Source organism: Eucyclogobius newberryi, unplaced genomic scaffold, assembly GCF_026437365.1.
Source record: "Eucyclogobius newberryi isolate DKJ021-1_F unplaced genomic scaffold, fEucNew1.0.hap1 SCAF_16, whole genome shotgun sequence".
Classification (NCBI taxonomy): Eukaryota; Metazoa; Chordata; class Actinopteri; order Gobiiformes; family Gobiidae; genus Eucyclogobius; species Eucyclogobius newberryi.
The window spans coordinates 16,705,838-16,777,926 of NW_027315790.1; the positions used below are offsets into that span (position 1 = coordinate 16,705,838).

A 72,089-nucleotide genomic window follows, 5' to 3' on the forward strand; every position below is an offset into this window, starting at 1 on the left:
ACCATGGATTCCGTGTTGTGTTTGGAATCTGATATCCAGCTGGCCAGGGCTCAGAAAGAAAAGGTTATTGCGGTGCTCTTTGATGTGGAGAAGGCGTACGATATGGTTTGGAAGGATGGGCTCCTCATTAAGCTGCGGAAGTGTGGTGTGAAGGGTAAACTGTTTAACTGGGTCCGGAGCTTTCTGTCTGGCCGGCGTATCCAAACCAGAGTGGGCGCTGCTTACTCTGGGGTCTATGGGGTGGAGAATGGGATCCCGCAGGGGAGTGTGTGTAGCCCTATCTTGTTCAATGTTATGATTAAGGACATCTTTGACGACGTGGATGGGTCTGTTGGGAGGAGCCTTTATGCTGACGATGGCGCTCTATGGGTGAGAGGGAGGAATCTCCGGTTTTACGAGGCGAAACTGCAAAGGGCAATACAGCAGGTGGAGCAGTGGACCCTGAAGTGGGGGTTTAAACTGTCCGTACGGAAGTCTCAAGTGATCTGTTTCTTCAATGGACATAGGGACGTCTCCCTTCGACTGCATGGGCAGGTGCTCGAACAGGTCAGGGAGGTGAGGTTCTTGGGGGTCACCTTTGACGAGAGGCTTAGTTGGCGTCGGCACATTGATGAGGTCAGTGGTAAATGCAAAAGGGTGAATAACTTGCTTCGTTGTCTATCCGGCCAGGACTGGGGGGCCAGCAGAAGGTCGCTCCTGGGTATTTATCGGGCCGTCATGAGGGCGGCTATTGATTATGGCTGTATAGCCTACATGTCTGCGGCTGAGACTAACTTAAAGAAGCTTGATGTGGAGCAAGCCCAGGCCTTGCGCATCTGCTGTAGGGCTTTTAGGACCTCCCCTGTCTCGGCGCTGCAGGTTGAGTTGGGGGAATTGCCGTTACGGCTCCGGAGGCTAGAACTTCTGTTGGCTTACTGGGTGAATGTGCAAGGTCATACGAGCTCTCACCCGGTGAGGGACTTTCTCAGGGTTGATGGGGGGCAGAGTGAGGCTGGCGGTATGATTTTCAGCCAGGTAGGAAATGCGAAGGCGCGGCTTGCGGGGGTTGGTGATCTGCGTGTGAGCCCGTCGGTGGCTTTGTCTGCTATAGCTCCGTGGAAGTTTGTCCCGGCTCCTGTTGATGTTAGCTTGCATGGCAAGCTTAGAGGAGTCGCTGGGAGGGCACCGCAGTTTGCCGTTCAAGCGCTCATCGATAAGCACTCAGGTGATGTGTTTATTTATACCGACGGGTCTAGGGATCCTGAGAGTGGGCGTACTGGCGCCGCTTATTTTGTGCCTGACCTGGGGCTAGCGGTCAAGAAGAGGTTGACAGATCGCCTTTCTGTTTTCACGTCGGAACTTATAGCGATACGGTTGGCGTTGGAATGGGCGGAATCTGCTTTGCAGTGTTGCGGCATTGTGGTGGCCTCTGACAGCCTTTCTGCATTGCAAAGCATTAAATCTGGGAAATCGGATTGCAGACAGGATGTGTTGAATGGCATCTTCTGTCTGATGCTCTCCCTGTCCAGGAAGGATGTGAGGGTTTCCTTCATTTGGGTCCCTGCGCATGTGGGGGTGGATGGTAACGAAATGGCTGATGCACTGGCTAAACGTTCCCTTCGGCGGCCATCAATTGATGTGGCGGTTGAGTTAAGCAAATCTGAAATCAAGCCTGTTATCAAGAGTCATGTGGTCGGCCTTTGGCAGGAATTTTGGAGCCACTGTGTTACTGGACGGCATCTCTATCACATACAGGGTAGTGTGGGTCCTTGCGGGTCTATGGGCAGGAACGCGTGGGAGGAAAGGGCCTTCGCCCGCATGAGGATTGGCCATACTGGACTCAATTGGTCACTAAGTAGGATAGGCAAACATCCGACCGGTCTGTGTGGTCACTGTCGGGTGCCAGAGACTGTCGAGCATGTGCTGATTTGCTGTGAGGCTTATGATAGGGAAAGGGCCGGGTTGGCCTTGTGGTTTCGGAATAATGGGCGGGAGTTCAATCTGCGGAACGTTCTGGCGATCCAGTCACAGGGTTTGTGTCAGGCTGTGGTTGCTTACTTATGTAGCACAGGGCTGGGTAAACGTTTATAGAGGTGGGGGGTGTTGGAGACTGAGCCGAGGATGAGGAGCAAGAGGATGTTCTAACGCGCTTGGACTTCATGGGCCTAGAAACGCCAAAGTGATGGAAGAAGGACTTCTAAAGGATAAAACGACAAAGACGTCCCATGACCTCATGGGCTTTGTAAAACAACAAAGACGTCCCATGATCTCATGGGCTTTGTACTTCCAAAGCACCGAACGTCAAAGAGGGCGAGGAAGGTGAAGAAGAGTCTCCCTGGAATAAAGCCGGTTGGTCTCTGACACAACAACTATTCTAGTCACAAAAACACATCATGACCTCATGGGCTTTGTAACGCCAAAGCGATGGGAGGAGTACTTTTACGGACTACGACAGAGTCTGAGGACTACGAAACGTCTGAGGAATAAAGTCTGGCGGTAATGCAACACTCGGATGCCAACCGCCATAAAACAACAACAACAACAACAACAACAACAAAGTCTGGCGGTAATGCAACACTTGGATACCACCAACCGGCATAAAACGACGACGACGACGACGACGACGACGACGACGACGACGACGACGACGACGACGACGACGACGACGACGACGAAGAAGAAGAAGAAGAAGAAGAAGAAGAAGAAGAAGAAGAAGAAGAAGAAGAAGAAGAAGAAGAAGAAGAAGAAGAAGAAGAAGAAGAAGAAGAAGAAGAAGAAGAAGAAGAAGAAGAAGAAGAAGTTATAATAATAATAATAATAATAATAATAATAATAATGGCGGTAATGCGACACTTGGATACCAGCCGCCATAAAACACCAAAGAAGAAGAAGAGTCTAGGACGTGCGGCTGCAGTGGTTGGCAGTGGTGTGGCACTTGGATGCCAACCGCCATAAATCGCCAGAAAAAGATCAGCTTTGAACTTGTGGGCTTCGAACACCTGAAGTACAACTACACTGGGAGGCAGTAATGTAACACTTTGATAACAAATGCCATAAAACACCAAAGAAGAAGAAGTTGTTTTAATCCTCCAACCGGGGCACACCAGAATCTCTTGCCTTGGCCATGAAGTGACAAACAGACTAAATAGTCTAAACAGGGCTGTCCAAACTTTTTTTCACAGAGGGCCGCATTTTGAAACTTATACAGAGCAGAGGGCCACAGACAACCCGACAAGTAAATCAATTGAAATGTTGCATTTGACATGCTTTCGATAGGCCTCCACACCTTTAAAGAGACTTGGAACAACATAGATTGGTATATAACATCAACATTTTTGAATTTTTCCAATTGTATAGTACTAATTGTTTTTGGAAGAACTGGTTCTACTCCTGGGCAATGTTCCCTCTAATTTGTCCCGTGTCTGGGCAAACACACAAGCTCTCTGGGCACACTGAGGTCCACTGTGAGCAACATCAGATGTGCCCCCTGTGGCCACACACCAGTATCACACAGTATCACACGGCACGCCTGTTCAAAACCTTGCATCAGTGCAAGTTACATCAAAAGACTCAAATTACAGCAGCAATTTTCATTAGTTTACTTTTATTACAAGCAATTTGGCCCACATAAAATACAAAACTCATGTTGTTCATCTGTATAATAAATTATATACAGAGTCCTGCTTTGGCCTGGCTGTTGTCAAGTTGTGGAACAAATGAGACATATACACCTTTTCAGACATAACATTTTGTTCACATTAAAACATCCATGTGCTGTAGCTTGTGATACAGTGTCAATTCCTGTAATTCCTGTCTGTAAAATATCTAATTACACAGTTTCTTTATTAGCATTTCTTCTACAAATTATCTAGTAGTAACAGCATGTAATTATTAACATCCATAAAGAACAAATCTTAATAAATGTCACTAGAATATGCACAAATTTTGACTTTAATATTACTTTTTTGCACACCTGTCCTTCTCACTTTGTCCAGGCTGATTAAGGAAAAAGTGTTGATCAATACAGTTTTAATATACTTTTAATATTAGTCCTTTGATTAAGTCCAAGTCATGATTAAGTCAGTATTGAGGCTGCTTGGATGTGAAATACAGGTAACAACAGTGATGGAAACGAAACGTAATATCGATTAGTTTATACCTGGCAAAACATTCCATTTCCTTGCTTTCATTCCATAGCATTGCTTAAGTTTTTAGTTTTTCAGGCATAAACATTTCAAGACATACCTTCTGAGCAGTAGATCCATATATTTATTTATTTTATTATTTTCCCCCTCCATCCCTTGTTGGGAAATGGGAGTTTTTGTCTATAGGAGTTTTTGTTTATAAGAGATCTTCTATTGAGTGTTTTTCAAACTTCCTATAAGTGATCTGTTCTTTTCCTCTGTATCTACCTCTGTATCTACCTGCTTTGCAACAATGAAATTTCCCCATGTGTGGACAATAAAGGATTATCTTATTTTATAGTTTTACGCCTGTAGCTTGCTCACGGCATCTCGGCTCGTTCACATCACCCTGATTGGTCTAGACGGTCACCGTTCTGACCAATCAGCGCACGAGCTGGGCTAGAATCGCGCGGTAAAGCTTAGCCAAAGCTAACAGTTTAAAATGCGTTTTAAAGACAACTGAATAATCTTCAAATTATAAAAAGTCAATGACCCAAAAAACGGTAAGAATTGCCGCTATATCCTACATCTTTGAAAGCTCTATGTGCCCTGTCAGCCGAACACGAGCAGTTTTTCGTTACATTGCGCTCCAGGGAAAAAAAGCTTTCTGGGCTACTCGATTTCTTTGGCTGCAGTACTAATGGAGTGGCCACTGGGGCTGTTGCGACATCCTAATACCCTATCCAGATAATATAATAGATCCATAAGTGTAATTCACGGGCAGCTAAAATTATAGAAAACATGTAGCTTTCGTCCCAAACCAACAGTCCGCTCCCAGCGCTAAACTATCTTGCTTCCGGGTTGTCTTTGTTTTTGCGTGTAACGTGTGACGTTTCAGGAAGTGGGGAACCGACTACAAAAAACTGCTGTCTTCTGTGGACTGAACACTGCAGTATTTTTACTAGTTTTTTTCCCCTTTTCCCCTTAGACACTTGCAACATCGCGTCGATATATATTTATATTTTTTTTTACATGCCTGCGTTAATCAAACATATTTCTAAATTTGGACAACGAACGCTTAGAAACTCAAGCATACGGATGGGATTGGACCAAGAATCTTCTTTGTAACTGAGGTTATTTTTATTACCGTTTATACCATTTTACACATGCATTTGTGTCGGTCATCTTTGGACTACATTCTTATTTGAAGTCGCTTTGGAAAATGACTTTTAATTGAGCTCGTCTTGTGATGGCGTGGCGTTAGCGTGTGATTAACATGCGAGTAAACAAACCGTTCTTGACGCCACAGCTGTTCACGAGACACTTCTCTTCCCCTCAGATTGTCACGATCAGGGTCTGTGTCTGTGCAGTTTTGGACCTCTGAAGATGGAAGATGAGCTGTTGGGCCAGATCGTGTCGATCTTCCAAACGGTGGTGTCGTGGGTCGCAGCGGGGGCCATGGTGTTCGGAGGAGTGGTCCCGTACGTGCCCCAGTACAGAGACATCAGGAGGACACAGAACGCAGAGGGCTTCTCCACCTACGTGTGCCTGGTGCTCCTGGTGGCCAACATCCTCAGAATACTCTTCAGGTACATCCATTCATCTGGCCCAAACAAGCCTTAGTCCATTACCCAAGATCCAAGAAAGTCAGAAGAGATGTTTGCAAACTTTCTCAAACATTGTTGAAGTCCTGGGCAATTAAACTACTGACAGCAATGTCTTTTGGGGAAACACTATGACATCTTGTACTACACTTTTTTTTTTTAATGGAAAAAAAAACATAGGATCATAGTTGGAATCCATGCTGAAAACATGTGTTGCAACATTAAGGAACTAAAATACAGGAACCGTTTAATAGATTGCATGCTTAGATTGTTGTGTTGACACAGAACAAACACATGTTACTTCAAAGGAGTTTTTGTTCATATGGATTTTTTAATAAACCCTTCAGCTACTTTTGCACTCATGACTTCAATGACCGATGTGCTAATGTCAGCATCGACTTGTAGGGAAACATAAAGTAGCCAAAAGTAAGAATATAATAAACCAGTTTTTTAATCTGGAATATCCAGTTCATCAAACACATTTTCAGTGTTTAACTGTATTAAAAGCCGTCTAAGACACATGACATGTATTCTATCACAGCTAACAATGTATGTGTGTGAGAGCTACACCCTCAGCGGTCCAAAGTACTTGTACATGCCAAACTCTTTACTGTGTGTAAACAGACGCTGAAAGTTTGCTTTTCTATGTCCACTCATAGTAAGAGGTGGGAGGTAATCAAACAATTTATAAAGCTGTAATAGTTTAGTGAAGATATGCAACGTTAGAATTTGCTCTGTTAAAAATGTATAGAAAAGAAGAGTCAGTCTTTTCACATCGACTTGGGTTTACTTCAGATGCCCTTCCACAAGCACATTTTGTATAATGTCGGGTCAAGTTTATTTGTAGATGTAACAAATACATGATCCTTCTGGGGACGTCAGAAATTAATTACATCCATAATAATATCTAGTACGACCTTTGTGAAACTGAATCATAATTTCCACTAAATACAGTTTTGTTTGCTTTTGTCAGGTTTGGTCGATACTTCGAGACACTGTTGCTGTGGCAGAGCTTCATCATGATCGCCACCATGCTCATCATGTTGAACCTGTGCACAAACGTCCGAGTGGCCGCCGAACTCAACACCAAGAGGCGCTCTTTCTTAGGTCAGCACTCCCTCCTTTATGGGCCCCTTTTTAACTACAAACCTTATACGGCCTCATTCAAGTGCAGTGAGTGAGCCAGATCAAATAGTGTTTATAATCCCATAATAATAATGTTTAACCCGAATAGGAGCTTAGCCACTCAAAATCAAAGCATTGTAAAGTGCCTAACAGACCGTAAACAATAATGTTTATTACACCACATCAAATGAACTGAAGTCTTGTGCTTTCTGGTTTGGCTATTTGTCTATGTCATAGTGTGGCAAATTGTAGTAATCAGTCAGAATTGTGTTTCTATTGGCCGATTAGTTCAAATGATTATTTCAATTGTATCATATTAGAGGTTTTTTTAAATGAAATTCTAGCCACCTGAAAGTAAAAAAGTTCTTCTTTTGGCTTTAATAAAGGCTGTGTGTTGGTAATAACCAGCATAAGGCACTCGGGTACAGAGTGTACTGTACATAAGGGTTTTTTTGTTTGTTTTTTGTCAATTTGTTACATCCCTTTAAATAGTTGCCCAAGCAGCACTATATGTTTTTAAAAAAATGGTAACAAGTCTTGGAAAACTATGAAATTAGTTTGAATTATTTTGAGGTTGATCATGTTCACAGTGAAGTGGGCCATTAAAGCCCCTAACTTTATTTGATCAGCGCGGTGCTATTGTTTACAAAGTAGGCAAGTCAAAGCTCTATTCACACCGACTTCCTTGGAGCTGGAAAGTGATTCCCAAACAAACGTCCTGTGTTTCTCTCCCTCCTTCTGCATTGTGCCTTTGTCTGTAGCCACAGACTGTAAGGACGAGGAGGTCAGACTCCCTAAGCGCCTCTTTCTGGGTATGTACGCTCCAGTGTCTGCCATCAAACATGAGCTGTAGTTCACTTCTCTTCCTCCATGTCTGCTTACTCCACTCACACCTAACCTCATCTGAAGCATGCCTCTGCGCCCGCATGGAAAACTTGTTTTTATCAACTTCGATTCATGATGCATTCACTGTTTTCAGATATAAAGTGCTGTCCATTTCCACATCTGGTCTGGACAAACGAGCGCTTCTAGTAATGCATAGATCTGAGGCGGCTTGTCTTATTTGCATGGTCACAACATCCTTGATTTCTTAACTGTTTTGTCTTGGTCTGTCTGTTTCATAGAAAATTAAAAATATATCTATTTATTGTGATACTCTACTCTGACAATCGTTAATCAAACAGACAGATCATTTTAAACAAATTGATGGCTTGACTTATTTTATCTTTGCTGATAGCCTACTTCCCTAAGGCTTTGCACTAATTATGCTCGCTCTCTTCTGGTTGTTTAATTCCTTTTGCTGTGACAGACTTAGACCTCAAAATGACAGTGATGCATGAACTGTGTTGGAAGTGATTTTCCATCGTCTGTGTCAATGGCATAATCGGTTTGTTTCTAACAACCTTAATTGGTCTAAACTACACTTGGATTTAACAATGTGAGGTACTGCCCGCTAATGACTATTTACTAAAAGGTCATTTTTTATTTGAATTGTGATAAATATTCCACAATTCTGTTGCTTATGTGCACATTACAGGCGCTAGTTTTAAAGGTGGCCATGACTTGGATAGCACAAAGCCTATAATGTAGTAAACGGTTAATATTATGGAATTGGGGAGAGGAAATGTAAAATATGCCCTCAAAAAATCCAAAATATCTAAAACATTTTGATGTGGACGTTGCACTGTTGAAGGCAGCAGGATTGTCTCTGTATTTCAACCACAAGATGGAAGTATAATACAAGCCAAAATAGCAATACATTACAACAGCTAATGTTTATTCTCCTTATGTAATTTTATTTGTTTATTCATTTAAGCATCATTTAAACCACATCATAAAGACACATATAGTTCAAATGTAGATTATAAAAGAAAAAACATACTTAAATCTGCCTTTTTTTAAATTAGAATTGCTATTTGAATTCCATGGTAGACTTCATTATTTACGGCCCAAATATCAATGTGAATGTTGTTCTGTCTTACCTGTTTTTAGTCGTATTAGGGCCAATTTTGCTGCTTATTTGTGTGTTTTATCAGACATGTAAAAAGCTCATCTGTCGCTGATGAATCCTGAGCTGGATTTGAATTGACAGAAAGCCACGCTGGTTGATCCCCGCTTTGCTCGTTTCGATCGATCTCGCTGCGGAAATATCAGGAGTAAGCACGTTGTGATGGATTATTGATGGAAAACAATGAAAACTGCGGCGAGGAAGGAAGAAATGAAAAATAGGTCACTCTGGTCATTGTACGCGTTGTTTTTTTCCACTGAGGCCTTTTGACATTGAAAAAGAGATGATATATAGTTTTGAATTGTAAATTGGTGTGCCTGTTTCAGTTTATTGAAATTATATGGCCGCAACCTGACCTGGAATTGTGGAATTTGACTATTTAGTATGATGTAAACAATAGATATACTCAGTCATAGTCCACCAAAGATGTAGTAAGACATTAAACCATAGTTGGTGTCAAAAGTCAAAACTGACACTGTCCAAATGTTTTCAGTTCAGTCATGTTGATTAAAAAATGTGTAGCAAAATCGTTTTTTTATGTAGTAAGTATATATTTTTTCCCAGTCGTATTCCGTGGTGCTATTGCAACGTACTAAAGACAAATATTCAAACTTATGCAGAATGTGAACAAACTCCGCTTCATAACCGCACAGCATCAGTGTCGTGTTGCCAAAATGATTACGCTTTTGGACAAATAAATCAAAGGATAGTAAAGTAAATTAAATAAAGTCTTTAGGGAAAACCAATTTAAAGGTAGGGTAGTAATGTTTTGTATTGAAATTTCTTGAATATGACCTACTGTCCCCAGATACGGGGTACACACAAAATACAGAATCAAATAATAGATTTTATTGATAAGTCTTTCATTTGGGTTGCCAGTTCTTTAGACTAAAAACTGTTGGAAATAAACTTAAAATGACTCTCTATGATCTGAATTCTCACTATGTTCTACTGAAAAGGAGAAAAACTTGTGTCCTCAGTGTGCAGGTTGCAGCACTGGAAACACAGACTTGAGTGCAACTAATCAATTATTGAGATAATCGTCATAATTTCATAATTGAATAACAGAAAAAGCTTCAGTTGTAGTCATCTGGACTCAGTTAGAAAAAAAAACGCCTGGACGAATGAGGGATTACACCGACATAATTGAATAATGGTAATCGTTACCTGCAGTATACAGACTTAAAAAGCTTGTGCTGGGAAGAGGTTTTATAACTCGCACAAAGCAGGAATTACTTCATAAAAGACACAGGAAACGTTTACAATTAGTGTTTTTGATCAAAAACCTTTTTGTCTATAAATGTATTCCACCAGGTTGTGCTCAAGCGTAGAAATGTGATATTTAGGGGTATTTTTGCGTGTTAAACTACTTATTGATTCATCGACAGACTGATCACTAATCAATAAGTAGAACAATGGTCTAGAGATGCACCGATTCCAAAATTCTTGGCCGATACCGATTTCCGGTTTTTAAGGAGGTCTGACCTGCCAAAACCGATTTTTCCGATACCGATTTTCTATCTAGCACTGATTTTCCCACAAACTACCCAGTATTTTATGAAAAAGTTGCATGTATACAGGACACACGTTTTAAAATATAAAATGTAATTTATTTTGTGGAAAAATAGAAAAATAAATAACTATATATAAAAATAATATATAAATACAGAACGATATACAAACTAATATGGCCTGGAGAAGAGTGGGGGACACAGAGGAAAAAGGAGTCCATTTCTCCTGCAGAAGATGCAGCTCTAATGGTTCCAGATTGAAATCAAATGAACTATTTTCATATAGTAATTTATACATTTGTAATTTTACACATTCTTTTGAATGAGCTGGAACCCTCTGCAGGAGAGGAAGCAGGTGGAACATGAGAAGGTCAGTCCCAGAGCGCTGCCAGCACCTCCCTCCCAAAGCTGGAGGACTCTGGCTCCAGGACCTCTTCCTTGTGGGCCTACAAAAAAAACACACATTGCAATTTAGATGACACAGGCTAAAAAACAAATTGTAATCCAACCAAATGCTTTTACACACCTGTGGTGCAGCAGAAGGGCCAGCATCCCCTGAAGGAGCAGGAGCAGCAGGGGCAGGAGCAGCAGGGGCAGCAGGAGCAGGAGCAGCAGGAGCAGGAGCAACAGGGGCAGGAGCAACAGGGAGGGCTGAAGGCAAATCCAGATCTTAAAGAACATTGTACAGCAGTTATATTTGAGCCCAGTACATTTACTGCAATATTATTCAAACTTTTACTATTATAATACAGTATATTAACTGAGGCACATTTATGTTGCCAATATCATTTTCCAGTTTCATCAGCTCTTTGATAACTTCACACACTCACTAGAAGCACAATCAGCTGTGCACTATAGATTCTTCTAGAGCACTATAGATTCTAGAGCACAGCTGATTGTGTGAACATTTCTTTGAGGCTGTGGGACAATTAAATAGTCCTGACATTAGATTGTAGTCACTCATTTCGCTGTTCGAGTCAGTAATTTAAGTTTTGTATCTACGTAATGTGATCTCAAATGCATCAAAGTATTTTTAAAGTCTCATTTCAGGTGGATGAGATCTCTTGTTAGCATTAGCTCGTAGCTTAGCTCTCTGCTAGTTGAGCAGAACAACAACAACAACAACTAACTCTTCTGACAGCCCTGCTGCTGCTTCTTCTGGCTCCTTCATGTGTCCCTACTCTTCTGCAGATAACTCTGAATAAACACATGAACTCGTCAAACACAAACCAGCGCAAATTATTTTGACCGCATCAACTATCAACACGTAGATTGTAATCGTCTCAAAGTTGTAATAACTTACCCCACAGTCCAGTCTCCTCTGATCCTCCTCCAGGCTCGCTCCTTCTGGTGTTCCACCAAAGTTGAACAAATCTGAACTTTTCTGCGACGAACAATTTTAACGCTTTGAAGCTTATGCCTGTCAAAGCGTCTAGAGCGGAAAACGGCAAAACGCACCTCCGCGCCGCACTCCACGGCGAAAAGCAGGAATCGCGTTTACATAGACTTTAATGTAAAGTGGACACTTTGGCCGCCGCGCTCTGAAAGAGTCTTAGTTTTTAGCTGTTTAGCGCTGGGCACGTTGAGCTGCTACGCACCGCGCATGCGCGCATGTGGGTCAGTTTGGATCGGCCGAAAACCGGCAATTACGACATGGACTGGCCGGTCACCGATTCTGGCCGATTCAGCATTAAACCGGCTTTTAAAATCGGCGGCCGATTGATCGGTGCATCTCTACAATGGTCCGTTCCAGCCAGGGTTAATTTGATTGTCATAAAGTCATTTTAAATCACCTGTAGTGGGAAACGAGCATCTTTTACGGCTGTTTATTTCTTTGATTCCGTACTCTTGAGATGAAGCTCATAATAGTTTCTCTGAATAGTTCAATTCCGTTGTCCTGAATTGTCCAAAAGTTTCTCGGAACAAACTCGCGGCTCGTCTAACTTGGTCCCTGTCGGGCGTCATCTTCAGCTCTTAAGTCAGCGGGTTAGACTCTCCTCTCTCCGTCGATCTCCGCACACGTCGTCTTCACGTCCCGAGCCTTAATCACACCACATATTTATTTCCGTCGCCGCGCTGTGTCATTATCGCACCGGGCGCCCGCCATCAAACAGCTGGACACTTGTACCGGGAATGAAAAACACTATGAGTCCACACTTTTAATAGCTCTTTTTTTTTGTCTTTTCTTTCTCCGCCGTTTCATTTGGATCTGTTCTCTCTGACTGAAACTAAATACAGGCTACAAAATTAATCGTTTTGTTTTGGCCGATGTGTGAGTCCACTTAAGCTTTCGTTGATGTGAAAGCTTTGGATATTTTCTGTTTGAGTGAAGGCTAAAAAAGAAAAGAAAAAGAGTTCTCGAATTGGAAATGAAAGGCTTTGCTGAGAAAGGTGGAGCTGCTGAAGTATCTGGAGGGCACGGCTCACGATCGTTTCCCCGTTTAAAGTTCGAGTAAACACAGAATGGGAAGAAGCCAGAGTTCTGGTCAGTTCAGGGGCAATACAGTTTACTAAAGGCACTGATCTGACCACGAGATGAACTGCAATCTACTGTCATTTCTAGCAGGTCGGAACGAGCATGTATCGTGTTTTTGTGTGTTTTTTCCAGATCCCACTTATTTTAACACTTATATTTAAGAGTTTGTTTTTGTTGAGTGCTTCAGGCAGACTTTAGTTACCACATTTGCAAAAGGAAAACGGTGAAGAAAGCATTTAGATGACAAGGTTTTTCACCCTAAATGATGTTTGGCTATATGTGCATCTTTGTGAGTACTTTAATGCAGTATGAGACAGTCAACGATACTGTGAAATTGTCAAATCGTTACAAAAAGTTTCTTGCTCTGTCTTTATACTTAATTGTTAGCTCTCTGGCCTAACTTTGCACTTACACATCGCTGTAGAATGTAAAGGATTCCTGGCAATGTCGAACTCATCCAGTGTTTTCTGCTGGTTTGGTAAATGTGTAAAATGTGTAAAAAAAAAATGTGTGTAAAATGTGTAAAAAACTTTTACTATGGATACTTTTTACTCCACTGCTTTTGAGACTAGGTATCTGTGATTTCTACTCCACTATTTTTTGTCCTGAGAAGTAAAAAGTACATTCTGTATGGTTTGAGGGTCATTTTTCAGCACAGTCATGGTCAAATAACTTAAATATTCTTGGCTTTGAGGAACCAAAAATATATAAAAGGCTAGAAACATTGAGAAATTGGTTGACTTAAATAAACAGAAAATCACTGTATTTCACTCACTATATCTGTGGGGGATACTTTTATACACAAAAAGTAACATTTTAAACATGAACTGAAATATTTTTTTACGACTTAAATACTTTTACTTAAGTAGACTTGTACATTTTTTCTGCTCCTTTGTCCGTGCTTTCACATAAATAATGACATTAAGTGGCGTGTTGTACAGAAAGACCAGGACCCAGGCAGATGGTGAAAGTGTGTTTACTGATCGATCAGGACGCTCCGCTTCGTGTCGAGGCTTTGTAATGATACAAAGGGAACAATCCTGAAAACACTTCTATGCAAACGAGTACAAAATGGGCGTACATAATGAGCTCCAAGTTAAGAATATATATTTCGTAGAAGTGTAAGAACAAAAAAATATCTTGCGTAAAGAGGCCCCCTAAGGTACAAGGTCATGACAGTATGTATGAGGTAAAACTCACCTTAAAGTCGAGTGTGGCTGCACACTGGAGTTTATTTAAGACTTAAACTGGGACTTAAACCAGATGTGGCTCGTGAGGCAAGAGATTTACAAAAACATACTTTCAAGTAACAAAACGTCTGCTCCCACTCTACTGTTTACAGACTTTGTACAGCTGGACAAAACTGAACAGGCACAGTTAGTGGTACAAACATTCAACAATAACGTGCTGACAAAAAACATTTAGAATTGCACCTGTATTGCACAGACTCTTATCTCTATGGAGACGAACGTGTAACGCACCAGTCCAATTTACAGCTAAATCAAAGGAAAGTTGAATGGAGGGATTTCAAGGATATTTTCTGTTGTTTTATGCATAAATACATTTCTCAAGTTGAAATAAATTTGACTACATTTTGTGATAAATGGTCATGTTCAGGATAGTAATATTAAAAGCAGTTTTATCAGTTTAAAGAAGACGAAATTAGGGCTGCACGAGTAATAACATTTGAATCAAGCTCGAGATTTAGTCACTTGTGATTAGCTTGTGTGTTCGAATCGAGAAGCATGTGGTTTGGACTATTCTTTATTTATTTCTTTATTGGCAACGATTTCAAGTTTGATTTGTTTTTGTTCTGGAGATAAATATCGAATGCATTTTAGTTTGAATAAGAGTGATTAAGTAGTATGAAAAATCTTAGTTTATTTGACTAATTTTAGATGTGGCCATTAATCACCGTCTTGAAGTACCTGTAGCATCACCAAGTACACACACGACTTATTTAGAGCGTGTATATAGCTGCCAACTCAGTTAAAATGTTGTTTTTTCTTTGCTGTATTGGCTGTTGTACATTTACCTCAATAGCTGTTAGAATCATCTTTAGAGTTTCATTTAAACCTGGCCCCTGTCCTGGCATTGTTTCTCATAGTTTCCAGACTGTGAGCAGTGTAATCCCGGTGTAACATCAGCTCAGTGAGGTTTACACGGAAGACTGCATTCTGCAATCCTTTCAGGAGATTAAAAGATCATATCATCTGGCTGTGCACGAGGTGATCGCCCAGTCGAACCAGGCGATGGTGTTTGGGAAAGCGACGCACCAGATCAGTACGGATCATTTTCACTTGTGACTTTAGGGAAAGTTTTGCTCTACTTAACTTCAAAACATTTCAAAAACCTGGCTGAGATTGCTTGGTGCGAGGTTGAAATGAAATCATGTCAGCAAGCAGATAGGCATGGAAATTGCTTATTTTTTTGAGGGGAAAAAATGATTGCGTAAACTGACGAGCGATAAATGGCTTCCCAGGAAATATAACAAGTGCTTTTTTGACTTGTGTATTTACTCATCTAAAATTAATGATTTCTTAAAGTTAAATACATAATTGTTGCAAGCCTAGGCTGTGGTGGAAAGCGTACTGGATATGTGTAAAAGTACAGTTACATGGCTACAAGTAAAAGTTAGTTTGTAAGTACATTTAAAAAAAAAAAAAAATTGACATTTCCAATTTTTGTAAACATATAAACACAGAACAGAACAAGACAAAATGAACAGAGTGTATTTCAAAATAATAACATAAATAGACATAAACTTCTACAAACAAAATCAAGGCACATTTAAATTAAAATCACAGTCTCATTTGGTCCAAACTCTGTCAAATTAGTCCATTTCCAAATTAGGTCAGAATGTCATTTCTGTTATTATGTACATTTTTAAACAATTTTCGTATTTGGATTAGTCTCTTTATACAAATCTACACACAGAAGGCACCCACATTCAGGATAATAGACTTTCTCCTCATTCATTAGCATAATACATAAAATATAGTCGCTTCACTGCTGTACATTTAGTTGTTAAAGGTTTATGTTTTGCGTAAGGGTTTTTGACAGATTTTTACCGCTAGTGGTTCCAAATATACTTCAAAACTGCTGATCGTATATCATCTAGATCTCGCCTTCAAACTTATTAGTCTTACAAATTGAAACACTGCATTGTTTTATAGCTCTTCTCGATGCGCTCTACATATGACCAGACCCAAGAGTCCAGATGACTACAACTGAAGCTTTTTCTACCCAGACCCAAGAGTTTCAACGTTCGACTGATCCCGTTTCAGACATTTGGTGGAGACTAATATCTGCAAAGTACAAGGCAAGGCAGGGGAATCGCATGGCTTTGTCCGCCGATACGGCTCATTGCTCGTTCTGATCCTAGAGACGCGTGTACCTGTATCTTCACCGAGTTTGTCAGCTCAAAAATAAATCTGTCCATGCTCCAGGTGCAGTCATCTCACTCGATAAAGACCGGTTTCTGCCTCAGTGCTCCTCTAAAGCAGTGGGGGGGGGTTTATACTGTTTTGCTATTAAGAACCTCTTTGAAAGATCAGGGTTTTGTTGTTATTACGGCCCGAAAAGAGGATTAAGCAAGATACTGATCAATACTAAAAGTAGTATTGATTCACACATTTTGATACTAAACAAATGTTGAACAACTGGGACGGATTCGGACCAAGTTTTAGAATGGTTTTGATCTATTTCAGAACAACCTGTAATACATTTTAAAAAGTGTTTTGTGGTATTGAGCATGACATTTTCCTCAGACTGGAAATTTAGTTTGAAATGTAAGTATTTTGACAAAACGAAACCAGTGTTTTTAAATAAGGATTAGTTTCAGTTGGCTTCTTCTGGTAATGAATATACACTAATAACACTGCAAATAAGGCCTCCAGGAATTTGGAGAGCGTTTTAGTCGTATTACCACAGGAACTAATATAGGCAAGATGTGATGATTAGTTTATTGTAGTATTATAATTATTAATTTAATTTATTTATTGAAATATTAACAAACACAAAACAAGGAACAAAATTAATGCTAATAATAATGGCACAGTATGAACATTAATAAAGAAAAAGGCATGTCAAGTCTTAAGTACAAGTCCCATTTTGTCCAAAGTCTATCAAATATGTCACAAGTCTAAATGTCAGTTTTTCCCATTTGAAATTCCCTCATGACACGTGATTTTGTGTTTCTCCACTGGGATGTACACACATTTTCCCACTCTTCATCTGACAAAACAAGATTACCTTCTTTTTCTCATTTGTTTTTAATATATTTAGGAGAGAAACTGTCCAGATTAGCAATGCGAATAGATAGATCATAGATATTATTCCCTTTGAAAGATGTATTTTCTAAGCCTTGATTAAACAAATCTTCTAGAGTGTTATAATGCTCACTACTTTTCTTTAATTCTTTGGTTGTAACAACTCCTTATTTGTAGATGTGGTGATTTGTTTCAGACGTAGGAAGAATATCTTTTAAGGATTAAGAACAGGCCCCGCTGGGTGCACTCAGTCTATTACTATTATTATTTGTTAAATAATTTTTTGAAAAATGATTTCCCCTTGAGGAGAATAAAGTCTAAAATCTGATTTAGACATGCTTACAGTTTAAACAACAACAAGAAAAACACAAGACTTTTCTAAAACAAGTAACAACCGGTAAATGGCAGTTCTTTTCGTGCACTGTTTTCATGTAAGACATTTTTACCTTTATTCGTACATTTGTTTGTAAGATTGTGAGTTGATGGTGATTGGAAAGACTATTTGTGCAGAATAGGAGCCATGTTCTATTTAATCTGCTCATGGTAAAAATGGTTTGAAATCTGGAGATCAGGAGAGTACAAATTCTAGCTGCGCAAACCATTTCCATCACATTAAAAATTGCTTTTGGATTGAAGTCAAAGCTTCTTGATTCTCAAAACTCCAAACCTTTGAAACCTTTTCTACGACTGATCTCTCCTGGACACATGAGGGATTATATTGATTGATCTGCCACATGGTCCACTCAGATTCACACATGCACCTAGCCTTGATGCTCTCATTTATACCAGTCCCTCAGATAGAAACATAATCTAATGTTTTTTCTTGGTGTCAACAGTTTCTGAATCTGTCTCGTCGCCTCTCCCGTAGGTGCCCTCTGAAGGACAGCAGGCCATTCTTTATCTGAGCTTATTTTGTAATAGGAGAAGGCAAATAACCGTTGGCAAAACAAGTCGATTGAATTCTCTACATATGACCCGAGCCTTCCCACGCTCAGGTCCGTGGGGCCCGTGGGCGGGGAGACCACCGAAGTACATCTCCTGTCTGTTCAGATTGTACTAAAACATCGCACAACAGAGAGGAGACAAGATGCTGCAGGGAATAACACTGGCACACGCTGCATGGCAACGTAAAATGACAGATTTGAGGCTGGTTCATGACTAAAAAAAACTGCAGTTCCTAAATACACTTTCCCACTATGCCTTTTGTGGCTCAAAGCGAGACCATCGATTCGTGGAAGTATAAGAATCACACGCCGTAAAATTGACTTTAATTTGGAGCAATTACAAAATGTTCTTTCAAAACTTGTGGCAACCTGGGATAAAAGTAAACTTTGCAACCTCGGATGACTTTAAAAAATACAAATACTGTAATAAACAGGAAGTCTAATCATTTTTTTTTAAAGTCACATTGAGACGATGACACGTAAATTATGGGGACTTGCAAGGCTTTTGTCAGTAATCCTCAAAATTACTGTTATTCATACCCAAAAGGAAATTATCCTTGTTACATGCATAAGAATAAAACACCCCCACCCCCTCAACTTATCGAAATATGTTGTGACGGTGATATAGTTTTACAAGTGAACTGAATATTGCACAATTAGTTTACACAGGGGATTTTACAGCCGACAGCAGGTATGGTTTCCTGTGTCTCTCAGTGCAGCGGCGTGGCAGTAACAGTCTGCTGCTGAACGACCAGAACGCTGTGGAACCAGTGTGAGTCTCAGATCCAGAGCAGTCACCATTTTGTCCAGTATCCTCTCCTCCGACACGACGTTCAGATCCTACTGAACCGTGACAAGAATGAGTCAAGCTTTTGTTGATTGCACTTAAAAATCATATTAAAGATGACATCTTGACTTCTTTTGCCATGCTATTTTTTGCATGTCAAGTTGTCTACAGCCCGATTGCATTTGTTTTTCTTACAATTCAAATGTTTCAGCCGTGTACTTTTCAATCCCGGATGAATGTTGGTGTTTTGTTTAAAGAGGGCATCTGACATAATTTATTTTCGTCTAATAAGTATCTATTTTTGTTTGCCGTACTTAATTTTACAATGACTGCAGTTCATGCTCAGTTTAGTAGGTCTAGTATAAAGCACCTATCAGTTTTGCAAAAGGAACAATTTAGAATGATCAATCATTTGTTTTAGTTTAGCCCAGTCCATAGGAAAAACAATTTCAGATAATCCACATTTCTGCCCGCTTTAACAGCTATAGTGTCTGTTGTGTGTTTTGTTCAGCCTATATAGCATGTGTCATTGTACGTGCCATAAGCTGCGCGCTTTGGCAGCCAGGTTGGCACTGACTGGCTCTCTGTTGCCCCGTTAGCTTAGCCCGGTGTTAGCGGTTATCGCACGGTGGCAGCCCGGTGCCGTTTTATTTTTCCCACATTCTTATGGCATTAGGGCTGAACCGCCAGGCTTTTCTGTCTCACTAGGCATCTGCTTCAACAACACCTCCACACCTGAAAGCCTGTCTGCTCATATGACAACTCCACGTGTGTTTTTCATGGCCTAAAATATACTCTGCATGTGCAATGCATTGTGCTGTGTAGAAGAGTGCATGTTTGTGTAGCTGCTGTGACCTGGTTTGGACTCATTTGCTTGATGTAGTTGCATGTGCTGGATTTGTTTTGCCCGAGCGAGGAACAATCGGATTGCCTCCACATTGCGAAGCCACTTTAGTGCATTTACGCAGTACGTGCCTGCCATTCACATTCTTTTGAAAATGTCAGCTAAATGTCAGGTGGAATCAGTCAACGGTAAATCTGTAACATGGCAATATTTCAGTCAATCACACAGTCAAATGTCACAAATGGATGTTTCTGCTTAAATGAGAGAAGACTGTTGGAGATATTTTGGGCTCTTTAAGCCCTACAGGGACGTTTTTATAAATTTATATTTTCACACTGCATTGAATAATAACTGTCCACAGGTGCACTTTTGACAGTGTAACTCCAAATGAAATATGGCTCTTCTAAAATCAGCAGAATGAACACACGCAGTCGCTACGCTTTGCAGCTAAAGCGTCTGCAGCTTTTCAATCTGTGGAAGCCATTTTTGAGCAATGAATACAGGAAGTATGTTGTTCTAAGCTTTTTATTTAGCACATGTTTAGAATGAAAGTCAAAAGACACAAGCAAAAACCCTTTGACAATACTTTGGCTACTGAAACCACTATGTGATCATTGGGCTTTTTTTCCTCAAAATGTATATATAATGGAGAAATTGTTAATTATTAAACGGGATCTGGCCGTTCAGATCCCGCTCTTGACAATTTGACAATGTCACTCCCCAGTCTCTTTCTCATTTCACACTACTCTGTACTGTAGACATTACATAAAAGGGAATCTATTGGCTCCTCATGTATGTGCATGATGATGTGTCCCATACACTTATACAAAATGTGAACTCCACTGAAAATGCAAATATGGCCCACATAAATTATCCATTCAAAAGTCCATACTACTGAAGTCACAGCAAGAAAGCTGCACTTTTCCTTTTCAACCTAAAACATGTACAATAGGAAAGTCCTGGGCTCCTGGTTGCTGCAAACATTATTAACATACACATCTTAATCCTAATATTTGTAACTGCTGACCATGTTCAGATTCACCTCTAAAAGTCTAAAGACGCTGTGCCGGAATTGTACTTTCCTTGTTCATTTTCAACTTTTTGCTACTTTCCTAGTGTATTCCAAGCATCCTCAGTATTCGCAGCAATGAGGTTATGTTAATTGTGTTTTACAACCTTCAGAGTCCAAAGCGGAGTTTTGCCGTCACGCCAATGCCGCTAACAACAACTAATTGCCTAATAAAACCGTATTCGTAAACAAAGTAGACCTTTTAAAGTTTATCTCTGTAATATAAACAACCACAGCTCTGTAATCCTCTGATGTGGCTTCGAGATAAAGGCCGTCTCATTCAAACAAGATGAAACAACTTCTATTGCGTTTGGGACTCTGAGAAATCCCACTCACGATAAAGCAATTCACAAACATGTTTCCCTCTAGGACAATATTAGATTTTCATGATTGCCTCTTTCAATCCCATACCTCTCCTGAGCCGCAAAACATATCATACTGCTGCCAGGATGCAAAATAGCTATAGGCGCAAATTGAATGTACTGTAAATGAGTGTATTATTCTTTGCATTTGTTCATTATTGATGCAGATCCAGACCGTTTACAGCCTATAAAATATAATAGCTGCAGGATAAGTATTGGTTTAAAAGGGTAAACAAATCGTGTGCCATTTGGAACGACTTCTGGCGTAAAAAGCTCAGTGGATCTCTAGATGCTATTACTGTTTGTTACCATGTTTGCATTGTAAGTCTGTCACCTCATTCATAATTCTCCCACTCGTTTGAACAGAACATCTAGACGTAAAAAGTTTATACATCACATATAACGTTTGGCACCGGCTTTATGAATAGAGTTCTGGATGGGCCTCCGTGGGAAAGTGTGAAGAATCACAGCGCAAGTGTGAGTGGACAGGCTTGTGTTTTCATAATCCGTCTCGCAAAAAGGATGCTTTATGCCAGACTGATGGATAAATAAGTCAGGTTGTGAAATTTTGATTTTGAAAGAACCATGAAACCTATGAAAAGTAATTTGGGAACTTCAAATCATATTTTTTGGCCTGTCTATGGATTTTAAAATCTCCATACCAGCAAGACAAATGTTGTATATCCGTATCGGCCGTCACATCTTCACCAGCTCCTCTGACCAAATATCAAGCCAGATCTACAGCATACAATATAAGTTCAATATGCTGTAGTTAATCAATAGCTCTGGCTTTACACCATAAGAAGCCAGCAGATCAACTTCTGTGTTAGAGAAGCTAACTCAAGTACAAGACCCTAAAGTCTTTGCTGAAATTTGCCATTCGACTAATCCTCAATTGCACTGACCTGCTTTCCCCTTTAAATCCAATAATAAAAATCCATATCATATCATCTGCACAAGTGTTTTTTTGAACTGGCCTGTCACGATTATTACTAAAGCAATTTATTGTTCAGTGAATGATAACTGGAATCATATTTTTTGGGACTCAATAGTTATCGTGTATCTGTTATATTGTGTAAGATTCGAGCCACAGAGAGTTGAATAATGACTTTAATATTTAATTATAGATACTAACCAAGTAGTTTTATTTGTTTTAGTTTATTTTATTTTATTTTTTATATCATGCAGTTAAGGTTTAGTGGGATTATTGTTTATCATGCTTAGACGTCAAAGCCTTACTTAAAAACAGAAGTGTGTTACAGAATATTGTTGATTGTCAAGTTTCTCATCATAACATGTCACTATTTTATTTCAAGTAAGGCTACATGAACTGATGAATCAATTATTAAACCACCCCACTAACAACTAACGAGATCTTTTTCCAAATATCCACCTGTAAATTCACATTTTAACAATCCACAAATCACCTACATCTCCGTATATTTGATCAGTTTCCAGGTTAGCGTAGCGACCTGTAAAGTTCTCATTTGGTACATGTTTTTCTGTGTGCGCTGTAGACTTGGACTGGAGCTACTTCTGGCTGTGGAGCCGTTTCCTGGACTACATGCAGTGCGTCTTGGCTTTCACCCTGGTGGCGGCCTACGTCACCTACGTGCTGCTGGACTCTGCGCTCTACGTGGAGACGCTGGGCTTCCTGGCCGTGTTCATAGAAGCCATGCTGGGAACGCCGCAACTCTACTGCAACTACCAGAACAAGTCCACAGAAGGAATGAGGTACCATGGTATTTAGTTTTTGAATTGTCCTTGCCTGGGGTTTGGCAGAGCAGAACATTTTGCACATAATTCACTTTACATGTGCCACATTAGCTTTAAAATGCATGGCTTTTGAAACTTTTAATCATGTTGTAATGTTAATTCTTGCAATATTTGTCAGTTCACATACCCTTGAGAATCCATCTTGTTGGGCTGCTGCTGATTTGTTTGCAGTCCGTGTTTTACTGAGCCAATCACATGGCATTTTGGGCCAGCATGAGGGACTGGAACCAATCACAGAGCAGCATTGTGGTTTGGGCAGAAGTCAAACAACTTGAACCAAAACAGACATGGCGGCACCAACGGGCGAACTTCGGCCTATTTGAGGAGAAGAAACGTGCACACAGTGGCACATTTGAGAGAAAGAGGACTGTGGTTTTCTGAACACTGGATTTAACACAATTTAGATTTTTCTGCTTCTTCCAATTTTGTGACTCTTCGACCAATCAGTGTGAAGTATTTATTTGGCATCCCCACAGCTTTCGGTGCGAGCCTTGCCAGACTGATTCATGTGAAGAACTCAATTCAGAGTGAGATACAGATCAATGAGTGAGCCAGGCTATAAAAATATACCTGCAGTGGTGGTTTGCTTCATTCACACATATTTATTCTGCCTTTCTGTTCTTCACCCACATTGCCTAGAATGAAAGTTGTGGTGGGGGTCAAAAGAGCCAATGGTGCATATTGCATATATCTGTCTGCTCCAGGGCATTGTGGTTACAGTAGTTGCTTACCACCACTGGGTGTGGAGTGACAGAATAATGACAACAGTGTAGCGTTGTAACAAGCCTGTAAAGCACATTACAAAGCATTATCATGATTAGAACATATTAGTTGAGGTTTAAATATCAGACAGATAAACTATATATATAATATTCAAATGTTACCCACCTCTAGTCCACACATTCACCACTTTCTACCTATTGTTTTTGCCTCATTTGAATGGCCTCTGTCCTCAGTAAGTAAAGTAAGTATCAGTTTAACCGCTGGAAACAATTAGGTCTTTATTCATTCAAACTTCAGAGCATTCTTAAATGAGAAATTAGGACCCTCTAATGACAGGTCGTCAAAGTAGACATCTCCTGATTCACATTCATGTGTCAGAAATAACTTAGCACTATTATTCTAGGTTCTGTTAGACACGAGCACAGAATATCCAGTGAGTCACAGGAAGTCTGTCGGAACCAGGCTGCCATGGGCACTCTTACTCTCGTTTAAAATCGTCTAGGGGCAACTAGATCTTATTTTGTTGAAGAATTAGTTTTGATTATATAGTTAATTTATTTTCAGTAGTTTTTGTGCTCTGTTAAATATTCAAGATTAGCCTTCGAAATCTTGAAATTTTGTCACGCTGAAGCAGTCATGCAAATCTGCCAACATTTGCTTGTGAAAGCTGGGGAGATGCCATTTTTACTCCTGCGTCTCCGTCTCTCTGTCTGTCATGTGCTTTTGCGTGGAAAAAATATTCAGAAACAGAACTTCTCATTCTGGATAGATCTATGACAGAATATGCTCAGGTTAGTTTGCCAAATGTCTTGTCTCATGCTTAATCAAATGTAAAGTGATATTCTAGGAGCTTAGAAAAGTAGATTCATCTTTTTCTCATGTTTGGTAATAGTGTGTAGTATTTTTTGTTTTCTTTATTTGACAGTGAAAAATGTGCTAAAGGTAACAGCTATGTTTCTCCATTTAGCACAATTAACAACCTTAGATTCTTATCGCATTTGGTACACTGATTTCAGATTTAGTAGTATAATTAAGTTTTAGTATGTGCATGTTTTATAAAAGTGAATAATATACAATTAATGACTGTTACATTTGGATAGCAATGACAAATACTGCCGAATGTCAATCGTTGAGCAGTTTATGAATTAGAGCTACAACAAATAAATGCTACACGCTAAAAGCCCATAGTATCTTGTTTCTGAAGGAGAACCAAGGTATAATACATACATTTGTTAATAAAGGCTCAGATTGAGTATTACTTGTTATTGTCTTGCTTCCTGGTTTTACGTTAAAGGTGCTGTACTTGATTTTTATCGTCTTAAAAAACGTTCAGAGCGAGTTTTGCCTTCAGTTGCTAACAAGAACTAGCATGCTAACACTGCTCTATAATTAGATGCAGACAGCTCACAGTGAACTCATTTTGACCCAAGAGATAGTTTTATAATACTGTACTGCGGCCAAATCTTTGTTTTAGTAGACAAACATCTTGTACAACTTGCTCAACTTCCATTTTTAATTTTTGTAATGAGATCATGTCACTTCTGGAAAGGTTCATCAACGACTATAAATCAACAATTTGCAAAGTTTGCTGTCAGTTTTATCGATTTACATCTTTCTGTCTATGCCTCTCACAACATTGGACACAAAAAGCCCATACAACCTTGGCCGTCGCGTTAACACATACTTAATATGAGGGCGCCACTGTAACATCTTAAATGTCAGTCGGATGTAAATCAAAACAAAGCCGCCTGTGTTGTTGACAAATGACTGTGCTTTGACTTTGATGAGCCGTGTTATTTATGAGCCTGCTGCCGTGCGCCCGTGAGTAATGGCTGCAGATTATCTCATCTCACTTCTGATCGTTGACTCCGACAGCTGACTATTAAGTCTTTCTGACATGTGTCTCGCAGGAAGTCAGGCCAGGGACAACTATGTATTACACTAACATGAAAATTTGCCCTCTGAAGTTCTCGGAAAGTCGATACAATAATGATGTGTTCTGTCACGCTATAGCTAATGTTGCCTCGTTATTGTAGGGCTGCGTTTGAGGCTGTGACAGAAAATGGATTGTGAAAGCATGTACAGTGTCTTCATCGATCTGTGTTGGTTGATGATGGCATTGCTTCTCTAACAATAGTTAGCGGTGCAAGGACATTCCTAATGTTGTGTTTAGTGCTGGTGTGGCAGTGACTAAGTGCTTAGAGTGTACACCACTTTTTCGTTCCATTTCCGCACTTCCGTCATTGTCACTATTGGACCCTTGGTCGGATCTCAGAGTCTTTTCTTTGTTAGTGTTGGATTGTTCACAGGGATTTGGTCCCTTTCCAAATCAGGATAAATTTGTGGAATTTATTAACTATTATTATTATTATATAAACGTAGCAAAGGTATTGGAAGGTTCTGCAGGACATTTTGCAGTAAGGCTGCTACACAGCACACCATAATAAAATTGACGAAAGAAAAAAAATGCCACTGTATGTTGCGCTTTCCAAGCTTGACATAACGTTTCATACTGCAACAGTTGCGTCGCTACAACGTGGCAGCCAATGAGTCACAATACAAATCTCATTCACTCGAAAAGTGGGTTAATTGTCTTGCCCAAGGACACAATCAATGTGTCCCAATTATGCCACAAGATGAATATCCAAATCATCTTCAAAGTCATGTTTACTTTCATAAAACTCATTAGTTCTAATCATTGTAATTAAAGGTCCCATATCATGCAAAATTGACTTCAGAGCTTTTAACTTTCTTACAGTCTCTATCCTTCCCCTCGGATGAACAAACAAACGGGTACGCAGCACGCTTCTCTGTTTCAGCCCATCCTCCAGGAAGAACTCTGTACCTGTAACACGCCCCAGTCCAATATTTATTGACAGTCCCAAAACACGTAATAGTGGTTTGTCTCCTGGCCACTACAGTTTTTCTAACAGATTATTTTTCCTACAAAATTCCCTCTTAACATGTGATTGTGTGGTCCTCAACTAGGATGTACATGCACTTTCCCATTCTTTCTCAGACAAAACAAGGTTCCATTCTCTTTCCCATTCATTTTTAATATATTTAGTAGAGTAGCTGTCCCGATTAGCAATGCAGCTGTACAATTTAGATAGTATTCCCCTTGAAGGTTCAGAGTTAAAAGCTTTAATACAAATTTCAGTCAGAGGCTTTTTTGTACTGTTTCAACACTAGGCCATACTTTTGTAAACACCATCTTTCCTAGTTCTTAGGTTGTTATTCGGTACTGTCCAGAGTGCTGAAGTGTGAATGATGTCAAGAGCTTCACCAGGGGATCCATCACTGGACCTTTCTGATGATGTCAGTACTTTGTATATGTTGGTGGGAAGAAATACACGTCTCCAACTTATTCTTGGGCTTTAGCTCTTTGCATATTATTTTGCTTATTTAATTTTGCTGTCTTGATTAGAAAGAATTGGCTTTAGTGTATTTCATGCCACAGCTATATTATCTGCATATATATTGTATACATATTGTAGAGCTGAATTTTGCTGACATTTTTGTCAAGAGTTTTGATTTGTTGTTACCTACATTTTTGTCATAACATTGCTCACTGTAAGCTTATTCTGAAAACCTGCATCTCTTCTTATTGTGCATGCTTATGGGAGGCAAGTCAGTAATTTGGAATATGATAATGTTCTTCTATAGATTGGAGTGAACTAAAAAGGATGATCACATGTCCTCTGTGTGGGTCCTGCCTCAAAGCTATACTCTGCGCTCTGAGACCCTCTGCTGCTCACAGATAACACAGCTCCTACTGTGTGGCCCGCACCACTTAACCGGCCATGACTGCCTCCACGCTGCGCTTTTGTACACCCCTCAACCCTTATCCTGTTACTTGGACCAACACTTGAATGAACACATTTAAAAACATGTAATCTACTGTATTGCAACACAAATTAATAGAGATTATTGGGATACAACAGTCTTAAAAAGCCTATATTATGCTCAACTAAAAACAAACTTTGCTTTTTGCTTTTTCCACATAAATATAAATGTCTGCCTTTCCCTGGTGTGTGACCACACATTGAAAATCTATTCCATGAAGTTTTAGTGTCTTTCTGGACTTCATACAAACAACTTCACTATTCAATGCAAGCACCAAGTTTTGTTAAGTGAAAATGACTACAGTTTTGAGGTACCGGTATTTCCATCTTGGATCTTAACATTAACAGGTTGTTTTTTTCCATCTAACAGTAAATTACTTTTCTTGTTTCTTAGTTTGTATAAAATTATATACCGGTATATAATATTAGCTTTTGTAAAATGTTGCTATTTCCCCAAATGCATGTTAATGATCATTAAAGTTCATGCATGTTGCAGGTTTTCTGTCAAATTACTTTGCAGATTATCTTAAAGGCGCAATGGACGATTTGTTGGCGATTTGAGAACTCAGGCGGAAGTGTGCATGCACACTCCCCTATGCGGACTGATACAACACACACGTGCGTTTGTTTATTAGCGCGACGGATCGCATCTCTCGTCTCCCGTAGATTTCCGTCTTTTATGAGACAGCTTGAACTGTCTTTCTCCGTCTTCATTTTGTCCGTACACTGAGGGAACTGTATTATGATAGATCCATGCGCTTAGACACGCGGAAACGTGGGGACGAACCGCACGCGGCTGCAGGTGAGCGGTAGGTGCGTTTTATGATTGATACGTGGGAGGACTAATCGGCAGTCCACGCCACGAGGAAATAAGACTCAGATTTGGGTCAAAAAAAACGTCCATTCAACCTTTAAACTTGTTAAAACCTAGGGCACATTTTGGACAAATTTGAACAAAATGTAAGGCTAAATAATGTCAATATACATAATTAAAAATGTGTAAATTAGTCAAACACAACCTTTTTAAATTCTGCTTGACAAAAAAATGCAAGTTATGCTTTTAAACTACATAGATTGTCATGAGACACCAAGGGATAGAAAAAAACAACTTAAGATTGTAATTCCTAGAAAGTTTGGTGCAAAAGAAACTGAAGTTCATAAAAAAGTCCAGGCATCTTGTTGCCTGACCAGACGTGACCACACGCTTTGAAAATACAATACAAAGATTTTGATTCTTTGATCTTTGATTGATCTGTGGTCATTTAATCTGACAATGGATTCTCTGGCTGCTTTGAGTTCCCTTTGATCACAGAGATATATGGCATGTTGGGGTTGATATTATTCCATCTTTTAGGAGTGCGGTGGGCGTGGCAATGGGCAGATGTGGGCTATTAAACACACACGCACACATTTTTTGTCATACTACACTTTAAATATTAAATGCACACAAATATTAGCAAATATTGACTCCAGCTAACCATTATTATTAATAATTCATCGTAATTTACAGACTTCCTCAGACAGCTCCTTTGATTTGCCCTCCACACTTGTTTTCAGTTATCAGCACTTTCTGCGACAAGCCTAGCAACAGATCCCCCAGAGATGTAAACATGCTTCCTGTCAAAGAGTACAAAGCAAGTGTAATGACCGGTGTAGGGGTGGAAGCCTGGGCAGAACGAGTTATGTAGCTTTAGTGATTTCTATATTTTCATGTACAAAATGTCTTCAGCAACAGCTACAAGTTCAAGAAGAATTATCTTTAGGATGAGCTTTAGACAAAGGTACACCAGATCATCTCCAATTAGTAAAACATGTTTTTACTTCTCTGTAATCCCTCTATTGTTCAGATCCATAATGAAAGGTTGAATTCTGCCAACTGGATAAAAGAGTGGATTTAAGCTTCTTGGATGAAAAGCACAACGTATTATTGACTCAAACAAAAAATATTTGACACATCTCACCCTTAATTTGCTATTAAAAAAGAAAAAAAAGAAAAGGTTTAGTAGTTGATTGTGAGAAGATTCTAAATCATATCTGAATAAAGACGGTAGCGACATGAAAGTACAAAGATCGAAAGTGCCAGGCCCAGTATGTAGTTATGAAGGACAAAGCCACTATAATCTTTGCCTATCAAATCAAATCAAATCAAATCATCAAATCAATTTATTTTTGTAAGGCCCAAAATCACAACAACAGTTGCCTCTGAGGGCCACAGGGAGAAATGAATCAACAATGTCTGTGGTGGCGATGGAGTCAGACAATGTCTGTGGTGGCGAGGGACGATGTCCCAGGGTCCTCTGTCCTTAGACTCTCCTTCTCGGCCAGGAAAAACTACAAAAAAAACCTCTTTGGGAAAAAAGCGTAGAAACCTGGAGGAGTTCCAGTGAAGGAGAGATCCGACTCTCACAGACGGACAGACGGACACGAGGAGACTGGAGCTGGACCCACTCTTCAGGCAGATGTTCCCTGTATTACTCAGTACACAGAATTACTCATACCTGCTTTTCATGTACTGTGAACTCATAAATGTGTAGTCCATATGGTAAAATATAAAAGAACCGCAAGAAAGGGCAATTGCTATCCAAGTGTAAAGCCTTAACGGCCAATCATGTTCCACTTTGCAATCTTACTATTGTTATAACCTATTCAGTGCATTTCAATGCTATTATTTGTAATTAACTACTTTATAAGAAATTCCATATCTTGGCAGGGAACGTTGAATAATTTAATGCTGTGTAATTGCCAAGAACTCAAGTTATATAAATGCAAAAGAAGCCGAAGCCATAGTAATTTGCTGTTATGTCCCCCTCTGATTCAACCTGTTGAGTATGGCTGGCTGTTGCTATGGTTACTTTTCTGCTGCATCAAACTCAAAGTTTTATTTGTGAGATGAAGATGATGTGTGTGTGACAGGGTTTAGCGAGATGCCACGCTGTTCTAGCGTAATTACTACTGTTGATGCAGGGTGATAGTTAAGATCAGTACAAGAGTGAGCCTGGTTGCTATGGTAAGGCCAATAATTGAATGAACATGTGCACATTCAGAAACCATTCATTTGCACAGACAACAACAGAAGTGGAGGCCAAAATGGTAGAGTAATAATGACAGGGGGGAAATGGATTCTTGTCTTCAGATAATTAACAGATGAAGTGTTAATTTTTAAAGCTGGGGACACACTAAAAACCTAAATATATATTTGTTTTCTACCTCATGATTTCATCGTAGCCTGAGGAGCAATTCTTGCAGAGAAATATTAGCGGTGTATTCCTCAATAGGACGACACAATCTCTCATTTTAGTGCGACGATTACTGTGAGAATAAACATCAAGATTTGCCCATTATTTGCATTGACACCATGACTAAGCAGTGAAATCCTTAAGATAAGATAAGCCTTTATTGTCCACACATGGGGAAATTTCATTGTTGCAACGCAGGTAGGTACAGAGGAAAAGGACAGATAATTTATAGGAAGTTTTAAAAAACACTCTTAATAGAAGAACTCTTATAAACAAAACTCCTATAGACAGAACCAAGGAATGGAGGGGGAAAATAAAGATAAAATAAAATAAAACAGCAAGCGTAAGACAAAATAATACTAATAATGATGGTAAAATAACCACTCTTATTTACATCAGTTATATGCACATCATACAAATCACTTTCAATTCAATTTATAAATCAATTCAACTTTATTCCAGACTCTTGGTCCATTTTAAGAAGACATTCCCAGTCTCCTTGTCTAATAAATCACAATTCCTCTAGTATGGGACCATTCTAATATGCTTGCGCCTATATTGTGACGTGAATAATCGTGATCACTTTGTTATGGCGTAACTGTGGCAACCCTCTAAAGTGTACCAGGCCCTGACATTCAGAAATCTTCTTCATCAGCATTGGTTAAACTACACACACGACCATCCTTCTGCACAGTTTTCCCCTTGCTGACTGCGCTAACATTTGGGCGTCGTGGCTACTTCGTATATATTCAGCAGAGCCTGTCGGAGCCTTCCCCAGTGTGCCATGAGAGGGGCATGAATCACTTGGCAAGTCAGCCAACCACGGCTTTCCATCGTACCTCCGGGGCCCACCCGTTTCTCCCACTAACTGGTCGGACATTACGAATGGGCACTCATATACTCCTTTAGTGACCCTTCTGGTGATCAAGCACAGGTTGGCATTAGCTTTGCAGAAGTAATTGGCCCCTGGAGATTTACATTAGTGCCACCTACATGTTAAAATTGCTTTTGTCAGACTATACTTCAATTAAAGACTTGCATATGGAGAGGCTTATGAAATGCCACTGAGAGGAAGAATATTTTGTTCGTTTTGCATCTAAAAGGTCCACTGCAAAGAAAATGAAAAGAATAAATCTAGTCAAACAAACCTATCCCTGAATGACACGCTTGAGGTAAGAACAGGGATTCCTATTGCCTGAAGTCCAAAATTCAGATCAATATCAGTCGGGTTCCGCAGTCATCTCCCCGGGTTTGGATGGGCGTGATTGACAGGTAAATTTGGCAATCAGGGTGCACATGGTCCATCTGTATCAGAACATAATATGGCTGCTTACGAGAAAAAAAGGAGGGGAAAAAATGATCACAGGGACTGATAAACATTGCATATTTCTACAGAATCAATGAGCAAAGCACAAAACGACACAAAAATGTTGTTCAAAATGATAGATGACCAATGAACTCCTGTTTCGCACGTGTCACGTAAATAATTAATCCGATTGCACTGTACTGTTTGAGTTTGGCTCGATTAGCATCGAAGGGCGTGGTGACCAGACTCACTCTTTGTAAAGAATTGGAGAAGTTTGTATTCTAGATCCCTGTGTTGATTTCCACTCCACACATAGTATAGTAAGAGTTCTGATGTAAACAATGAGTTCTATGTCTGTAGTCACACCAAACAGATGGGGAAACAGAAGGCCAGTTAGACTGCCCAATCTGAGAAATTCGATTCATATGCACTGTGAAAAGATAATATCCACTCCCACTGAAACTAGTCTGAAACTTGCTGTGCTCAATGTCAGAAAATTGTAACATCCTAATCCTTCTAATAGAATCTGCTCAACCCAGCTTTAAGTTTGAATCTGAAACAAGGGAAAACAAAAATGGAGGAGGTGTCTATGTAGTTGTTAGAGATGAAATAGTTACCCACAGGTTGTCTTTTGGGGTGTTTTCATCATTTGAGCATGTATCCTTTAAAATGGAGCTAAGACTGTCTCCACCCATACTCTTCATTGTATGTGTCCTATCACAATTATGCAGATGACGCTCAGATCTGACGGGAGGTGTGTGGAGGCGAAACAACTTTCTCCAGTCAAGACTGAAATCATCGCCTTTGGCCCACAGTGTTAGCGGTCACCTCGAGAGTCTCACTCTAAAAACTACAAATCAAGTTAGAAATCTGGGGGGAATAATGGACTCAAATCAAATCAAATCAATTTATTTTTGTAAGGCCCAAAATCACAACAACAGTTGCCTCTGAGGGCCACAGGGAGAAATGAATCAACAATGTCTGTGGTGGCGATGGAGTCAGACAATGTCTGTGGTGGCGAGGGACGATGTCCCAGGGTCCTCTGTCCTTAGACTCTCCTTCTCGGCCAGGAAAAACTACAAAAAAAACCTCTTTGGGAAAAAAGCGTAGAAACCTGGAGGAGTTCCAGTGAAGGAGAGATCCGACTCTCACAGACGGACAGACGGACACAAGGGAGACTGGAGCTGGACCCACTCTTCAGGCAGATGAGGGACCGACTGAGGCGAACTGGACCCACTCTTCAGGCAGATGAGGGACCGACTGAGGCGAACTGGACCCACTCTTCAGGCAGATGAGGGACCGACTGAGGCGAACTGGACCCACTCTTCAGGCAGATGAGGGACCGACTGAGGCGAACTGGACCCACTCTTCAGGCAGATGAGGGACCGTCTGAGTCGAGCTGGACCCACTCTTCAGGCAGATGAGGGACCGTCGGAGGCGAGCTGGACCCACTCTTCCGGCAGATGAGGGACCGTCTGAGGCGAACTGGGCCCACTCTTCAGGCAGATGAGGGACCGTCGGAGTCGAGCTGGACCCACTCTTCAGGCAGATGAGGGACCGTCCACACAGGGCAGGGACCACTTCACCAGGGGAGGGGCATCTGGGTCCACAGGTCCTCAGGAGTGAGAGAAAGAAAAGAAGGCGGTGAACAGTTTGCAAGTGGAATCAAAAAATAAATATTGTTTGATAGCATAAGTAGTCAAAAGAAGAGGATAGTGCTCAAGCTGTCATACTTCCCCCAGCATAGTTACTCCTAGGGCAGCATAGCTAAAGCTGTGGGTTTATGTTTCTGTTCCTAACTAGTCTGACCATAAGCGATTTCGAAGAGGAACGTTTTAAGCCTGGACTTAAATGAAGAGACTGTGTCAGCATATTTAACATGGGTCGGGAGCTGATTCCATAACACAGGAGCTTGGTAGCTAAACGCTCTACCTCCTACTGTACTTTTAGAGACTCTTGGGACCACCAGAAGGCCGGCATTCTGAGAGCGAAGAGCTCTGTTTGGATGATATGGTTCTATAGCATCTTTGAGGTAGGATGGGGCCATGTCATTTATGGCTTTGTAGGTCAAGAGTAGAATTTTGAATTTGATTCTAAACTCGACAGGAGCCAGTGAAGAGACTTCAGCACCGGCGTAATGTGCTCTCTTCTTTTTGTTCCTGTTAGTAATCTTGCTGCTGCATTTTGAACCAGTTGAAAGCTTTTTATGGAGCTTTTAGGACACGCTGCGAGCAGGGAGTTACAGTAGTCTAATCTAGTCGTTACAAATGCATGGATAAGTTTTTCGGCATCACTTTTAGGCAGAATTCTTCTGATTTTGGCTATGTTGCGCAAATGGAAATAGGCTGTTTTACAAGCTTGATTTATATGAGCTTTAAATGAGAGCTCCTGGTCAAATAAGACTCCAAGGTTTCTTACAGTAGAACTGGAGGCTACACTGACATTGTCCAGTGTGACTATCTGCTCAGATAGAGCATCTCGTAGATGCTTAGGGCCAAGCACAATGACCTCGGTTTTTTCAGGGTTAAGAAGCAGGTAGTTTAGTGTCATCCAGGTTTTTATCTCCTTCACACAAGTAGTAAGTCTGTCTACTTGATCGCTCTGATCAGGTTTCATTGATAAATACAGCTGAGTGTCGTCTGCATAGCAGTGGAAGTTAATGTCATGCTTTCTGATAATGTTGCCTAATGGCAGCATATAAAGAGTAAACAGAATTGGACCGAGTACCGAACCCTGTGGCACACCGTAAATTACTTTAGAGCTTGGTGAGGAGCTCTGGTTTACATTAACAAATTGGAACCTATCAGATAGATAGGATTTAAACCAGCTGAGGGCTGTTCCTCCAACACCTACATCACATTCTAACCTCTGCAGTAGAATGTTGTGGTCAATGGTGTCAAACGCTGCGCTCAGGTCCAACAGAACCAGGATTGAGACCAGTCCATCGTCAGCGGCTAATAACAAATCATTTGTGACTTTAACTAGTGCAGTTTCAGTGCTGTGGTGGGCTCTGAACCCTGACTGGAAAACTTCAAATAAGTTATTGTCCTGCAGGTGGCGACTAAGCTGTTTTACTACAACTTTTTCAAGGATTTTAGAGACGAAGGGAAGATTTGAAATAGGTCTGTAGTTTACCAATAGGTCGGGATCTAGATGAGGCTTTTTCAGAAGAGGTTTAATGACTGCATGTTTGAAGGACTGTGGAACATAGCCACTTTCGAGTGAAGTATTTATTATATTAAGAATAGGGTCTATAATTAGGGGGAGAATGTCTTTGAGGAGTCTGCTTGGAATGGGGTCTAGGACACAAGTTGAGCTTTTAGAGGACATAATGGCTGAAGTTATCTCTGCTTGATCAACAGCTGTGAACCTTTCTAAGTTTACAGGTGGATTTATATGAGACGTTAGATTTACAGCTTGGGCTAGTTCAGGGCTAATAGCGGGGGTAATTTCATCTAATTTATCTCTGATTATTTTTATTTTATTGTTAAAAAATAGGAGGAAATCATCAGAGCTGAGTGTAGCTTGGATTGAGGGCTCTACTGCACTGTGACAGTTTGTTAGCCTAGCTACAGTGCTGAAAAGGAATTTAGTGTTACTTTTGTTGACTTCTATTAGATTTGAATAATATCTGGTTTGGGCCTTACGCAGAGCCTGCTTATAGGACAGCAGGCAACTTTTCCATGCTTTTAGGGATTCTTCTGTGTGAGAACGACGAAATAATCCCTCTAGCTTTCTAACTCTTTGTTTATGTGAACGCAGTTCTTGGTTGTACCATGGGGAGGCGCGCTTTGGCCTAATGACCTTCTGTTTTAACGGCGCTACAACATCAAGAGCAGACTTCAGAGAATTCATGGTCAAGTCGACACATTGATCACTTAAACTGGGACTAAAGCTGTTCTCAGCAGGATCACATGACATGTCACTGAATATTGGCTCTATTATTTCTTTGAATTTTGAGATAGATTTTTCAGATAATGTCCTTTTCATTATAACTTTATTTTGTGGGACTGGATGATCTTTAAGAATAAACTGAAAGGTAATTAGGAAATGATCTGACAATATAGGGTTTTGAGGGAGGACAATGAGGTCACTAATCTCTGTTCCATACGTTAGGACAAGATCCAGAGTGTTCTTGTGAGTGTGAGTCGGTTTATTTACATTCTGAGTGAAACCAATGCTGTCTAACAAGGCGCTGAAGGCATTACTGAGAGAGTCATCACTCATGTTCACGTGGATATTAAAGTCTCCAACTATAACTGTTTTATCCCAGGCTAACACTAAGTTTGATATAAAGTCAGAAAACTCTAAAAACTCTGAGTAGGGACCAGGGGGTCGGTAGATAACTATGAACAAAACTCCTTTTTGGTTTTTCATATTTGGACATGTGATTGACAGCATAAGGCTTTCAAATGAGTGAAATGCATTGTTAGTTTTAGGGCTCATGAGTAGGCTTGAGTGTGAGATCACTGCCATACCACCACCTCGGCCTGTGCTCCTGGCAGTCTGAAAGTTAACATGGGTGGGTGGGGTGGACTCATTTAGTCTGACGTAGTCGTCTTGTTGAAGCCACGTTTCAGTTAGAGCTAGAAGATCTATGTTATAGTCACTAATTAATTCATTAACTAAGAGCGATTTGGAGGAAATTGCTCTAATGTTTAGCAGTCCACATTTTACGTGTTTATTCATTTGTGTATTTGTGTCATTTGTGATTGTTATTTTCCTTAAGTTATTTGGTCTGACGCCTGAAATATTTTTTCTGAGATGTGACTTTTTGGCATTATTTGTACGAGGAACACGAGGGACACACACAGTCTCTATCTGTCTTGAATCTGAACACTTCACATGTAACAGAACGGGCGAGAGTTCAGCGACAGAGGAGCGTCTTAAACTGCTGCTCTGCACCTGGGGCTCATCCCTAGACTCAGATTTGAACTTTAACAGCCACATCAAATCAATAACATCAGCAATTTTTACCAGCTATAAAACATTGCCAACTAAGTATAGTGTCTAAACCAGATTTGGAGAGACTTCTCCATGCGTTTTGTCTCCAGTAGATCAGACTACCTAGTACCAAAGTACATCTTGGATATGTTAGTGCCATATGAACCATCTCGGACTCTGAGGACCTCAGGGACCGGCCTCCTGCTGGTGCCAGAGTCAGGACTAAACATGGACCGGCCTCCTGCTGGTGCCAGAGTCAGAACTAAACATGGGGAATCAGCGTTTCAGTTTTATGCAGCTAAAATCTGGAACAGTCTTCCTGAAGATGTGAGACAGGCTTCTACTCTGACATGTTCAAATCGGGGTCAGCCCTATGTCCCCCGAGAGCTGGGTTAGGGTTAAGGTTTGGGTCAAATGCAATATTTTATGCTGTAAAACCATACATTTTTGCACAACTATTTGGGATGTGAAACCTGAACCAGTAGCCTATGCTAGTATATACATATTTACCCCATTCATAGAAAAGGGGGAACATAGGTACGCAACATAGGTACAACATACATCATGTATTTAAATCCGTTTAGGTCCGTGTTGGATGCATTACCTGTTAAGGGGAGTCAATTTGACATTCACTTCTTATGTTAGTTTTTGTATTTTCAATATTACAATACCATAACACTTACCACTTTCCTGACATATGTAAAATAACTTAGAAATGCATAACAATGTTGCTTGATAAAAACTTAAATCAAACTAATATGGTATCCCTCATATCACTTAATTTGTCTTTGTTTTGTTCATTTTGTAAATGTTTACCCCCTTAGTCTTTAGTGTATAATGTACTCCATACATACAGTATTCTATATTTAATGTGACAGAAGATTGAGTGCGAGGGGAGAATGCTCTGTTTATTTGTGAATACTTTTGGCCAGACTATTGTTAGCGTGATGCGAGCGAGGAGCACACTGATACTGTCCAGACTGCCCTAAGTACAGAAAACACCACAGGACTGAGAGACCGCCGCAGGGACGTGACGGGGCTGTCGCACTGCCAGGATCAGCCTTATAAGGTGCTGCTGTGGGACTGCCAGGCCTTATTTAGTCCAGAGTCTGCTGCCCCCACATCACAGATACTGATACTGGCCGGGGTGTGTGCTGGTGGAAGTGATGTCCCTCCGTCCTCACCAGTCGCTATACTGGAGGAACGCTAGAGTCTCCGAGATGTCTACGCTCTTCGGGCATCGATGTCTTCAGATTACGGATTCTTCTGTCTTTACTTTACTTTGAAATGACACAAAAACAAACCCTCATTCCATTGCACTTCTGTAATATGTTGGCTAATTACAAGATACCGTAATCAGGCTGAAGCAGTTTGATTTTGCAAAGGCGTTCAGTGATTAACCTGAAGGAGGCAGGGTGCAGGCACCCACCTCAGCTTGTCTGTGTGAAAATGTTTTTGTGTTGGGTTTAGAGAGAGTTACGGAAGCTATGGTTAAAATGTGTCTGAATGAAGTTTGCAGAGTTATGATTTATATTATCATCTGCTTAACAGAGATGTAGTATATAAGGGCTGTGGAAAATTTAAATACTTGATATGGCTTCTTTTTTTTTTCCTTGCTTCATCGATTATTGATAGGATTTAATTTTTTTCTTTTCTTCTTTCCTCCTCCAAAGTCAGAACTAGTCTCCAAACTACATACTTTTACTTGGCTGTAGACCTCTCGATTAAGCGACTCAGAATACTTCCACTTACCAACTTTTGTCCAGTTGACAGAATTCAATTTCCTTTTGCTTGAAGACTGAGGGGCTGCACAGATATCTCCCGATTAAAATTATGATTTGATGAAGAACTCTTTGGGGATTCTGCCTGGCACGCACGAACAAACAAAAGTAAAGAAATCATTGTTGATAGGAAGTAAAAAAGGCTTAGGTGATTGAAACATGTTTAATTCAGAAGGTTTGACTGGGATATTGTGCTGGTGCAATGTCTTAGACACCGATGAGACTTCATCCCTTCTTTACATGTGTTAAGAGGCTTACAGAGGCTGGGGCTCCTCCAAAACCCTGATCCTGCTCTTTCACTGGCAAACATGTTTCATATGGCACACATTTACTGCTCAATTTGTCCTGTTTAGCGCCTTTACTGTATAAATGTTTATACTACAAGTCCATGTTACAATAGGAAGAATTTTATACTTTTTCCATTTAAAAAACTCTGCCTCATTCATTATTTTGTCTTTCGTTTGTGTTTAATTTAGATTTTTTACTTTATATTTATAGTTAGTTTTATGTTTTTAGTATCAATCAGAACTCTTGTTTAAATGTAGGTAAACTACTCAATGTTAATGTTGGTGGAACTGGACATAAAGGACCATCATGGTGTCTATAGAGGGTGATGATGGGCTAAATGGAAACAATGCAGCGCTCTAGTTTGTGACAAGGGAATGTTTCTTCAGATCTCAGGATATCATCCTATTCAATCATGATCATTTTCTTCTATAATGATCTGAACACGATCATATAAATGAGTTCTACCTGCGCCAATCACGGCACACAAGCAACATAAATGATTCATCTTCTCAAAGTGACACAGCGAGAGACAAATCAAGCCTTTCAAGAGAACCCCCCGCCAAGCATTTTCAAATAGTGCTGACCGACTCGGCAGACACGCCTGAGTGAGAAGGTTTCAAACATCTCGGCAGGACTTCATATCGTAGCAGACAGAGGAGCTTCAGGAGGTACAACAGTCATAATTGTACTGGGAATAATACCATCAATGGAAATAACAAAGTAAACTGAAATATTTAAGCAAGAGATGAAAGCAGTATTGTGACTCAAAATACTATACTTTCTGCGAGTACAAGTGAACGTTACACTGGGATTTATGATTTTAGAGTGGCATAATATACACAAACTTGAAATTCCAAAGAATGAACTACAAATACTTTTAAAACAATATAACATGACGAAAGGTTGTACCAGACTCCTGCACCCATGTGACTACGCAATTACAACAGCGAAGATTTAGTGGTAATGAATGGCAAAGAGGCTCAAGTTTAGCCTTTGGACTTTATCTTTGTCATTAAATTAAACCCTAAATATTGATACATCTTAAAAACTTATCAGATTAAACATTAGCGATCCTCATCAGGCACGAGAGTTTGCATCACGTAGATTATATCCTTAATCTGCAAAAATCTGATTTACTTTCATACTTCTCATATCATATAAAATGTCCTGAAACGTTTTTGAGAAATACACTTTATATGTGCATATAACATTTACTGATATTGACAGTTAAAATGTACTAAATGTACACGTACTAATACAGTTACAGTAATACACACCTAAATCATTAGTTCAACTTTGTTTTTGTTTTTTATTTAGTGCTTTTGTAACTTCACTCTAAGCGCTTTACATCAAGAAACCGCTCACCCAGTCACCCACACATCCACACACCAGTCGTACGCAGACACTGGGGGCGAGGCAGGTTCAAAATGATGATGTTCGTACAATTCCTTCTAAAAGTTCCTCAAGTAAATGTAAACTCTCCCTTGTATTTTCGGCATCGCTGGTTCAGTCTTTTTCTTTGGTCTGCAGCACTGTCTACATGTTCTTTCACCTCCAGAAAACAGGAATAAGGTTTTTACACAAAGTACACACTGGCTCTCACTCAAGGGAGCAGTGAGAAGGCTATAGTGCGCAGTATCCTCCAGCTAAGACACTAATGAAAGAACAATCTTGTGCTGGAATTGTCACCCCTGCCGTGTATAGACTTGTATACCTCGCTGTCTATTCCCCACAGATGATACTGCCGTGTGCAGAGTGGAGTTCGGACTTGCGTTTTCAGTTCTCGTCAGGCTTTCTCTGTCTCATTAATTTTTCTGAGGAAAAAGGGGAGAAAACGCTAGCGTTCTACTGCCTCACAGCGAGAGGGTGTTCCAGGGTCTTCAGGTAGTGTCAGATATTTAACAAGCAGTGTCGGTTGTGCACACTGCTCAGGACCAAAGCGTTGGGGTGGCCACAGAACCCATAAATTGCCAATAGAACGGAGCAATGAAATAACAGGTTGTTTTTCTAAGGTTTTGGATGGGTACTACTCATGAATCAATTTTCTACTTTGTCTTTATTGAAATAAGAGTACAATCACAAACAAAAACATTTACTATTGCCAATTATATAAAAAGAGCCAGGGTTTCTCAGGAGAGTTCGTCAGGTTGATGTCGGCAAATGCTGCACGGCTGGTTTCCCGCCCAGAGACGGCAGGGGGCGAGGACAGACACTTCAAACGCCCTGAAAATACATATTTAACCAGCACAGGGACTTATAAAACGTGCAATATGGTAAACATTTTACTTGGTTCTGCTCCAGCAAGAAGTATTTATCCAATTTTCCATGGTTAGTGTGGTAAATGTTCCTACTTGGCCGAACCACAATTGCATTTCCTGGACTTCTTTCTCCTTTTCCTCTTCTTTTTTTCCCTTAAGCAGCACTGTTGGTGACCTAATTGCATGAACACAATTGAAAAGAATAAATCACTCTATGGAGAGAACTGGACAAAAGCCACATGTATTAAGCATGTGATGTATTGTATAACCTGCGCCGTTTACGAGAGTGTTATGATGTTAAATCTGCTTTCTGCTATTTTATGCGAACATGGCACATTAGCACTTTGTTGATCATAGAGGTAGGTGTTCTTATGAGATGCTAATGTGGCCTGTCACTCAAAATAACACAATGAAATCTGGTTATCCATTTTCAAGACTTATAGGTCCATGTGACTTACCGCATGCATATATGTATTTTAATAAAGCTGCAAACGTGTTCTATAAATATTTCAACAAGGAGGGACTTAAAGGGGCATCTTTTGATTTTCATTGACTTTTTAAACAACACAACAATTTACTTAAATGTGTTAGAAAAAATATGACCAAATTTAGGGGGCTACTTGTTTGGGTAGTGCTTCCTGGAGTAGGAGGGACTAGGAACATTAGGCGGAGTCAAGTCATATGAATTGAGAGAGTTGTGCAGAATTGTACTTCCTTAGACTTGACCAGCAGATGTGGCAGACATGTAGGTAATTTCATAACTGTTACCTAGCAACCATACTGTAAAAAGGGCCAAAGCTCATGTCGATGACACAGTAGCAGTAGACAATAGAGTATTTAAAATTGTCCCGGCATAACCATTGAGACTGTTGCCTTTTTTGATGATTAATCGGTCAACTGTGTTTTTAGTCTACCAAAATTTGTTTTTGTCAACTGATTATTTTATTTAGATTATAGGGCTAAGATTTGTACGCACAACAGCAGAAAGTATATGGAGTAAGCTGAAGATTTGGGAATGAATCATATGCAGTTGTTGTCATGCGAGTGCAGTTTGGGTCGGATAAATCACGCCACTGTCATCTTCAGTTGATTAATTGATAGTTTTTAGTCTACCTAGAATTGATTTAGTCGACTACAGCCCTAATATCCATGGGTTTCAAAATGTGCTAAATGTTAAAATATAGCACAGTTGCCATAGCAATGAACAGATCATAAAAGAATAATGTATCATTCCAACATATACAGTCGGCATCTGAATGAACACCCACTAACGGACATCTGTGGGAGAATCTATTCATTTCAAAGTAGAAGAGCTGCCCACGGTTCAAAACTACAAGAGCAAAGGCCGACTTTACGAGTTATAATGTGCAAAATACAGGCACAACAACGTGGAGAAGAATAAACGGGTCCAACGGCTCAAATTTGTCTCAATATCTAAGGATGCTAACGGTAGCTGGGGGCTAAATGCTAACCCGATGCTAGCGCGGCCTGCTGTATTTTAAAAGCTACAGAGCAATCCCTTTACTTTTCAGAGCTAATGCTATGTCAAAAACCTCCATTAAGACTTGATTGTGACTCGACTTGACATATTAGTTCTAATGCTGCATTCCAGTTGTCCTCGGAAGACGGACTTACCCAATTCCAACTTGGAAATTCGAGCAACATTTCAGAACCCTGAATTTATCCGAGTTAAACTATCCAACATGGCTGCGCCCTGCGTCTGGATAAAGTTTTACATCCAACAGTTAAAATATAGATGATACCCGTGTTATTTCCCCTTCAGTTGCTCTCTACTGCCCCCTGTGAACCTGCTCTCGTGCTGCTGTTGAGCCTCTGCAGTTAAAAATGCACTATTATGTTAATATTGCTAACGTCTGCACTGAGCTAATGAACACAAAAGCAGAAATTCACACTCAAATGTTAATTATAACTTACAGATATAATAACACTGTACTGGTTTGATAAATTCACTTAACTTAATCCATATTTGGTTGATTTGGGCACCCTCTTGGGTTTTATTGTTCGATTTGAGTCATAATGCATCAGTTTTTTCACCTTGACCACTGGAATGCATAAACTCTGAGAAAAAACATCTCACAATGCATTAAAATACATGAATCATCCCCTCTTCTAAGATGTTTACTGGTGAATTATATATGTTTCTCTCAGTGAATCAACATGAGATTTCACCCACGCCAGACCACGCCTCTCACAACTTTATCTATGGACTAAAGTCAGCATATCACCTCTAAACAGGAAGCTGAATGTGGATGGTGGTGGATTTTGTGTGTTTTGATGACATAGATGGTGTTATTTTTTATTTAACGTACAAAACTGAGTATTAATTTCAACCTGTCTCATACACTTTAATTATATATCAGTGAAACAAATCACAATAAGCAAAAAAATTAAGAAAAAATAGGATCAGAATAATTTTTTCCTGCAAACTCACTCTCTGTATTTCTTTTGTAATTTTCAGCATCAAGATGGTGCTGATGTGGACGAGCGGAGACACTTTCAAGACCGGCTACTTCCTCCTGACCCAGGCTCCGGTTCAGTTCTGGATTTGCGGTCTCCTCCAAGTGTTTGTGGACATCACCATTTTATTACAAGTTTATTACTACAGCCGTTACCCCCAGAAGCCTGTATCCCACACGGTCTCCCACACCACCAGTGCCAAAGCTCTGTGAAGGGGCTTCTCTGTGGACGTCCAAGCACACCGGAGCCGTGGATATGCAGAGGTATCCACCAAAACCAAAGCACCGAGATGCTGCCTTCACTAGCCTATGTGAAGACAGACACCAAACAGCCATAAATAAGACTCGAACAAAGACTCAAGCATTTTAAGGACAATACTTGTTACAGAAAAGTACTTTTGTGTATATTCCACTTGAGTGACTGCCTGCTAGTGATTAGGAATGCACACACTTGACCCGTGATCCACCCGTGCATGTGTTCAGTGTTACGCACATACATGAATATATAGTGTACTTAATGTCCACTCCCAAGGGAACTCGGGAAGCCTTTTGTTGTCCAAATATGCTGATGATTGTTGCATGGACCTTCTGCCTTAAATCACCTTCACTCACACGCTGCATTACCGCAGACGTCAGTGTGTTTTTGATACTCTCTGAAGGGTTGTTTATGAAGTAGAACCTCCTTCATAACTAGGTATAGCATCAATCGAATCAATGAATCAACAATCAAATAACTTGAATTGCGTCCTAAGTTTGTTTTGTACAGAAGAGATTAAAAGCCCTATTGGAACCTCTCAAACCACAGAATTATATAAGTTTAACATTTGCCATCTTCAAACTCATTCTCACAAATCTATCACCAATAACATTTTATAGTTGGTAAATCTTAAAAAGATCAAAAATAACACCTTTAATGGGAGTTTTACAATTCAAATGCAGTTCTAGGCTCACAAGTTTTTTTTTAATTATACAAATGAGTCTCTTACACGTTTATTACATGTAACACTTGTAATACACCAGTCTTATGTCTTATTTCCTATGAATTAACTCACAAACTTGCCCACTAGTTTGTTCATTCCTGGATATCACGATGACATGATTCTACTACATAGAGTAGTATTTTTGCTTTCTTTTTACATGTTTTATGAGACAAGCCTTTATTTGTCCCACAATGGGAAATTATGTTTTGTTCACAAATGTAACACCCGTGTAAATCCTGCTGTCGCGTTCTGAAAGTACAAGAGGCATTCATTGAAGGCTGTTCCATCTCAGTGAGGCTGGTCAGTCTTTCACTGGTTGGTCACTGGCCTGTGCAGAGACGCAGAAGTCTCAGGAATGCTGAGACTTTGGACTAAAATAAAGGCTTTTAGAGTTTAGATGAAGGAATGCTCCAGAAGGCTTGGAGTCTGGTGAACTGGAAACTGCACATGTGGAGGAGAGCCAGACTTGCAAAGTTTGGAGCCTGGAGACCAAAAGACTTTCTCTGGGCTTCGACGAGACTTAGTCATTTTCAGCCAAAATTTGAAATCACAAATGCCAACTCTAAACTGCAGGATTTATGCCAAAAAACACATTTTAGTTTTCTCAAATGGCTTTCTGGTGTTATGTACACATGTGAAATAATGTGAAAATGGTGGGCATTAGGTCAGTGTGAAGTGGGTGAGCGCTCGGTCAGAACTGGGTCACAAAGATGCTCAAAGCTGTTCAGTATGTATGGACTTTACAGAGTAGACAGCTGAGTTTACTGATGACACTTATACAGTTTAAGTGTTTTAAATGCAGTTTAAGAATATGCATATATGTAAAATAAAATAAACTTGCTATGTTCTTATAATGAAGGTGGGATTGCCATTTACAATTGCACACCTATTTTTTATATGAAAATCCTGACAAAGCACATGACGTGAGTTTTATGTTGTTGTTTTTTTTTGTCTGCCGTCAAATAAGAATAGGTTCATGGAATTTGAATTTTAAATGAATGAATGCATGTTTTTGTTTTGATGTAGTTGATCAATATTCAAAAAGTCTTTGTTTGGTTAAACTTTATTTTACAGTGCAGTCTAAGTAAACACGCCTCTCTTCGTTCTCACTAGTTTATTACAGTTTAAACAGTCACATTTTTATTAGAGGCCTCTGTCTGTGGCAGTGGAAACACATCCATCTTCTGGTTATCCGGGGCCAGGTCGCAGGGGCAACAGTCTAAGCCTGGATTTCCAGACTTCCCGCTCCCCAGACACTTCCCCACTCCTCCGTGTCCTGGCGTGTCCTTGGTCTTCTCTGAGGCCTCTTCCATAATGGCAGTGGAAACATTTAACTTAAAATTCATGCTGCATTCCACTTGTGTAGTTGTATCTTTCTGATATGACAATAGCTACATGTTGTGAAGCTGCTTCTACACACATAACATGCTTTAATAATTGAACTCTTTGTGACAGATTACCTCCAGATGTGGAGGCGGTTGATCCTTAGTGCGATCTCATCTCCAGTTCCTCTGTATTAACAGGAAGTGTCTCCTGGCTGGCTTATTAAGTCCATCATATCACTGCTGGAGCTGCTCATTTCCATTTTGTCACAAAAATCTCATTTCCTCCTGAGGAAGTGCAGCACAGCAGGGCTCTTTGTGGTGTTTGTTTTGAACGCAGCTCTGAGAAGGACCACACCACCTGTCTGGACAGTCTAAGTGAGGTTTAGCAAGAGGTTTTCTGAACTATTTACTGTGCCTTTCATTAATATTGGCACCCATGGTCAAATCTGGTGATGAAGGTCATTTGTTTTGCAGACTTGAATTCTCAGACTCAAGTTTCTGCAGTTCTCTAGCTGTAACAATGCTAAATCCTAGAGCCATCATCTTATCTATATTGATGACAGATACTTATTTACACCTGGTTTGAATATTTACTGTTCCTCGTTTTGCTTCCTTATTTGCTCACGTTTGTCACATGAGATGCAGTTTATGCAGATAAAGCCACCATGGACAAGCGGGATACATCAATATGTATTCTATACATTTTTGCAATCCTTGAATAACATTGTTTTCAAATGGTCACTGTATCCTGGACAATGTGAAATGCTAAGTTTTTTTTTTTATTTCAATGTATTGTTTCTGTTGTAATTGCTTGTTGTCTTTTAATGTCTTCTTTATATTTTATTTGTATTTGTTGTTACCAGAATGTTATGAGAACATTTAATTGAATCCTGCCACATGTGTGTTTCAGTTTGACCTCAAAGGAATAAAGTGAAACATTTAAACAACTTGACACGACATTACGTTCATTTCTCAGTCTCTGTCTCAGATGCTCCGTGTCAATGTCTCGCTTAAAGGTGCATTACGTAACTTTTCTGGTGGAAGTATAACGTTTTTCAGTGACTACGTTTTGTCCAAGTGGCTTCTTCAGTTGTGGCACAGGTGGGCATCTGGCTTAACTTCTCGTCACTATAGAAACGTTGTCCAGTTGACAGAATTCAACCTTCTTCTGCTATAGACTCTACCTGGACGACTGAGGGATTTTTCCTATGACTAAAATATTTCACACCATGTTATTAAAGTTATCGGTCCTCATGGAAACAAGCAGCTGACGCCACTATGCCAGGGTACAGGTCAGATCTGTGGAGAAGCAAGTCACAAAAACACATGTAATTTAATAGAAGAGATAGATGTGTTTAATGCCATAGTGTGGAAAGTTACAGGCAGTAACTTCTAGCAGGTGGCGGACGTCCCGAAAAATTACACACCTTTTTATTTTTGGGGTGTTTTTCTTTCTTTTGAACTAAATTATTATATGTTAATAATTATATTACCTACTCACATTTGTCATGGGCACCAACAAGTGGTACACTAAATATTATCCAAATTATGTTTGCCAAGTTGGGCAAGAAACAAAAATGTACAATTTGTATAAATAATATATCGGTATATAGAATTGTCTTTAAGTAAAAAAAATGTAAATAGATTGTTTTACAGGAACTTGGATGTCAGTAATTTATGCTTTTATTTTTTTTATTCAAGTTTTTTTTTTTACTGCATCAATGGGGATCGATGATGAACAATACCATTTTTGAAGTACAATATATTGCTTCAGCTACTTCGACTCTTTACTACAGCGCAAGTCTTAATGAACTCCAAAACGATATAAAGTTGAAACGATGAGTCTTTTTACACCCGCCATGACTCACTGTTGCTCTGGACGTCCCTCGCAGATGATCCCTTTAAGAGCCGTCCCCCCGTGAAGAGCTGCCACTGTTGTCCCACAGCGGTAAACAGACAGTGAAGAGGATGAAGAGGAGCACTTGAGCATGATGTATCTAAGATGGAGATGTTTGGTTCTGGGTGGAGGGTCCTCAGTGGCTCCTGTCAGAATCGCTCTGGCACCCGCCACTGTCAGTGTGGAAACTCTGCTGCTGTGGACACGGGCCTTATAAAGCAAACACTATAGATTATGTAGAAATGTACGATACCATAGCATTAGCCATTTTACTGAGGAAGGCATTTCATGAGACAGTTAAGTTCAAGTGATGAGATACTTCACTTTAGGGTCTGTTTGCTTTCTCAACATATACACTTTTACATGAAAACTGTACAATATGATGTTTTACTAATTAATGTAATGTTTTGATTGGTGCCAAATATGGAAATGAAGGCATTACAATAATATTTAGCATTTTTGTTTCCTCCGGCACCACTGAAATCTAACCATTGCAGACCTATACTTTTTTAATTTGCTTTAATGAAATGCACTTTCAGGTGCAGTTGGCAAATATTGTGATATGAACATTAAGTGCGTCTTTTCAAATCCTTTGCTGGAGCCCTTCTTTGGATCAAATGTTAAGAGTAGTGTTCATATTTTAATTTGTAGTTTAGTTCAAGCATGTTAAACAAGGATTTGGAAACTTTAGACCAACACAAACACTGTGAACTTAAAGGTGCAATATGCCTGCCAGCTGCTTGTCTCCATGGAGATGTTAAAGGGAACATATTATGCAAAATCAACTTTAGCATGCTTTTAGCCTTGTTGCAACTGCTTCATCATCATTATTTCAGACAAAGGTGCATTTTGATATGTGATATGTGATATGTTTTTTTATTTTTTATTTTTCATCTACCGCCGAGCCCCCCCACATTTCCGTACTCAATTGTGATTATTTGAAATCTGAAGACTCTGAGTGACACAAAGCCTCTTCAAATATAAAAATATATAAATGACAATCTGCTGCTTGTTGTAGTGTCACGAAGAAGGGGCGGGGCTTATTATGTCTCATCATGTATCATTAGTTTTAAACAGGAAGTCAATGGACCTGTTTCTATTAGTAAGCCATTTTAGACCCTTTCTCTGTCTCAATTTAAAAACAAAAACCTATGATACAGTTCGGTGAGGAGTACTTTATATAATATATAATGTCTCTTTAAATGCTTTGCTTGTAATGTACCACAGGTGAAATCTGTGGAAAAGCGTGCCCATTGATTGTTATAATCATTCATGAATTCATAGGGTATTTGAGGGCAATAAAAGCAATAATTAAATAAATGGAAGATAGATCAGTTTAACTTCGTATTGTGGAACTTTGAAGTGTACATATTGTGCATAAAAGACATTTCATTTATTGGGCAGATTGTATTAAACAGTGAAATCAAAGCCACTCAACAGGAATTCTATTCATTATAATCTTTATTATTTTTGCAAAAGAGCCCTCTCTTCAGGCTACAGATTTATGACACAGCACAAATCCATTTGAGTCCACTCCATTCACTCCTCTTGAAATAACAGATGTAACACAGATCTTTTGTAAAAAGTACATGTTGTGGATATAGTGGTTTTATTCCCATGCTTTTAAATGTCTCATTCACTCTGCACTGTGATTCAGACTTGTCCTCAAGAGCCTCTTTCCATCAATGGGATCTGTTACTAAGCACCGATTCAGATGGATAGTTTTGGCAATTTGGTTTGTTTTTTGCTTTAGAAAACAGAATTTACGGTCATGCTCTGATGGCTTGAGCTATATTTATCACAATTAAGTAAAGTAAGCCCAGCGTTAACAACTGTGTACAATTAGAATGTATAACCAAGCCCTTTCCAAACAGGATACTAGGTAATGACATTAGAAAGTGCTTGTTGTGTATCTCTATCTATGTTGTGTGCAAGATCAGAGTCAAATAATTGCACACTGAGAATATTAGAGGGCACTAAACTAATAAAATAAGTAAACTTTGCATCAATCCTCACTTATTTACTTTAGCTGGTTGGATAAATCTAATAACTGAACCCATTATGTTGCGATGTCTGCTTGGATTTAAACACCATAATGATCTTGTCAGTTGATTAAGTGCCTATGACAGGTTTTTATGATGTTCAAATATTGACTTTATTTGGTGGGATCATACATGCTGTGAATATAAAGTTAAAAGTAAAAAAATAGTTTTATACCAATTGTGTCAGTCTGAAGAAAAGTGAAAAAAGATGAGATTACAGTAGAACACGGTTCTAAAACGTTATCGTTTGGCACAATTTACACGGCATACACTAAACACATTTTTCTGACTTTTTAAACATGAATTCAACAAAAATGTTGTGAAACAAAAAAGTGTTTTCATATATTGTTAATATTTGTTAATGGAATTTCCTAGTGTGATGTCAACATGCCTGACTCCAACTGCTGGTGAATCGCTGACTTCCTGACGGGCCGGAGGCAGGGCGTGGGGCTGGGGACCATCAGCACAGGAGTCCCACAGGGCTGTGTACTTTCTCCCCTGCTCTTCTCCCTCTACACAAACTGCTGCAGCTCCAGCCGAGATCCTATAAAACTGATCAAGTTTGCAGACGACACCACCCTCATGGGGCTCACCTCGGACGGGGAGCCTAAATGGATATATTTTTTCCTTCTACCCTTAATATGATATTGATATGATATTGTAGTTTGTGATATGGTGTGCAATTAATCCACTATTTCAATTTCTGCTCGTAAGATTAACACATTATTTGTTTAAAGCCTGATATAAATTGTTTGATCAAAAAGTCATTAGCCTGGTCTAAAGGCAATATTGCGCATTCATCTAACAGTCAGAAAATATTTGTGTTTGAATATGATTGTTGTGTTTTCTTTTGTAGATTCCCATTAGCTCTGTTAGCTCTGTTGGCTCTGCTTAAGTCTGAATCACAGTTGGTGTATGTGTCTAAAGTCACCTTGGCAGGTTTGGTAATGTCATTTAAAGTAATCTTTGCGACAAATCTCTGAAAAGTCTTCAAACAGAACTGCTTTGAAGTGCTTGATACAATCAAGCTACAGATCTGGATTTCCCTTTAGTATCATCCTGTTGTGCATTTTGAAGTCCGTACGCTGGCTTCCATAAAAGTCCACAGAGTAGCACAGTTCAGTTCAGTACACATTATACGTGAGGATTTACAGATTATAGAATGTAATGTTACTCTTACTGAAGAAGGGCTGAAAAGGCCAAGATTCCTGAATTATGTTGGTATTGAAATGTCCCAAAGAAAAGAAAAAAAAATGTTGCTGAACATAAAGCAGCGACCAAGATTTATTTTCTTGTTTTTACCCGACTACACCACCAAGACATTTCCTCTATGTGGCATGTTATTTGCATGGCCAGCTGTTTAACTCATGATCTATTGTGTAGAACTAAGTCTAGTGGAGTTTGTGTTTTCAATGCAAATATGAGTTGTTCGATTTTTGTTTTGTTTTTTTCAAGTGGGAAAAACAGCAACGTAAAAGAGTATGTCCCTTGAGTATGAAGAGCAGTAAGGAATTATATGACGAAGTAAAATAGTATATTTGGTATATATGACAATGCTTTTTCATGTGCGTTCACACTTGCACTCGGACCACATCAAAATTGGGCCTTAACCGGGACTAAACTCTGAAATGAACCAGGATTAGAACAGGACAAAACCAAGTCTACAGAATCAAACAAGGCTCAAAGCAGGACCAAAGTGTGAATGTGCACATATTACTACACAGTATGTTTTACTCCATATCTTTATCCATTGCGATGCAGTCCATCCAATTTATTTTAATTTAGGCCAAAAATATCCCAACTCATTCAAGCCTGGCTAAACACATTACTCTTTATTTGTTGTTGTATGTTGCACCTGAATGCTGAAAAAAGTTCCAATGTTTGTGAATTTAGTTCACTGACAATGGCAATAAACCTTTTTCTGTCCAATGTGTCTGATTCTGACATGGTCCAAAGGTGTCAAAGGTAGTCATTGATTTCAAAAACCTTTGAAACCTTTTCTCCCATCGACCATTCCTGGGTGAATGAATCATTACACCAACTCTAAAATCTATTCAAATGCCATAAATGATGTTGCCAATCCATGCCTGTTATCCAGATTAAGAACAGTGTTGCATGCATAAAGTCTATGCATGCTTCTGAAAACTGTTACTGAACTGAACTGTACTACTTCTTAAGCGTGCTGCTAAGTTCCAGCTTTCAGTTCTGCAGCCCTCTGAACCGCCATGGACTTCCTCCTGTGCACCACTTGAGGCTCTATTATTGCATGGTAACTGTCAGTGTCTTGTGAGTCCTCACTATTCTGAGACTTGGTTGAATCTTGCGAATCCGGCTTCTGCCTCAACGCCCGATTTTGCTCCTCCTTCAACTCCACGTACGACCTCGAAAACGTGTGAAAGATCGACGTAACTGGGAAGGCCATAAGGAGAATGCCGCTCAAAATGCTGCTTAGCGCCACCACCTGTCCTGGAATACTCCTCGGTACCATATCGCCGTATCCCACCGTTGTCATAGAGATCACAGCCCACCAGTAACTTCCCGGGATGCTTGTGAACTCCTGCTTGGCACCAAGTTCGCTCTCGGCTAAGAAAACCAGCGGTGAGAATAGCGCCATGGCAACGCAAAGGAACAACAGCAGCAATCCGAATTCTCTTGTGCAACGGCGAACGGTCAAACCTAGCGTCTGAAGACCCAAGGAGTGCCGCGCCAACCTCATGACGTAGAAGATCCTCAACGCTCGGAGCACTCTGAGAACGAGTCCGACTTTCTCCAGGTAGTTGTTGCCGGAGCCGGTCTTTTTGCCGTCAACCGAAAGAGAGTCTACGATGAGCGTGATGTAGTACGGCAAGATGGCCACCACGTCGATCACGTTCAGCGGCGTCCTCAGAAACATGCATTTGCTCTGGGTTTGGATGAAGCGAAGCAAGAACTCCAAGGAGAACCAACCCACGCACACAGTCTCCAGCACAAAGATGTTATGGCACTTCTGGGAGCACTCACCCTGCAACAGACAAAACACATAAGGATAAGCGTTAAGGACAAGTGCCGTGGGGGGGAAGACATCTTAGAGTCGAGATAAGAACTGTGAAGTCGATAATTAACAACTCATTTGAGAGCTGCTTGACTTGTGGGTTGCAGACTTTGATCTAGTAAAAAAAGCTGATTTGGATGCATCAAAGAACAAAGCAGCGCTGAACAAGAGAGGCTTAAAACAAGGCTTTGATTATATTGTCTGGCGAGTGGAGATCAAGGGACGGGTAAGGTGGAGAACAGAGGGTGTGTCTGGTTTGGACATGGGAACCATTTCCAAAGGGAAGGCTAGTAAAAAAAAATAGGCCTTTTGTGATTCAGGAGAAAAAAATAACATCAAATATTATTTTATTTAGCGTTATCTGAAAGCGTTCAATCATGTCCGGTACAGCGATTCTTTGGAACACAAATGGGTTTACAATATTCTCTCGATTGTGTGAAAACCAATACCACAATATTGATATTTCTTATTCTGACAAGGTATCAAAACATGTAGATTCTAAAAAATAATAATAATAATACTTGAACTTTCTCAATAGTGGCAGTTTTATATATTTTTTGTTTCGGTAACATCAGTATTTCTTAAAAGAAAAAAAACATTTCCATGCTCTCATTTGGTTTTCCCCTGTATTAATCGAAGAGAAATAAAAATAAAAAACGGGTCAGATTAATAGTCAAGACTATAATGTCATTAAAACATAATTACAACTATTTTTTCAGTTTCTCTGGCCCACATTTGTGATAAATCTATTTAATCAGCTAATGCAAACTTGTAAACTCTTGGTAATACTAAGGAAATGATGATGATGATGTACATTATGCATGTTTACCAGAAACCAAACCAAGAGGCTGTTATACACAACCAAAAATGTCCCAATTCAGAAATATCCCGTGTTTTAATGTTAATGTGTTTTTCTGAGCTGCTGAAATGGTGCTCATAAATATTTGAAAATATAATTACAAGAAATCACAAGGTTATTAAGCCCAAGTCCCCCCTGAAGGAAAATAGAAAAAGAGTCCATTTCATCATTTTGCATTTTAGTTAAGTATTATTAATATGAGGATGGAGGAGGGGGGGGGCGTTTACCAAAGAGGCGGGTTCAATCTTAAAGCCAGCTGACCATTATGTCCCTGTGTAGAGTCTCCTCAAACATACTTTATATTTTTTCACAAATATCTACGTTAAAGAATATATTCAACAATTAAATCTAGAAACACCTTTATTATTTTTGTGGTAGAAAATTGCTATTATGTTTATGGGATTATTTTTTTATTATTTGTGGGGCTAACAAGGCTTTATCTGGTCTTAAACCACATATAGTATTATGTACAATCACATTCAAGATCTTTGACTTTACATGTCTCATAAAGTGAATCAATTTGATCTTTGTTTTACTACTAAAATCTTCCCTAAATGAATGAAATACAAACAAAGACAACAAATACATCAAATATGACATGAGATACTGTATGCATGGAACCCATTGTCCAGTTGAATTGTAAGCTTTTTTCCACAGATCTTGAATAATTTGTGCTAAAATGTACATATTAAATCTTTAGTTACACGCTGACCCGGTCATCACAGAACGTCATTCCAACCGACTTACAGTAAAGAACAAAGCCCTGCTCTTGGATGCACTACATACATTTTTAAAACCACAGTAAATGCTACACTGGGCCAATATTACACCAGCTAAAACCATTATAGGCTGTGCTAAACCTTAATGGATAAACTACCCACTATCGGGGAAAGACTTATGGCCAAAGTGCTCGAGCTCGATTCATTATTTATGCTTCAAATCCAACATGGGGCAGTTACAAAAATAAATTGATTTGATTTGATTTGATTTATGTGTAAGATGTAATATGGTGTTCATCACAGTCGCTCTGACATGAAGAGTTATTATTACCCTCTGTACTTCAAACAATAGTGTTACACCTGAGACTAGACCCTATCTATCCATTCATCTATCCATTCATCTTCATCTGCTTCTCTGGGGGCCGGGTCGCGGGGGCCACAGGGACTCCCAGAGTTCTTTCTCTCTCATTGTGCATGAGACTAGACCCCATGAAATGAAAATAAATAGTAATGAAATAGAATGAGGCGACTGAACATGCCACAAAATACACAATTTAAAGTTGCTTTAAATGTATGTTACATCGGCCATATCTTACAAATGTTGTTATATTGTCTAAAAATGACTATAAATAACGTTGGACTAAAATATGGTCTTCCACCAACAGTCTAATGAATCAAATTTTAATTAATTAATTAAACTACCCACTAACTCTTATAGTGATTTAAAATCCAATATAGTCAGTGTTATGTGTAAGATCATTACATCTCGTCATTTCCTGGCACATCCATTTTTTGATATATATATCCGTGTTTTTCTCATTTCTACTTTGGTGGTATAGTACCTGTGGTAACATTGTCAAGTTAGTTTGTGATGAAAAATTGATCAATTAAAGTTGGGCAACTAGAGGAAATGTCATCATGACACTTCACCCACTGTATGTGTGGGTGTGTGTGCGTGCGTGTGTGTGTGCGTGCGTGCGTGTGTGTGTGTGTGTGTGCGTGTGTGTGTGTGTGTGCGTGCGTGTGTGTGTGCGTGCGTGCGTGTGTGTGTGTGTGTGTGCGTGTGTGTGTGTGTGTGCGTGCGTGTGTGCGTGTGTGTGTGCGTGCGTGTGAATTGGGTTTTGCTCTTCTAGACCTGCTTTTTACACCGTGTCCTAATCACATGAATGATTGGGTGTGTCTGCTTTAGCGGAAATGTTGATCATGCTTTATTCTGTGACACCTTTATTTTGTTACACGATTGTTTAAACGATCAGAAAATTGTGTCCGTTGCGTGTAAATTGCCCCTGCAATGTTTATGGAATGTCGCTTATTGAAGACAAGGAAAGAGTTATTCCGTCGAAGCTCTATTTCCTGTAACATTTATTTTTCAATCTTTCTTCACAAACGGCAACTTGACAGACAATAAACTATATTAAACATTTAACGCATGGACTATCCCAGCAAACTAAGTAAAAATAATAAAAACATGAGCCCCTGTCATATGCACTTTGAGATCAGAAATGTGCATATATTATATTTATTAAACTAGTGACAATGACACCATCCAGAAAGAAAATGGACCGCCAAAAGTTAAAAAGCCCGTAGACCATTTTAATCTTTCCCTTTAGCTTATGGTTGTTATGGTTGGCCTCTGTAGCTTTCTCTGACTAAATTACTTTTTGCGTTTAAGAATTGACAAATGTGCTTTCCAGTTTCCAAACGTCCCTCACACTCAGGGACATTTGCGCGTTCCAGTAAAAAGCATTGGAGTGGAGAAAGCCAAGCCCTGGTTCAAATTAGAGCTAAATCTGCCCTCAAACCACATGCTCATATCCAGTTCTAGCGCAGCCAAACAAATAAATGTCTTCCACACGCCGGATTTCTTTCATGCAAACACCATTATGTTTTACACTCACTTGTTGTCACCTTGCTGTATAAAGCTACTGTGACTTTTGGATGCATTGCTCTAAAAAGCATCCAAAATGTGACATTGTCAGTGGTTTTCAAACTACCCACAACACCAGAACCACCGGATCCAAACCAGGTCTACAGCAGGAGTGAATTGGGCTGACTTGAATCTGAAATAAGACTAACAAGACAATAGTATAAAACAAAAATGGGTGTAATATAAGTGTGACTCATTGCATAATTTGAGAGAAACGCTGTTCTCCTACAGAGAGTTTATGGTTTGGGTTGTTTTACTGACTTGGTTTGTATTTTAAATCAAACCAAAGCTGACAGGACATTGTATGTGTTTTATTTAAAGCGATATAGAAAATATGAGTCAAAATGTACTCAGCCTCGGCCTCCTCAACCTCTCCTCTTCCTCTTCACCACCGATATGTCTAGACCCCGGAAGTATTTATATTCCTTAACAATTTTTCTTATCAATTGCGCTCCATTTTTTTCATACATTTTTGTCTGGCCCTCACTGCTACATCTTAAATAAAGACAAAAAAAAACCTTTTGATAATCTCTTAATATAGAAGCAAGTTTACAAAGAGAAAATTAAAACAGATATGTACAAAACTAGCAATGACATTCTTAAAGACCTCATTTTCACATGTGTATCTTATTGTTCTTTTCTCATCCCAATCACAGCCTGTCTTAGAATTGCATATTTATGTGTATTTTATTTATTTAGTCCTTAAACCATGTCTCTGCTTGAGCGCGCCGTTCCTGAAATCCCTTTGTTGCGCTCTGAGGATCAAATTAAAAACACACAATTATCCGTCTGAGTGATCAGCAGACACTGACCCCATCACGGCGGCAGACAGCCATGTACAGTACCAACACCGCTGCTCCCCGCGCCTCCCAAATTATCCGTTTGTTTTAGTGAACATATGTCTCTTTTAAAAATCACACTTGAATTAAACATACATAGTTAAAAGTATAAGACTTGCTTTGTGATATCACTTTTTCCTTCAACTTTGCATCCATTAAAGGTGCACTATGAAGATGTTATTGCTTATTTGAATGTTCCAGAGCACGGCATTAAACATATCTATCTCTGTATTTCTTTGCGGAGGCTTAGGGTTTTTGGAGTTGAACAGAGAATAATGATCATATTCTATCGTGCGGTGTTGTGATGTGATGTGTGGGCGGTTTGGTCATTTGTCGATCAAAACTGAATCAGAACTGAACAGACCAGCACTCAAAGTCATGGGAGTGAAAGAAAATCCATCATTACAGCGGATATTTGAGGAGACTGTTATGAAGCAGGTGAGGAAAAGCACCTCTCATGTTTTACACTCCCAGTGTGAGCTGCTCCGGACTAAGCGGCAGGGTTCCAATAAAAAGCAAGTAAAGGTATAAAAACTCATTCCTCTCTACATCAGTGAATCAGTTTCATGTGTTTTTTTCTCTGTGTTGAAGCCTGTGTGTCCAAGACAAATGCATGTTTCTGTTTTGTTTTGTTTTTTTACTTAATAAGGCATGTTATAGTAGAAAAAGCTTCAGTTGTAGTCATCTGGACTCAGTTTGAAAAAATAGACGTTTCGACTCTCATCCAAGAGACATTGTCAATAACAGAATTTAGGTCGAGAACTCCGATATTAATACTGTTCTGTGGTAAGACCCGCCCATTGGGAGGAGCCTTCCTGAAGTAGAAAGAGTTGTTTGTTTCAACAGAAACTCCCCCCTTGTATCTACCGAGCCTATTCAGAATTTTAATGGGCTATTAGAATCCTCTTTGTCTTTGTGAGACCCTGGCTCAACCACCCTGAGTACCTGATTAGCATCTACATGTCCTGGTCCTGGTCCTCTACCTTTCCAGGGGTTCAGTATACCATTATAAATAACAGGAAGATTAAATCTGAGCCCTCCATTTCTGTTTAAAGAAGGTCTTTCTTTTTTAACAAAAATAGCTTCCTTGACTCCTCTTTCAAACAAGGAAGCTATTGTTGCATAATGTTATAACAGCATAACACATGCTACTTGGCTCAATTAAGTTGAAGACACTTGAACAAGGACGACTATCAAACACAAGGCTGAACTGCAGAGTGAAATAAACTCAACTGGTCTGGTTTATTCACTGTTTATTAACAGAAGTTACAACTTACAAATCACAAGCTACGAGCTAACACACATTCATGTGTTTTACAAGAGGAACAACTTCCGAACAAGAGCATGTTGAGTATTGGTATTGGGGCAGCTGTTTCAGCTGATACTATGTTTGTAAGTGTGTTACTGGTTTGACTGGGCTGTTTCCCACACTTGAAGTTTAATGCTTTAGATACATTTCCACTCTTTAATTTTGCAGATCCATTGGCATCAAAGTCAGGTAAAAACCTTCAAAAACTAGCATAACAGTCAACTAGAACCACTATAAATCAATCAACTTAGCACTATCAAAAATAGAATATGAAAATGTTTTACACTACACACAATACATCACATTAACACCATTAAACACAAGACCATATTTAACAACTGTAGAATACAAATACTATTACAAAATATAAGCTCCAATTAATGAATCCAGCAATTAAACAATATTACTTTGACTTAGTATTTACTTAGATGTATAAATATGTATATTGTACATTAACCCACCTAAATAAATGCTACATCACACCACAACATAACAGTTATTTTATTCATATTGTAGCGACCCTAGAGCGGCTCAGGAGACCAGGTGGTTTCTGATGTTCCTGCTCCATCACCATGGTTACGGCCAACAGTAACCAACTCTGTTCAAGAAATAAAGTGACAACTTGTGAGCACTAAACCAGCATTACTGACCTGAGCGAGAAGTTACAATATTTACACCCAAACCAAAGCACAACCCGCTCCTTTAACGTCTTAAACTAACTCACGGAGCGGCACAAGCGGCGGCTTCAAACGCTTCAATTAAGTCAGCGATCTTCCCGAAGGTTCGGTCTCTCGTGTCTTTAAACTCATTGCGCGGCTTCAACTTCTGCCGCGCGGAAGGCGCGTGCGTCGCTGATGGCTCCGGGCGCGCCATTGACAGCGATGTCAGAGTTTACGTCTTTTCTAGCGCAAATTTCGCGATCTATGGAAAGTTTAAGATGGTTTAGATTCTAGAACGTAAAAGATATAGAATGTGAGTGGTAGATTTTTAATGAGTCCAGAACCGGGTTTCGTTTTTTTTGGACCTGAACCGAAACGTTTTTACAAGTCCAGATCCGGTCCGTCGTAGCGGTACGCATCCCTATCCATATATATATATATATATATATATATATATATATATATATATATATATATATATATATATCCATATATATATATATATATATGGATATATATATATATATATATATATATATATATATATATATCCATATATATATATATATATATATATATATATATATCCATATATATATATATATATATATATATATATATATATATATATATATATATATATATATATATATATATATATATATATATATATATATATATATATATAGATATAGATGTATACTTTGTTTGCGCGGCGCGTGGTCTGCTGCCTGGTGCAGCCTGCGTGACTTTTCTATGTACCCGTGGGGCGGTTTGAATAGCGCCCCAGAGCCCCATAGAAAAGCAATGGGGATTTTTAGCCAATCAAATCACAATCAAAAGTGACTACGTCACTATGGCTTTCTCCATAGGAAAATAGCGACTGATGGGCGCTTTGACATAGTAGTTACGCCATTGAGCTACGCTTTTTACGCTAGAGACACAGACATGTGCGCGCGCCTACGCGGAAGTGCCACACGCCGTGTTTTCCGTGTTTACGTCTTAAAACTGCATCTACAGATGTCTATGACAAAAGGTACGTCCAAAACGACTCAAAATGAGCTGCTCAACTGTTTGCTGCTTTATTCGTGTTGAAAGCGGCTGATTTCGTATCAATCGAGACATGTGACATGTGTCAAACCCCGTGCTACGTTACCATGACAACAAACAGAGTTTTTTTTTGTTTATTACTTGCATAAGGCTAACGCTAAGCATTAAGTACCGCTTAACTTCTAACTTATCATTAACAAAAGTGGAAATAAAGTGTGTTTACTTAATTAATTCAGTTGTAAATGTGTATTTAAAATATGTATCCATACAGTCAATGTTAAAAAATTCTGTTTTGGACATTTAAAAAAAAAAAAAAAACACGGTCATGTCAAATAGCCCCCCCTATAATTTGTACCACCAGCTGCCACTGCATTTAAGTAGCACAAGTCCTCCTCATGTGGACATGTCCAGCTCGTCTGGAGTCACGCGTCCTCTTCTGATCGCATTGTAAGGACACTACTTGTCCCGATGATCTGAGCTGCGCGTCCACGACTCGAGCGTGGGAAAGATTACTACGCCGTTGGATCAAATCACTGTGGCCAAATTTTCACATTTCATTCATTGCACACTTTGTGTTCCTGTCAAGACTCAATAAAGTTTATCAAACCGACTTGTTTGGTCACGGGATGATTCATTTTCTGAGACGCTGTCAGTTTGGGACTACTTTCTGTCTGATCACTGAGTTTCACCTTCCATTAACAGTTAGTTTATGACATTAAATACACAATAATAAGAGTTATTTTCAATGTCTTGCATTGATAACTATAATTATGTAGATAATGTAGAGAGGTGGAAGTAGGGCCTATATTCTAAGTATCCAAGAAAATTATTTAGAATAAAATTTTATTTTTTAAATTCAACTCCGACTTTTGGATGGTAGAAATGTGATGCTGGTGAATGAAAAACACAAGGCATACTAGTACAATTACAATAAACTACTTCTACTATGGCCCAAGATGGAAAAATGAAGTCGGCGTGTTAAATGTTGTCATCAAAAATAAGACAATCTCTAGTCTTACTCTTGTCTTGCTCAAGTTACAAATGACCCTGATGGTTTGATTTGTAGAAAACGAAGATAAAATATTTGAGGCCTTCTGAAAGTACTTTTGTATACTTGCTACATGGTGTACAACGGGCTGTTATAAAATGGATATCCTTCTCCTTGTGGACATATAGGGTTATTTATGTTCGGGGCTTGACTGCAGCCACAAATCCCCCTAAGGACTCATCACGATTTAATCTAGTCCACCCCATTTTGAGAAGCAGATATATTGACGACGATGGCGCTGCACTTTCTCATTCTGTGTCAAGAGGAACGCTGGCTCTGGTAATAACGTTTTAAGCTTAGTTGGCTAAATGCCAGAGGATGTGGATTTATCTTGCTGTCTAGTCTCCATCTGGTCATCATTTTTCTGAAACACATTGTCAGTTTACTACGTGATTTTTAACCCATAAACTGTATTTAAAGTAATAATGACACTGTGATACAGAGGCTACAGCCATAAGACATTTTGCAATGATTATTTGTCTTAAACTCGCATGAAGGACAGCGACACCACGCACTTGCAGAGTTAGGGTCGGGGTGCTGTACGGCTGTTCTGATTGGCTGTTGTAAAGTTCCTTGCTTAACCCTTTGGAGCCGTATGATCTGACAAGACAGAGAGTTCTGCACTGACCTCACAAATATGAAGATTGCCAGGACAAATAATCACTTGCAAGAATCACTACTCATCGAAGTCATGTGGGCAAAGTTTAAGCATGTACTCGTTACGCCATGTACTCGGTAGTGGAGTGGCAGCCACATCTCTGTCACGTTGCCCCTGGCAGTTGTTGCGTTACTTTAAGCATCTCCAACGCGCTATAATAATACTTGGTATTATGATATAGTTACTGCCACTCTACACCCCACAGAGTCATTTTAACCACCACTAGTCAGCTAATCACGGAGCCAACAGCTCTGAGCCATGTTTTCTCCGGGGCCACACAGACCAGCCCTCAGCACGGATGTGAACATACGGCCCCGCGCTGCTAGAGGCCTCCTCCGGGACGTAACCTTCTACATGTTTAGATTACATTCTGACACGCTCCTCTCCCAGGGCGCTCCACAGTCTACGATGCCTAGTTTAAATGCTTCGTGTGGGATTAAAAATGGTTCAAGTGTTCCAAGTGTAGCGGACTGCTCCCGTTACAAATGTGTACTAATGAGATGCTAGGATGGTACTTTGAAGTTAATGGATTTTTCACTGCATGTGCTGAGAAGAGGCTCTACAGGGACGGGTAATTACCAACATGCATCAAAACAATCATGAAAAATACTTTACAATCTAAGCTCCCATGTGGATTTGACACCAACCTGGATAAATAGTCAATTGCTAAAGAGAGAAAGTACTAAATGTACTAAGTGTGACTGGAGGTAGTGGGTGTGCTGAAGTAACTGCAAGTCCATTTGTTGCATTTTTTTGGCAGCAGGCTATCTTACAGAGAAGTGTGCACTGATTTCATCTTTTGCTGGACCTGAGTGTGCAATCTCTGGATAGATGATATATCTTTGCAGCATTCGAAATCTGTGTGCAGTGGGGATGTTTTCAAGTCCAGTTTTTGGTTTTGTCATTGAAGCTAAGTAAGTGCGGTAGCAAATAATACAGAGGTCTTCACTGGCTCAGCACTTACAAGACGCTTGGTCTTTGCGTGTTGAAAAATAAGGAAACTGGTCGAGGCATTTTGCAAGGAATTTTTTTAATGTGACATTTAGGGATGTCAATATTATTAATGTAGGTTAATCTATAATCATGATTATTTAAGTGAAAATGTAATTAGAAAGAAAAAAAAAGTAATTCGAGTTATAGAAAAGTTACTATTTTTTTACCTAAATTAAGACTTTTTTTAGTTTAATTAAAAGAAATGTTAAAATTAAGTCATTTCACCCTGGAGGGACAAAGAGACCACGAGAATGGACTGTTTAGCAAGCTTTATTCGTGAGTTATTTGGCGCTCAGACCCCGGCGGAAGACGTTGCAATCATGGGCACTCCATGATCTATTTGTATTAGATGTCTTCCCCCAAAAACCCGGGGTCTGAGCAGCTGTGTGACAAGGTTATTACTGATACTCAGAAAGAACACAACAGCAGATACTTAATATAGAGTAGACTGGTCAGGCCACGAGGCCGCCATTGATCACGTGGTGGCCTGAGAGGGGCGGATGCGCAGTGACGGGGAGAGTAGGGGGCGAAGCCCTGAAACTCGAAGCGTCTGAAATGGAGGCCTCTATTCACGGAGATGTGGTGAAGGACCGAGGACAGGAATATGAAGCACCTGGGAGTAGATAAGAAATGACGTAGACAGGGGGAGAGCTTGAGAATGCTGCTAAGGAACAGGTAATGAGGAAATATGAACCACCACCAGTATTTGTTGCGATGCGAGGAGCGTTGAGCCACCAAGATTGGAGGCAGGTAGGGACGAACGTGCGGGCATGGGCGAAAGGGACTGTCGCCCGAGTTGTTAGAGGGCTGTGGAGGATATGCCCTGAGTGGCCGCAGATGTAGCGGCTCCTATTCTAAACCGGTGCCCGGTGAAACGACGAGGGGGCGGATTGCATAGGATCAATGTTACCCTCGGGTATTTCCGAAACCAGGGGGCTGCTGTCATGGGCTGCCTCTGGAGTTAGGAACAGCGGGGAATGGAGTGCGCCGTGGTTTGACCCGATTGAGAATTTAACCGTTGCTCTAAGAGGCAGAATGAGCCACGTGTGCGTGCTGTGATGATGCAGGGGCATTACCTTTAGGGATTTTGAAAGTTAGATTATAATAGACTTCTGATTCCCCCCAAAAACAAGGAGGCGGCAGACGACAGGAAGTGGAGGTGTCTGCAGACAGCGGAGCGTGGACGGGAGAGCGCCGGCAGACGGCGGAACGTGGACGGGAGAGCGCCGGCAGGCGCGGAGCATGAACAGAAGAGCGCCGGCAGGCGGCGGAGCATGGACAGGAAAGCGCCGGCAGGCGGCAGAACGTAGACCTGGAAGCGCCGGCAGGCAGCAGAACGAGAACATGGAAGCGCCGGCAGAGCGGAAACCTGGAAGCGCCGGCAGAGCGGAAACCTGGAAGCGCCGGCAGAACGGCAGAGCGTAGATCTGAAAGGAAGTGGAGGTGTCTGCAGACAGCGGAGCGTGGACGGGAGAGCGCCGGCAGACGGCGGAACGTGGACGGGAGAGCGCCGGCAGGCGCGGAGCATGGACAGAAAAGCGCCGGCAGGCGGCGGAGCATGGACAGGAGAGCGCCGGCAGGCGGCAGAACGTAGACCTGGAAGCGCCGGCAGGCAGCAGAACGAGAACCTGGAAGCGCCGGGAGAACGGAAACCTGGAAGCGCCGGCAGAACGGCAGAGCGTAGATCTGAAAGTGCCGGCAGGCGGCAGAACGTAGACCTGGAAGCGCCGGCAGGCGGCTGAGCGTGGACTGGTGAGCGCCGGCAGGTGGCATAACGTAGACCTGGGAGCGCCAGCAGGCGGCAGAACGTAGACCTGGAAGCGCCGGCAGTACGGCAGAACATAAACCTGGAAGCATGGCGGAGCGAGGACTGTGAGGGAGAGCCGGGGCAGACGGCGGACTGTGCGGGGACAGCCGGGGCAGGCGGCAGACTGTGAGGGGAGAGCCGGGCAGACGGCGGACTGTGAGGGGAGAGCCGGGGCAGACGGCGGACTGTGAGGGGAGAGCTGGGGCAGACGGCGGACTGTGAGGGGAGAGCCGGGGCAGACGGCAGACTGTGGGGAGAGCCGGGGCAGACGGCAGACTGTGGGGAGAGCCCGGGCAGACGGGGGAGCATGCAGGCAGTGCGCCGGGGCAGACGGCGGAGCGTGCAGGCAGTGCGCCGGGGCAGACGGCGGAGCGTGCAGGCAGTGCGCCGGGGCAGACGGCGGAGCGTGCAGGCAGTGCGCCGGGGCAGACGGCGGAGCGTGCAGGCAGTGCGCCGGGGCAGACGGCGGAGCGTGCAGGCAGTGCGCCGGGGAAAGACGGCAGAACGTGGGCTGGACTGGGAAAGACCTGGAAGCGCCGGCAGGCGGCAGAGCGTAGACCTGGAAGCGCCGGCAGGCGGCAGAGCGTAGACCTGGAAGCGCCGGCAGGCGGCAGAGCGTAGACCTGGAAGCGCCGGCAGGCGGCAGAGCGTAGACAGTAGAGCGCCGGCAGGCGGCAGAGCGTAGACAGAGCGCCGGCAGACCTTAAATTATAATAGTTTTAATACCCCCCAAACCAGAGGAGGCGGAGCGTCCGTGTAAAGCGCCCAGAGTCGGAGACAGAATGATTTGTCATGGAAAACTTAAATACCATTCCACTCGTGAAGGAGGCGGGACCGGAAGTGAGGTGGGGCCGGCGCAGTTGCCATACAGATGAGTCGAGAGGGGAGGGGCGAAGCTAGCCAGGTCGAGCGGTGTGAAATGAACTCTGAAGTAAGATGGCCTTGGGAGGAAGAGATTTGGACCATGAAAACAGCCAGAAGGGCCCGGAGCGGGCAGTTTCCGGGGAGAGGGACAGTTAAGGAACAGTCTGTGGGGCTGGACAGACTGGACCGGTGCTGCAACTCCTGTTACGCGCATGCGCAAATAAGCCGGCTTGACAGGCAGTTTGAATTGAATAGCGTGGCCTTTTGTGCAGCGCTTGCGCTGATCGCTTTACGATATGACAGTGAGTGTAGCATGACTAGAATTACCATACTTTCGGGCTATAAAAAAAAAAGGTGCTCCGGAATGGGGGCTGCCCTGAAATTTAGAAATAGATTGTACATAGCTGGCTACGCCGTCGTGAGCCCAAGGTGTAACGTGGGATATTTTAAACGTGAATATATAGTACATGATGCGACGTAGCGGTTGTTTTTTGGACCAGCGCATTTTATTTTATTTTTTATTTATATTATTTATTTATTAATAAACCCACAGAGTGTTTGGGAAAGCTGAGGAGCGGATACCTTTTCCGATGAATGAGATTGGACCGAGCTGAATAAAAGTCCTAAAAGGAATGAATGGCACGATATGTACAATGCATGGAGCTGCCTCGATCTGTTCCACAGGGAGCAGCGTGCGTGAGGTGAGAGGGGAGCGAGGATGTTAGGAATGAAAAGACGAAAAGTTAGATTGTTGGAGACCCGTAGTTGAGAACCTTGAAATCTTGCTTAAGATTGTGATTCAAGCAATATTCACGAGATGAAGACAATTTAAAAAATACTTAATTTCGACTGGGGACATCGCTGGGCGTTCGGCCTGGGGGCCCCGTATGGCCAGCGGCGGGCCTGGGACAGGCCCCCTGGAGTCGAGGACAGAGAGCGCTGCCGCGTGTTGGAGCCTAACGTGGAGAGGAGCGTGTTCTGGAGCTGCTGAGCGATGAAGCTGGACCCGGTGTCAGCGTGATCCGGTGGAGAGACGCTGTGGCGCGGGAGGAGCCGCGTGAAGGAGACGTCCCGACGCTCGATGCGGAGGAGAGGCGCCGCGGCACCGCAGCGTGCGCGGAGCGGCTGATGATTTCCTGGTTCCTGCCGCGGGGCGCGCGGCTGGTGGACGGGAAGCGTTTCGAGCGAAAGTGAGGAGTCTTGTAATGAGAGGACGCGGCGAGACGCTCAGCTCTTCCGGGTCAGGTGGATGCGCTCTTCCGAAGCCGGAGGACCGCGGGAGGACCCGGAGCCCCCGTGAGAGGAACGCGGAGGGTCATCTGATTTGAACTCTGACATATATCAGTCGCAGTACGGTTTGAGCGGCCGAGCCATCTGCCAGAGGGCTTAAATGTGACCACCTGGTGCTGATTGGGAGCAGGGAGGAGTCACTTGAGACCGTTGATTGGGGATGAGGAGCAGGTGCGAGGGCCATGGTGCAGACGCCCCCTGACCTTTCACCCTCCTTCTTTGGCCAGGAAAAACTGCATAACCTCTTTGGGATAAGCGCAGAAACCTGGGAGAGTCCATGGTGAAGTGAGGGATCTGACTCTCACAGACGGACAGGCGGGCGCCCGCTTGAGTGCGATGATGGCGCTGGGGAGAGGGGTCCTTCCATGGTGGCCTTGACGTAGATGGATGGAGTTAGGTCTTCCAGGCTGAATTTACGCAGGCTTCATTTCTGCACACCATCTGCTCAGAAATAAAGTGTTTTTTTATCTTGCTGTTCATGTCAAATCAATCATGTAGAAAGTTGATTTCATAAAGCCGGTTACATATTGACGAGGGGTATGTGATGAAATGTGAATATATGATTATATTTCTGTGATGTATTTTATCTGCATAATAGTGATATTTTATCTGCATCATTAGTCTAAGAGAAGAGCGGGTGTGTGACAAACTGCATTTGTGAAGGGGTCGTAAAGATGGGCCAAAGGATGTTTGCCCCAGGGGGGGAGTTGCACCCCCCCTTGCAGGCTTTATCTCTACGGAAAAATACCAAGTGCCTTGATGTGAAGCTGACCAATGAGAAATGTGACCCGCCTATTCCAGAATATCTAATAAAACCAACCAGCATGGGAAAAAACGGGGTGAGACGCAGGAGGATCACGCAGGCTGCGTACAACAGCTTGCGTGATCAGTCCCGGCGTTTTCTCCCATGCATGCCATACAAATGTCTGATATTTCTGTGTCGTTTCATATTCTAAGTTGAATTGTGTTCTCGATGTGTTACGGAATAGCATCGGTGTATGTCTCATCCCAGGACATTTTCTGGTCCTATCGAGCCGGACGACGAGCTGCCCTTCGCGGAGATTGACGGGTGAATCGGTGAAAGTCTGTGTGCACAGCAGAAGGAAGTCCACTTTTCCAGTGGCCGCCCATCGCACCTCATTCTCCGCGAGGAGAGCGCGTCGTTTCGAGGCAGCAGGAGAACACAGGCGACAAAGAAGGTCAGACAAAAACATTGTGTGTGAAAAAGAGTTAGCCATAAAACATTTTATGCATTAGTTTGATATTTCTCTAAAATATTGTTAGCTTTCGAGCATTAGTTTAATATTTCTGAAAAATATTGGTGGCTTTGGAGCATTAGTTTTGATATTTCTGAAAAATATTGGTGGCTTTCGAGCATTAGTTTTTGATATTTCTGAAAAATATTGGTTAGCTTTGGAGCATTAGTTTTTGATATTTCTGAAAAATATTGGTTAGCTTTGGAGCATTAGTTTTTGATATTTCTGAAAAATATTGTTAGCGTTAAGCAATTAGTTTAATATTTCTGAAAAATATTGGGTTGGCTTTGTGTAGATAAGTTTCACACATAAAGGAGTTAAATGGCTCACCATGAGTTAAGTTTCTCACCGAAAGAAAGTTATGAAGCCTTATGCCGAGTTGTTACTGACATAAAGATGTGTGAATGTAAGCGCTGTGCACGAGCAAAGTAAGTAAGAGAGAAGTGTGAATGTGTGAATGAGGATTAAAAGTGATTAACTAAACAAGTGTGAATCACAATTAATCATACATGGGTCACAAGGCGTTATTCTGAGAGATCTAAAATTTGCAGTCACGGGTGAATCTTAAACACCACGTTTATGTCCGGAGGAATCTAATATGGAATTTTCTCTAGAAGCTTGACATTGACCGTTACTGTAAAGCAAGTAGCATTTCTCTCAGACGACCGAGACCACATAATGCCAGAATTATCACCCCAAACTGTAAAAAGACAAAGGAAAAGTCATAAGAGGATTTTAGAGGGAGACTTCCAGTGTGCTCAGATGACGTGGCAGAGAGGGGGAGATAAGGGGGGTCAACAAGGCAGGAGAGGGGAAAGCAGCTCAGAGGACGCTCTGAACTGATGAAATAAGCAAAACTAAACCCAGCTGGTTTTAAATTTTAGTATTTGAGAGCTCTGTAGAACAAATTTTAAGGGTTTTGTTTTGATTGACAACAATCAATTATAAATATGTTATTAAACTTGCTAAGAGATGAAGATTAATTCAGATTTTTATAGATGGTCAACATTTTTGGGGAATGTGATCACAGACAGGACACTTCCTGTCCCCGACATAGAAGACAAAAGTCGTGTTTTTTAGAACACAGAACAAACCTACGTTTTGTTTTATTTTATTTTTGGACTTGACAAAATTATCTTTTTGGACTTATTATGTAACCATAATGCATGACTAGATGAACGTACAGGACGAAAAGACAGAAGTGTTTTTAAGTTTAGGATCAAATACAGGCACAGGCCTGGAAGCGATAATATGGGTAAATGAGTGACTACTGAAGTTTTTGGACATAGGAGTAGAATGGGCAGTAAGTAAAGTGATAGTAAAAGTTATATCAGTAACTTATTTATTTGTATTATCATGAGGAAACCTCGTATTGCATGTAGACGTAAGTGAGGGAATAAGTTAAATAGTGACGTCCAATGCCCTCCCAGGAAAGACATGAATGGGTCATTAACTAAGGCAATTGCTGCAGAAGTGGGGGAACATGGGACATACATGTGTTTATTAACTAACAGGGTGACAACAGGACACCAAGTCATAAAAGATAGTCAGAGATAAGGGGCTATTGACTGGCAAAGAATCTGGAGGACTCAGGATGGAGTAGATGTTGTTATCTTTACGGATCACAGGGACACCAAGAGGTTACACCTCAGGGGGGGTTGACTGATGAGTAATAGGAAAAGTTAACATTAACAAGGAAAGAATTTGACATTATAAAGTAAATACCTGAAGGATTGTGGAGATTCAATCAAGAACTGAATAGATTTAAATAAGACAATATCATCTAAATTTAGACGCTACAGAAGTTATGAAAACCAGTGATAACAGGACTAAACATTATAGGACTCAGGACGGAGACAAGAGATGGTTAGACTACAAGAAAGATGAGAAAGTAAAAGCAGGTTACAAGTGAAGGTAAAGAGTAAGTGAAAAGAGAGAAGAAAAAAACAGGTTTAGAAATTTGGAAATGGGTGTTTCCTCCGTTACAAGAGGAAGACAGAGAGAGACAGAGAGGAAGACAGAGAGAGAGACAGAGGGGAAGACAGAGAGGAAGATGTGATGTTACAAAGAAAAGACAAAGAAAGTAGGCAACAAGGGAAAAAAAGGGTTGATAAAAGAGATGTGACTTATGGACAAGGGGAAGGTTTAGAATCATTTTGATTTTTAATACACATATAGACTTGCTAGAACAAACTAATACACAATGTTTGTAAAACATCACATGAGCAGGTGTGAGAGATTGAGTTTGAAACTCACCTGAAGCACATATAGAAGATTAGCACATATTACATTAGATGGGTGATTTTATTCAGGCCACACCCACAGAGGAGATGTGAAATTGATATTAATATTCAAAGTTGTGAACTGACCCTTAAGGCCAGCTCAACGGGGGAATTATAATCAATAATTATTATTGTTTGATGTATTTGAATCACACACACACACCCACACACACACACACACACACCCACACACACACACACATACATACATATGCGCGCACACGTGGAGACCAAACATTTAGAGTTTGAAACATTTAGAGTTTGAGACTTTTAGAGTTTGAAACATTTAGAGTTTGAAACAGTTAGAGTTTGAAACACGTAGAGTTTGAAACATTTAGAGTTTGAAACATTTAGAGTTTGAAACATTTAGAGTTTGAGACATTTATAGTTTGAAACATTTAGAGTTTGAAACATTTAGAGTTTGAAACAAATGGTGGTAAAACAGATTTACAAGTTACAGATCGCAGAGGCAGGGTCGGATTACAGACACACAGGGTGGGGGCCCAGCGCCGTGGAAGGGGGGGCTCAGCCAGGGATGTGACCACTGAACTGTGAAAGGTCAAGAGGTGACATTGCGGAGTGGAGTGACAGACGCAATTCCATCTCTTCCTTGATTACATCCTGGATTAGTGAATGTTGTAAACTATCTGGATTATTGAATTTTGTTTAAATGTAGAAGTTTGAGAAATGGGCAAAGCCATATCTCAAAAAGGAGCGATATGTACGAGTAAACAAATATTCCAAATCAATAATTACTAAAAAAAAAATTGTAAACAAGAAAACTGTTTGAAATACACTGAATTGTCGAAAAGACTTTGTTTATCACCGCAGCGTGTTGGAGATGTGGTGTTTACAGAGACGAGCCAAGTGGACGAGCCAAGTGGACGGAGCCACACCGTGTCGTCCTGACCATTGGAGGGACGAGAACATGGGTGCTCTCATGGGAAAGTGAGAGAAATGTCTGGACAACACAGCGGCAGATCCATAACATCGCAGACGCAGGAATTCGTTTGTATGAGTTTTGTCCAGAGTCTACGGTAGAGTACGATACTCTGCTACGATGAACGAGAGCCAGAGGCTACGGTGCGCAGAGTACCATACTCTGCTGAAAAAGAATCAACAGTTATCATCATCACAGCGATGACGGTAATATGGGTGCTGAACACCTGTATTATGCACCGGACAATCCGGACAATCGGGACAATCGATCAACATACACAACTGCGTATACCGGTAAATGGTAAAATAGAGGGAAGAAAATAAGTGATCAACTTGATGAAAGGCTATGAAATGTATAATGCATAATGTGAAATGTATAATGTACAATTGACATGACAGTAGCTGAAGAAACACAATGGCATATTATACAGCCACCATTGTTTGCACTAACTAAGAGTGTTATTTTTTATCTGCTACAACATAACTACATGCAATGTTAATGAGATTATGAATTGAGATGGGAAATGTACCAGTTCATATGTGTCATAGGTGTGACCGAAGCGAGCAGCGGAAGAAG

General features: G+C 40.7%; 2 protein-coding genes across 4 annotated transcripts in view; one reads left to right on the plus strand and one right to left on the minus strand.

The window, feature by feature from the left end:
* Positions 1–5,096: 5,096 nt before the first annotated feature.
* Positions 5,097–44,391, plus strand: slc66a2 (solute carrier family 66 member 2). Of its 3 annotated transcripts, none has more exons than XM_072447742.1 (6): positions 5,097–5,236; positions 5,474–5,692; positions 6,681–6,814; positions 7,594–7,644; positions 22,622–22,838; positions 43,741–44,391. In XM_072447742.1, the coding sequence occupies exons 2-6, from the start codon at positions 5,490–5,492 to the stop codon at positions 43,949–43,951; spliced, it is 816 nt and encodes a 271-aa protein (XP_072303843.1). In that variant the 5' UTR covers positions 5,097–5,236; positions 5,474–5,489; the 3' UTR covers positions 43,952–44,391. The 3 variants fall into 3 exon arrangements, with proteins under 3 accessions (XP_072303843.1, XP_072303841.1, XP_072303842.1); XM_072447740.1 differs by having other exon boundaries at positions 5,103–5,227; XM_072447741.1 differs by lacking the exon at positions 7,594–7,644 and having other exon boundaries at positions 5,105–5,227.
* Positions 44,392–52,046: 7,655 nt separating this feature from the next.
* Positions 52,047–72,089, minus strand: part of kcng2 (potassium voltage-gated channel, subfamily G, member 2) — a 43,073-nt gene continuing 23,030 nt past the window's right edge. The window contains exon 3 of the mRNA XM_072447725.1: positions 52,047–52,983. Within this exon, the coding sequence (XP_072303826.1) occupies positions 52,168–52,983 (816 nt within the window). The 3' untranslated portion in view covers positions 52,047–52,167. The remainder of the gene's footprint in view (positions 52,984–72,089) is intronic.

Bases quoted from the DNA above. Each gene is read 5' to 3' on its own strand.
- slc66a2 (XM_072447740.1), top strand. From the start codon at position 5,136: ATGCCTGCGTTAATCAAACATATTTCTAAATTTGGACAACGAACGCTT. The intron at 5,228-5,473 runs GTAACTGAGGTT...GTGTCTGTGCAG, and splicing joins TTGGACCAAGAATCTTCTTT to TTTTGGACCTCTGAAGATGG. The intron at 7,645-22,621 runs GTATGTACGCTC...TGTGCGCTGTAG, and splicing joins CCCTAAGCGCCTCTTTCTGG to ACTTGGACTGGAGCTACTTC.